Here is a 72,089-nt window from a genome sequence, read left to right on the forward strand (position 1 = left end):
TCTACCACCTAAAATTCAGCCATCTTACCGCAAAAATGATTATTCTCAACAAACCATAAGGACATTGGTACTTTATACTTCATATTTGGAGCATGAGCAGGAATAGTAGGAACATCAATAAGAATACTTATTCGTGCTGAACTTGGCCAACCCGGATCTCTAATTGGGGATGACCAGATTTATAATGTTATTATTACAGCTCACGCATTCGTAATAATTTTCTTTATAGTAATACCTATTATAATTGGTGGATTTGGTAATTGACTTGTTCCACTAATAATTGGTGCACCAGATATAGCATTTCCACGAATAAATAATATAAGTTTTTGATTACTACCACCTTCACTAACCCTTCTTCTTACATCTTCTATAGTAGATAATGGTGCTGGTACAGGATGAACAGTTTACCCTCCTCTAGCAGGAGCTATTGCACACGGGGGTGCATCTGTAGATCTAGCTATTTTTTCACTGCACTTAGCAGGTGTATCATCTATTCTTGGTGCAGTGAATTTCATTACAACAGCAATTAATATACGATCAGAAAGTATAACTTTAGATCAAACACCTTTATTTGTATGATCTGTAGCTATTACAGCATTACTTCTCCTTCTTTCACTTCCAGTTTTAGCAGGAGCTATTACTATATTATTAACAGATCGAAATTTAAATACATCATTCTTTGACCCTGCAGGAGGGGGTGACCCAATTCTATATCAACATCTATTTTGATTCTTTGGACACCCAGAAGTTTATATTTTAATTCTACCGGGGTTCGGAATTATTTCACATATTGTATGTCAAGAAAGAGGAAAAATTGAATCATTTGGAACATTAGGTATAATTTATGCTATACTATCAATTGGACTAATAGGATTTATTGTATGAGCACATCATATATTTACAGTAGGAATGGATGTTGACACACGAGCATATTTTACATCAGCAACAATAATTATTGCTGTACCTACAGGAATTAAGGTATTTAGATGATTTGCTACATTATATGGAACTAAATTCAAGTTCAATCCACCATTATTATGAGCTCTAGGATTTATTTTCCTATTTACAATTGGTGGATTAACAGGATTAGTATTAGCAAATTCATCACTTGATATTGTATTACATGATACATATTATGTAGTAGCCCACTTTCATTATGTATTAACTATAGGAGCAGTATTTGCAATTATAGGAGGTGTCATTCAATGATATCCCCTATTTGCAGGATTAACTATAAATAATACATGATTAAAAATCCAATTTACAATTATATTCATTGGAGTAAATTTAACATTCTTTCCTCAACACTTCCTAGGATTAGCAGGAATACCTCGACGATACTCTGACTACCCAGACGCATATACATCATGAAATGTAGTATCAAGAATTGGGTCTACAATTTCTATTGTAGGAATCATTATATTCATTGTAATTATATGAGAAAGAATGATTACAAACCGAGCAATTATATTTAGAGCTAACATAAGAAGATCAACAGAATGACTACAAAATAACCCTCCTGCAGAACATAGTTACTCAGAATTACCATTAATCTCTAGATTCTAATATGGCAGATTAGTGCAGTAGATTTAAGCTCTACAAATAAAGGTTTGACCTTTTATTAGAAAATATTTATTAATGGCAACATGATCAAATTTATCTCTTCAAGATGGAGCTTCACCATTAATGGAGCAATTATCTTTCTTTCATGATCATACTATGGTCGTATTATTATTAATTACAGTAATTGTAGGTTATGCCCTAAGTTATATATTATTTATTGCCTATACTAACCGTAATATACTTCATGGACATTTAATTGAAACAATCTGAACAGCTTTACCAGCAATTACATTAATTTTTATTGCCCTTCCATCATTACGACTATTATATTTACTTGATGATTCAGTAGATGCAATAATTACAATTAAAACCATTGGACGACAATGATATTGAAGATATGAATATTCAGACTTCATAGACGTAGAATTTGACACTTATATAACACCAGAACAAGACCTAGAAAATGATGGATTCCGACTACTAGATGTAGATAACCGAACAATCCTACCAATAAATACAGAAGTACGAGTATTAACAAGAGCATCAGATGTTCTACACTCATGAGCAGTTCCTGCATTAGGCGTTAAAATTGATGCAACGCCAGGTCGGTTAAATCAAGGAACATTCACAATAAATCGACCTGGATTATTCTTTGGACAATGCTCAGAAATCTGTGGAGCAAACCACAGATTTATACCAATTGTAATTGAAAGAACTTCAGTAAATTTATTTATTAAGTGATTATCTAAGATAATTTAAGGAGTTAGTTAAAATAAATAACATTAGAGTGTCAATCTAAAGTAACTAAAAAAAATTAGTACACCTTGAAATTCATCAGATGACTGAAAGTAAGTAATGGTCTCTTAAACCAAATAATAGTAAATTAATGACTACTTCTGATGGGGAAATTATATCCAAATCCCTCAAATATCCCCTCTTATATGATTCTCACTATTCATTATATTTTCAGCTACATTAATCTTGTTTAATCAAATAAACTTCTTCTCATTTAAACCTAACCTTATTAAAAGAGCAGAAAAAGGAACAATTGAAATAAAAAACTTAAATTGAAAATGATAACAAATCTATTCTCAACATTTGACCCATCAACTAACATCTTTAATTTATCATTAAATTGAACTACAACATTTCTAGGACTATTATTAATCCCATCACTATTTTGACTTACACCATCACAAATTAACATTATCTGAAATAAACTAAATTTAACCTTACATAATGAATTTAAAACACTTCTTGGACCAAAATCATTTAATGGAACAACATTCATTTTCATCTCAATTTTTATTATAATATTATTTAACAATTTCATAGGATTATTCCCTTATATTTTTACTAGAACAAGACATTTAGCATTAACATTTGCAATTGCCCTACCTATATGGCTAAGATTTATATTATTTGGATGAATTAACCATACTAATCATATATTTACACACCTTGTACCACAAGCTACACCACCTGCATTAATATCATTTATAGTACTAATTGAAACAATTAGTAATGTTATTCGACCCGGTACATTAGCAGTACGGTTGGCAGCAAATATAATTGCAGGACACTTATTATTAACCTTATTAGGAAACACAGGACCATCTATAGCAATAAACTTAATCTCATTACTAATTATTGGACAAATACTTCTATTAATTCTAGAATCAGCAGTAGCAATAATTCAAGCCTATGTTTTCTCAATTCTAAGAACTCTATATTCTAGAGAAGTATATTAAACCTATGTTAACAACTCACTCAAACCACCCATTCCACTTAGTAGACTATAGACCTTGACCATTAACAGGAGCAATTGGAGCAATAGTCCTAGTATCAGGAGTAGCAAAATGATTCCACCTATTTAATATTAACTTATTCATAATTGGATTTGGAATTACCCTACTAACTATAATTCAATGATGACGAGATGTAGTACGAGAAGGAACATATCAAGGATTACATACAGGATTTGTATCAATTGGATTACGATGAGGAATAATTTTATTTATTGCATCAGAGGTATTATTTTTCGTTTCTTTTTTTTGAGCATTCTTTAGAAGAAGATTAGCACCAACAATTGAACTAGGAATACTATGACCTCCAATAGGAATTCAACCCTTTAACCCTATACAAATTCCATTACTTAATACAGCTATTCTTTTAGCATCAGGAGTAACAGTAACATGAGCACATCATAGTTTAATGGAATCTAATCATACTCAAGCACTACAAGGATTATTCTTCACAGTGTTATTAGGACTATACTTTACAATACTTCAAGCATATCAATATTGAGAAGCACCTTTTACCATTGCAGATGCAGTTTATGGATCAACATTCTTTGTTGCAACAGGATTCCATGGTTTACACGTAATTATTGGAACAATCTTTTTATCAACATGTCTACTTCGACACTCAATAAATCAATTTTCACCAAGACATCACTTTGGATTTGAAGCAGCAGCATGATACTGACACTTCGTAGACGTAGTATGATTATTCTTATATATCTCTATTTATTGATGAGGTAGATAATTGTTTTTCTAGTATAAATAGTACATTTGACTTCCAATCAGAAAGCTTGATATAAATCAAGAAAAACAATTCTAATTCTATCAACAAGAGTTTTCATTAGATTTATTATTCCAATAATTGTTATAATCCTGGCAACAACACTATCAAAAAAATTAATTAATGATCGAGAAAAAAGATCACCATTTGAATGTGGGTTTGATCCAAAAAGATCAGCACGAATACCATTCTCAATACGATTCTTCCTAATCGCAGTAATCTTTTTAATTTTTGATGTAGAAATTGCACTAATTCTACCAATTGTAATTATTTTTAAAACTTCAGACATTATAATCTGAACAGTATCAACAATATTTTTTATTCTAGTTCTATTAGGAGGACTATACCATGAATGAAACCAAGGAGCATTACAATGAGCAGAATAAAGGGTTGTAGTTAAATATAACATTTGGGTTGCATTCAAAAAGTATTGATATTATCAATCAACCTTAAATAGAATAAGAAGCGAAATATTGCAGTCAGTTTCGACCTGGAAGATTGGTATGTACTACCCTTATTCTTATTAATTGAAGCCAAAAAGAGGCGTATTACTGTTAATAATATAATTGAACTATAATAGTTCCAATTAAGGAAATGTAAAGCCAATATGAAAGCTGCTAACTTTTTATATTAGCGGTTAAACTCCGTTAACATTTCTAAAATTTATATAGTTTAAATAAAACATTACATTTTCACTGTAAAAATAATATATCTGTATTTATAAATACTTAAAAGTAAAAATACTTCCTTAACATCTTCAGTGTCACGCTCTAATTATAAGCTATTTAAGTAAACGAAAAACAATATTACCAAAATAAATATTCAAAAAATAAAAGTTAAAAGATAAATCTTGAAATTAGAATCATATCAACCTTGAATATAACCAATTAAATAAATAAATAATCTATATAAACCTTGACCACCAAGTAATTCACCTCAACCATCATCAAATGACTTAGATGAATAATAACCTATTTTTAAAGGAATATATCTAATAAACTTAGTTGAAAGAAAAGGTATAAATCATATAGAACCAGCAAATCTAACAAAAGAAAGTATACTTAAAGAAAATAAATTATGAGAAAAATCAAAATTAGAAATAAGATAACCTAAATAAGCACCTAAAATAACAACTGTAATAGTTAAAAACTTTAAATAATAAGGTAAAGCAATCACATGAGGAATAGGAAAAATTAATCAAGATAAAAGACTACCACCAAAAACAGCAACAAACAATAGACCAAATATTCCAAATGAAATATAATAACCCTTATCATCAAAAGAAAATTTAGAATAAAAATTATTATCACCAGATATTGAATAATAAAACAAACGAAAAGAATAAGAAGCAGTTAAACCAGTAGAAAAAAAATAAAGAAAAAAAATTAAACAATTAATTCATCTTAAACAAACCATCTCAAGAATTAAATCCTTTGAATAAAATCCCGCTAAAAAAGGTATTCCACACAAAGATAAACTAGAAACATTAAAACAAACTGAAGTTAAAGGTATGAAATTAACAATTGATCCTATAAAACGAATATCCTGAGAATCCTTCAAATTATGAATTATTGAACCTGCACATATAAATAATAATGCCTTAAATAGAGCATGAGCCAATAAATGAAAAAATGCAAGCTTTGGATAACCTATAGCCAAAATTCTTATTATTAAACCAAGTTGTCTTAAAGTAGAAAGAGCAATAATCTTCTTTAAATCAAACTCAAAATTAGCGCCCAATCCAGCCATAAATATAGTTATACAACCAATTAAAAGTAAAAATCAACCACAATTATAAGTATCCAATATTGGTCTAAAACGAATTAATAAATAAACACCAGCAGTAACAAGAGTAGAAGAATGAACTAAAGCAGAAACAGGAGTAGGAGCTGCTATAGCAGCAGGAAGTCATGAAGAGAAAGGAATCTGAGCTCTCTTAGTTATATCTGCTAAAACAATTAATATAGTAATGAGCTTTATTTCAAAAGAATTAGAAATAAAATCATAATAATAAATATAATTTCAACCACCAAAATTTAACATTCATGCAATAGAAATTAAAATAGCAACATCACCAATACGATTAGAAAGTGCAGTTAATATACCAGCACTATAAGATTTTACATTTTGATAATAAATAACTAAACAATAAGAAACTAAACCTAAACCATCTCAACCTAATAAAATCCTAATTAAAGTAGGACTAATAATTAAAAAACCTATAGAAAGAATAAATATTAAAACAATAATAATAAAACGATTTATATTCTTTTCATCTGATATAAACCTTGACCACCAAGTAATTCACCTCAACCATAATCAAATGACTTAGATGAATAATAACCTATTTTTAAAGGAATATATCTAATAAACTTAGTTGAAAGAAAAGGTATAAATCATATAGAACCAGCAAATCTAACAAAAGAAAGTATACTTAAAGAAAATAAATTATGAGAAAAATCAAAATTAGAAATAAGATAACCTAAATAAGCACCTAAAATAACAACTGTAATAGTTAAAAACTTTAAATAATAAGGTAAAGCAATCACATGAGGAATAGGAAAAATTAATCAAGATAAAAGACTACCACCAAAAACAGCAACAAACAATAGACCAAATATTCCAAATGAAATATAATAACCCTTATCATCAAAAGAAAATTTAGAATAAAAATTATTATCACCAGATATTGAATAATAAAACAAACGAAAAGAATAAGAAGCAGTTAAACCAGTAGAAAAAAAATAAAGAAAAAAAATTAAACAATTAATTCATCTTAAACAAACCATCTCAAGAATTAAATCCTTTGAATAAAATCCCGCTAAAAAAGGTATTCCACACAAAGATAAACTAGAAACATTAAAACAAACTGAAGTTAAAGGTATGAAATTAACAATTGATCCTATAAAACGAATATCCTGAGAATCCTTCAAATTATGAATTATTGAACCTGCACATATAAATAATAATGCCTTAAATAAAGCATGAGCCAATAAATGAAAAAATGCAAGCTTTGGATAACCTATAGCCAAAATTCTTATTATTAAACCAAGTTGTCTTAAAGTAGAAAGAGCAATAATCTTCTTTAAATCAAACTCAAAATTAGCGCCCAATCCAGCCATAAATATAGTTATACAACCAATTAAAAGTAAAAATCAACCACAATTATAAGTATCCAATATTGGTCTAAAACGAATTAATAAATAAACACCAGCAGTAACAAGAGTAGAAGAATGAACTAAAGCAGAAACAGGAGTAGGAGCTGCTATAGCAGCAGGAAGTCATGAAGAGAAAGGAATCTGAGCTCTCTTAGTTATAGCTGCTAAAACAATTAATATAGTAATGAGCTTTATTTCAAAAGAATTAGAAATAAAATCATAATAATAAATATAATTTCAACCACCAAAATTTAACATTCATGCAATAGAAATTAAAATAGCAACATCACCAATCCGATTAGAAAGTGCAGTTAATATACCAGCACTATAAGATTTTACATTTTCATAATAAATAACTAAACAATAAGAAACTAAACCTAAACCATCTCAACCTAATAAAATCCTAATTAAAGTAGGACTAATAATTAAAAAACCTATAGAAAGAATAAATATTAAAACAATAATAATAAAACGATTTATATTCTTTTCATCTGATATATAATCCTCTCTATAATAAATAACCAAAGAAGAAATATATATAACAAAAGATATAAAAATAAGAGATATTCAATCCAAAATTAAAGTTGTAACAACTATAGAACCATTTAAATTGAAAAGCTCTCACTCAACAAAAACTCTATAATCAGTTATTAAATAATAAATACCTAAAATAAAAATTATAGTTCTCGAAATAAACAAAGAAAAAAAACTCAAAGAACAAATAGAAAATAAATTCACGGCCTAAGATGAAAAACTTCATATCATTGATTCCACAAAACAATATTTTTAATTAAAATACTTAAGCAAACTAAACAAAGAAATATTCACCCTTTAAACAGAGAATATTTAAAGGCAATCAATGTAAAAGTAAAAGACGATATTCACGAAAATAACAGAGAACAAGTATAAACACCAGAATAATAATTCCCATGCTGAGAATAAGAATATATATACAAAGTATAAACAGCTCTAAAAAAAGATAAAAAAATCAAAGCAAAGGATCTAAAAGAAGATCAAGATATAATTCTATTTAATAATCTAATTTCACCTACCAAATTTAAAGAAGGAGGAGCAGCCATATTTGATGATCTTAAAAGAAATCATCATAAAGCCATTCTTGGCATCAAATTAATTATACCCTTGTTAATTAATAATCTTCGTCTACCTAAACGTTCATAAATAATATTAGATAAACAAAATAAACCAGAAGAACATAAACCATGACCAACCATTAGAGAAAGAGAACCTACACAACCTCATCAATTCACAGTCATCAATCCACCAATAACCATTCTTATATGAGCAACAGAAGAATATGCAATTAAAGACTTTAAATCAACCTGACGAAAACAAATAAATCTTACAATAACACCCCCAGATAAACCTAAAGACAATCAAAAATAATTAAACTTTAAACCCAAATAAGAAATAACCTTTATAACACGAAAAATACCATAACCACCTAACTTTAATAAAACACCAGCAAGAATTATTCTACCTGAAATAGGGGCCTCTACATGAGCCTTAGGAAGTCATAAATGAACCAAAAACATAGGTATCTTAACTAAAAAAGCCAAAATTATAAATACATAAAACATAAAATAATAAGAACCAAAATCAACCAATAAAGGAAAATATAAAGTATTAGAAAAATCATAAACCTTAAATAAAACTAATAATAAAGGTAATCTAGCAACCAAAGTATAAAAAATTAAATAAACACCAGCCTGCAAACGCTCAGGTTGCTAACCCCAACCCAAAATTAAAAGTAAAGTAGGAACTAATCTAGCCTCAAAAAAAATATAAAAAGAAAGAAGACTTAATCTAGCAAATGAACAATAAAGCATAATTATTAAAATCAAAACCATAAAAACAAAAAAATTAGAATGATATGAACTTAAATAAACTGAACCTCTAGCAGTGATTATTAAAGAACAAATCCAAAAACTAAGTAAAATTAAACTAAAAGAAAAATAATCAATACCAAAATAATATCTAATTATATTCAAATCAGCATATGAATAAACACAAATTATAAAAACAAAACCCGACAGAAACATTAAAGAATGAACCAACCATCAACAATTATTTAATAAACAAAGAGGGATCAAAAAAATAGTTATAAACAAATACTTTAACATAAAGATAAACCAAAAGAATTAAAAAAATCATTACCATGAGAACGAATTATTGAAACTAAAATAGAAAGACCTAAAGCACCCTCACAAACAGAAAAAACTAAAAAAATAACAGGAAAAAAATAATCATAATCAAACTCAATAAGAAAAACAATAACTAACATAAATAAAGAAAGAACAATATATTCTCATCTCAAAAGAACCATTAATAAATGTTTACGTTTAGAAGAAAAAACATAAACACCAGCAAAATAAATCAATAAAGAAGTAAAAATAGAGAATATAAACATTAGTTTTAATAGTTTAAAAAAAACGCCGGTCTTGTAAACCGGAAATAAGTCCAGCCCCCACTTTTAAAACTTCAGAGGTGGAAAAGCTTCCATCATCGGTCCCCAAAACCGGTTTTTTAAATAAACTAACCCCTGAAATGATCAAAATAATAATTATATCATTATCAAATGTAATAAATATTAATTTTATTAAATTAAGACACCCAATATCAATAATGCTTTTTATTATCCTTCAAACCTTCCTAGTTGGATTAATAACAGGAACAATAATAGAAAGATATTGATTATCATATATTTTATTTTTAACATTTCTTGGTGGTATACTAGTATTATTTATTTACATTACAAGAATTGCATCAAACGAAATATTTCAGCCTAAATCAATCACTATAATTATTACATTAATAATGTGAGTATTTATCATATTAATATTAATTATTCTAGATATATCTATATTTATAGACTTTTTCAAAAACACCGAAACTATAAATATTGATAATTCAATCAATTATCAAGAAATAACAATATCTTTAGAAAAATTATATAATAGACCAACATTCATTATTACAATAATAATAATAATTTATTTATTTTTAGCACTACTAGCAGTTGTTAAAATCACCAATATTAATCAGGGACCTATTCGTAAAATAAGATAATTACTAATGAATAAACCCTTACGATTAAGACATCCTTTAATTAAAATTATTAATAACTCTTTAATTGACTTACCTGCAACAACAAATATTTCATTTTGATGAAATTTTGGATCCCTATTAGGGTTATGTTTGGTGATTCAAATCGTAACTGGACTATTTTTAGCTATACATTATACATCAAATATTGAAATAGCATTCAGTAGTGTAGTACACATCTGCCGAGACGTAAATAATGGTTGAATTATCCGAACCTTACACGCAAATGGAGCATCTATATTTTTTATTTGTATTTACTTACATGTAGGACGGGGAATTTACTATGGATCTTATATATATATACATACCTGAATAATTGGTACAGTGATTTTATTTTTAGTTATAGCAACTGCATTTATAGGATATGTCTTACCCTGAGGCCAAATATCTTTTTGAGGTACAACAGTAATTACTAATTTATTATCAGCAATCCCATACTTAGGAACAGATTTAGTCCAATGAGTATGAGGAGGATTCGCTGTTGATAATGCAACATTAAATCGATTCTTCACATTCCATTTTGTATTACCATTTATTATTGCTGCTATAGCAGCAATTCATTTATTTTTTCTTCACCAAACAGGATCTAATAATCCTCTTGGACTAAATGGAGATATTGAAAAAATTCCATTCCATCCATACTTTACCTTTAAGGATTCTATTACATTTGTAATAATAACATCATTATTAATTATACTATGTTTAATTAATCCTTACCTATTAGGAGATCCAGATAACTTTGTACCTGCCAACCCATTAGTAACACCAGTTCACATTCAACCAGAATGATATTTCCTATTTGCATATGCAATTCTACGATCTATCCCTAATAAGTTAGGAGGTGTTATTGCATTATTTTTATCAATTAGAATCTTAATAATTTTACCATTTTATAATAAAACACCATTCCGAGGCATTCAATTTTACCCTATTAATCAAATTTTATTCTGAATTATAGTAGTTGTTGTATGCTTACTAACGTGAATTGGTAAACGACCTGTTGAAGAACCTTATATTATAACAGGTCAAATCTTAACAATTATTTACTTCACATATTTCTTAATTAATGTCCATGTCGCAAACGCATGAGATAAATTAATTAAGGAATAAAGTTAATTAGCTTAGGAAAAGCATATGTTCTGAAAACATAAAATTAGAAGTTTAACTCTTCTATTAACTTTTCTCAAAAAATTTCACTAAACAAATGAGATAAATAAAATCTTTAAACCAACAAAGAAAATAAAAAAATTCAAAGATAAAGGTAAAAAACTTTTTCAAGCTAAGTACATTAATTTATCATAACGGAACCGTGGTAATGTTCCACGAACCCAAATAAAACCAAAAGATATAATAGCAAGCTTAATAAAAAATATAAAAGAATAAAAATCACTTCCCAAAAAAATTAAAGCCAATAACATTCTTATGAAGACAATTCTAGTATATTCAGCTAAAAAAATTAAAGTAAAACCACCCGCACCATACTCAATATTAAATCCTGAAACTAACTCAGATTCCCCTTCAGCAAAATCAAAAGGAGTACGATTAGTTTCAGCTAAGCAAGAAGCAAAACAAGCTAAAGCTAAGGGAAAAGAAATAATAATAAATCAACAATAAAGCTGATAGTTTATAAAATCAAACATATTAAAACTACCAATTAAAATAATTAAAGACAATAAAATTAAAGCTAAACTAACTTCATAAGAAATTGTTTGAGCAACAGAACGAAGAGAACCTAATAATGAATAATTTGAATTAGAAGATCAACCAGCAATTATAACAGTATAAACACCTAATCTAGTACAACATAAAAAAAATAAAAATCCATAAGAAAAAGAACACATATAAGTTAAATAAGGAAAAATTACTCAAACGGCTAAAGAAATCATTAAATTAAAAACAGGGGAAAAATAATAAAGTAGGTAATTAGATATAATAGGAATTGGCTGCTCCTTACAAATTAACTTAATAGCATCTCTAAATGGCTGAGGAATTCCAACAAAACCTACCTTATTTGGACCCTTTCGAATCTGAATATAACCTAAAACCTTACACTCTAATAAAGTTAAAAAGGCAACACTAATTAAAACACAAATAACCAATAAAAGAAAATTCAAAATAAATATAAATAAATCATAAAGTATCAATACTATTTGTAGAAAAAATCTGCATAAATGAATTCTAAATTCAACACATTAATCTGTCAAAATAGTAAATAAATTAATATTAATCAATATAACAAAAAATATTTTAACCATATGGTCCTTTCGTACTAATATGGATTAACAATCTTAGGATAGAAACCGACCTGGCTCACGCCGGTCTGAACTCAGATCATGTAAGAATTTAAAGGTCGAACAGACCTAATCATTGGGCTCCTGCACCCAAAATTTTTCTTAATCCAACATCGAGGTCGCAATCTGCTTTGTCGATATGAGCTCTCAAAAACAATTACGCTGTTATCCCTAAGGTAACTTAATCTTATGATCATAAATTATGGATCAAAATAACAAACATAAATAAATGATATAATAATGAAGAGTTTATCTATTCTTCATGTCACCCCAACAAAACATCATCATTAAATATAGAAAGACAAACAAAAAACTATATAAAAGTAAAATGTCAAGCTCTATAGGGTCTTCTCGTCCTAAAAATTTATTAAGAGACAGTTGATTTCTCGTCAAGCCATTCATTCCAGCCTCTAATTAAGAGACTAATGATTATGCAACCTTTGCACGGTCAAAATACCGCGGCTCTTTAAAAATACGCTCAGTGAGCAGGCCAGACCTCAAAATATAAACAAGAGGACATGTTTTTGATAAACAGGCGGAAATCAATTTTGCCTAGTTCCTTATAATAAGTTCACAAGGTAAAAATTTCATACAAATAAATATACTAATTCTATCATTATTACAAAAATTTTAAAATTAAATTAATAATCTTAATAAAAAACCTAAAATATTTATAAAATCAAAATAAAAAATAATGAACTAAAACGTAATCTTAAAGATAGCTGGTTTAAAGCTTACTATTATATTTCTATAAAATAAATTATAGGTTATTAACTTCAAAGCTTATCCCTTAAAGAATAAATAAGTTAATATTTTTACTTAAAAAATTAAATAAAAACAAATAACTTTAAAAAATTAAATTTTTTCTTAAGAAACTAGATATCTTGGGAAACGATTAACATCTCATTTCTATAAATAATTTAATAATAATTATGATACATTAACTATAAATTATTTATAAATCAACCCAAATCGAGACAAGTAAAATAAATACTAAAATTTTGATAAACCCTGATACAAAAGGTACAATAAATAAAATCTACTTAAAAAAATTTAAAATAATATTTCATAAAACACTTACATTACCAATGAACTATAATTTAAAAAATCAATTCTATAAAATATACTAAGACAAAAATACAATAAAATTACTTATATTAAATAATTAAATAAACAAAAAATAAATATAATAAAATAAATAATCAAGATATCCTGATTTGCACAGAAAAATTTTCAGTGTAAATGAAACACTTTACTAATAAGTTATATCTTGAAACTCTTCCTAGATACACTTTCCAGTACATCTACTATGTTACGACTTATCTCATCTAAATTGAAGCTACTTTAAAATAAAATAGAATAATCAATAATGAGAGCGACGGGCGATGTGTACACATCTCAGAGCCAATATCAGTTAAATTAAATAAATTAAATTACTATCAAATCCACCTTCATTAACAGTATTTCACTATCAAATCCGTTATAAACAAAAATCTATTGTAACCCACCTCCTCTTAACTATAAGCTGCACCTTGACTTGAAATATTTTATAATTATAAATCTTGAGAATTATAACTCTAAAAAGATTCTCTGATAACGGAGATATACAAACAAATAAATTAAGTAGAGTAAATCGTGTATTATCAATCATGGGGTAGGTTCCTCTGAATGGAATGAGATACCGCCAAATTCTTTGGGTTTAAAGACCTTAACTAATAGTACCCTGGTAAATATAATTAACATTTAAAATAATAGGGTATCTAATCCTAGTTTATTATTTAAATTTCACAGATTCATAAAAAGGGCCACAAATATATTTTAACATTTCACCTTACAAATTTATATTTCAACCCTAATAATATAAACAACTGTTTTAACCAATAATATTCACTTGTATCAATCGTATAACCGCGGCTGCTGGCACGAATTATGCCGATACTAAATCAATTGCTAAATCCAAAATCACTTGATAATTAAATCAAATTACTCCAAAAAGAACATTTAGTCTAACAAAACTTACATATAATACAAAGAAAAAGTGAATAAACAAGCAAGAATAAAACTTTTAAAAATAAAAAATAAGAAAATTTTAAATCTATTAATTCAGGAAAAAATAAAAGATTCAAATATTTAAAGAAAAAAAAAGAAAAAAACCACAAACATTAACAAAAAAAAAGAAACGCCCCTATGTATGACCACAACAACTTCACTATTATATATAATTAAAGATTAATATGGAACATGTATAGCAATAAATGTATTATATTCTTTCTTATTTAATCTTTCTTTTCACTAATTAATAAATAAAGATTAAATAATATAATAAATATATTTTATACAATTATGTAATTTAATATAATATGTTATTAATATGAATTCTTTTTTTTATATTAAGTTAACTTTCATATATATTTGTTAAATAATCTAATTATAGATAATTTACATAATTATATTATTATAATTAATATAATTATTTATATTAATTATAATATTTTATATTTAAATTAATAATTTTATTTATTATATCCAATTATAATAATATTAAATATTAAATTACATATTATTATATATATTATATTATAATAACCTATTTTAAGCTAAAACATAAGTAGCTATAATCCTAGGTAAATAATTGCATTAAAATAATCAATTGATAATGGTAAGATGAACTTATAATACTTTAATTTCAATTAAATGTAATATATTAATATAAATTATTAATTATATATATATATAAAAAAATAAAATGAGCAGGATAAATTAATCCTAATTAAACAAAATAATACATAAAAGAATTTCAAAAAAAAACTTTCGATTTATATATTAAATAAATGAAGTGCCTGATTAAAGGGTTACCTTGATAGGGTAAATAAAGTAAATAAAATTACCTTCATTAAAATTACATAAGATAGAATTAAACTACCTCCTTTAGTATCAAAAACTAACGTGCATCATACACCTTAATGTAAAAAGGTAAGCTAAACAAGCTAATGGGTTCATACCCCATTTATAGAGGTATCAATCCTCTCCTTTTTAATGACCAACAACTCTACAAAACTTCTCTTCCTATCAACATTAATGATAGGAACGATCCTGTCCATTTCATCAAATTCCTGATTTGGGGTTTGAATAGGACTTGAGATCAACTTACTTTCATTTATTCCGCTCCTAACAAGAAATAAAAATATAATAATAAATGAATCATCAATTAAATATTTTATTGTCCAAGCAATAGCATCGACAATATTATTATTTTCAATTTTGCTGATTCAAATAAAATATCCCATGGGATGGGAAACAGAATTTATCCCATCAATAATAATTAGATCTAGACTATTATTAAAGATTGGAGCTGCACCTTTCCATTTCTGATTTCCAGAAGTTATAGGAGCATCAAGATGAAATAATTGTTTAACATTAATAACATGACAAAAAATCGCCCCAATAATGGTCTTATCTTATTGTATTCAATTAAGAACTTTTATTTGAACAATTATTATCTTAAGAATTATTATTGGGGCAATAGGAGGTTTAAATCAAACATCCTTACGACAACTTTTAGCATATTCATCAATCAGACATCTAGGTTGAATAATTAGATCATTAACAGTCAGAGAAAACATCTGAGAACTATACTTCATTATTTACTCACTATTAAGATTAATTATAGTTTTATTATTTAAGCAAATAAATTTATTTTTCATAAATCAAATTTATTCAGCCAGAAATATAAAAACCGAAATTAAATTCATAATATTCTTATCTTTATTATCTTTAGGTGGACTACCACCATTCCTTGGATTCTTACCAAAATGAATTGTAATACAATCATTAATAGAAAACAATATAACAACTATTATAACTATTATAGTTGTATTAACTACAATTACATTCTACTACTATATACGTATTAGATCGTCAGCTCTAATTATATCATACACAGAAAATTCGTGATCTATAAACATAAAGTCCCAAAAATCAAGAATCATTCTTCCTATAACAGTAATAATTTCAACAATAGGATTAATTTGAACATCAACCTTAATTTCATTATACTAAGGACTTAAGTTAATCAAACTAATAACCTTCAAAGTTATAATTAAAAGAATAATCTTTTAGGCCTTAGTAAAATTTTACACCTCTAGAATTGCAGTCTAGAATCATAATTGAATATAAGACCTAAATATTATAAGAGAGAAAACATCTCATAAGTAGATTTACAGTCTACCACCTAAAATTCAGCCATCTTCCCGCAAAAATGATTATTCTCAACAAACCATAAGGACATTGGTGCTTTATACTTCATATTTGGAGCATGAGCAGGAATAGTAGGAACATCAATAAGAATACTTATTCGTGCTGAACTTGGCCAACCCGGATCTCTAATTGGGGATGACCAGATTTATAATGTTATTATTACAGCTCACGCATTCGTAATAATTTTCTTTATAGTATTACCTATTATAATTGGTGGATTTGGTAATTGACTTGTTCCACTAATAATTGGTGCACCAGATATAGCATTTCCACGAATAAATAATATAAGTTTTTGATTACTACCACCTTCACTAACCCTTCTTCTTACATCTTCTATAGTAGATAATGGTGCTGGTACAGGATGAACAGTTTACCCTCCTCTAGCAGGAGCTATTGCACACGGGGGTGCATCTGTAGATCTAGCTATTTTTTCACTGCACTTAGCAGGTGTATCATCTATTCTTGGTGCAGTGAATTTCATTACAACAGCAATTAATATACGATCAGAAAGTATAACTTTAGATCAAACACCTTTATTTGTATGATCTGTAGCTATTACAGCATTACTTCTCCTTCTTTCACTTCCAGTTTTAGCAGGAGCTATTACTATATTATTAACAGATCGAAATTTAAATACATCATTCTTTGACCCTGCAGGAGGGGGTGACCCAATTCTATATCAACATCTATTTTGATTCTTTGGACACCCAGAAGTTTATATTTTAATTCTACCGGGGTTCGGAATTATTTCACATATTGTATGTCAAGAAAGAGGAAAAATTGAATCATTTGGAACATTAGGTATAATTTATGCTATACTATCAATTGGACTAATAGGATTTATTGTATGAGCACATCATATATTTACAGTAGGAATGGATGTTGACACACGAGCATATTTTACATCAGCAACAATAATTATTGCTGTACCTACAGGAATTAAGGTATTTAGATGATTTGCTACATTATATGGAACTAAATTCAAGTTCAATCCACCATTATTATGAGCTCTAGGATTTATTTTCCTATTTACAATTGGTGGATTAACAGGATTAGTATTAGCAAATTCATCACTTGATATTGTATTACATGATACATATTATGTAGTAGCCCACTTTCATTATGTATTATCTATAGGAGCAGTATTTGCAATTATAGGAGGTGTCATTCAATGATATCCACTATTTACAGGATTAACTATAAATAATACATGATTAAAAATCCAATTTACAATTATATTCATTGGAGTAAATTTAACATTCTTTCCTCAACACTTCCTAGGATTAGCAGGAATACCTCGACGATACTCTGACTACCCAGACGCATATACATCATGAAATGTAGTATCAAGAATTGGGTCTACAATTTCTATTGTAGGAATCATTATATTCATTGTAATTATATGAGAAAGAATGATTACAAACCGAGCAATTATATTTAGAGCTAACATAAGAAGATCAACAGAATGACTACAAAATAACCCTCCTGCAGAACATAGTTACTCAGAATTACCATTAATCTCTAGATTCTAATATGGCAGATTAGTGCAGTAGATTTAAGCTCTACAAATAAAGGTTTGACCTTTTATTAGAAAATATTTATTAATGGCAACATGATCAAATTTATCTCTTCAAGATGGAGCTTCACCATTAATGGGGCAATTATCATTCTTTCATGATCATACTATGGTCGTATTATTATTAATTACAGTAATTGTAGGTTATGCCCTAAGTTATATATTATTTATTGCCTATACTAACCATAATATACTTCATGGACATATAATTGAAACAATCTGAACAGCTTTACCAGCAATTACATTAATTTTTATTGCCCTTCCATCATTACGACTATTATATTTACTTGATGATTCAGTAGATGCAATAATTACAATTAAAACCATTGGACGACAATAATATTGAAGATATGAATATTCAGACTTCATAGACGTAGAATTTGACACTTATATAACACCAGAACAAGACCTAGAAAATGATGGATTCCGACTACTAGATGTAGATAACCGAACAATCCTACCAATAAATACAGAAGTACGAGTATTAACAAGACCATCAGATGTTCTACACTCATGAGCAGTTCCTGCATTAGGGGTTGAAATTGATGCAACGCCAGGTCTGTTAAATCAAGGAACATTCACAATAAATCGACCTGGATTATTCTTTGGACAATGCTCAGAAATCTGTGGAGCAAACCACAGATTTATACCAATTGTAATTGAAAGAACTTCAGTAAATTTATTTATTAAGTGATTATCTAAGATAATTTAAGGAGTTAGTTAAAATAAATAACATTAGAGTGTCAATCTAAAGTAACTAAAAAAAATTAGTACACCTTGAAATTCATCATATGACTGAAAGTAAGTAATGGTCTCTTAAACCAAATAATAGTAAATTAACGACTACTTCTGATGGGGAAATTATATCCAAATCCCTCAAATATCCCCTCTTATATGATTCTCACTATTCATTATATTTTCAGCTACATTAATCTTGTTTAATCAAATAAACTTCTTCTCATTTAAACCTAACCTTATTAAAAGAGCAGAAAAAGGAACAATTGAAATAAAAAACTTAAATTGAAAATGATAACAAATCTATTCTCAACATTTGACCCATCAACTAACATCTTTAATTTATCATTAAATTGAACTAGAACATTTCTAGGACTATTATTAATCCCATCACTATTTTGACTTACACCATCACGAATTAACATTATCTGAAATAAACTAAATTTAACCTTACATAATGAATTTAAAACACTTCTTGGACCAAAATCATTTAATGGAACAACATTCATTTTCATCTCAATTTTTATTATAATATTATTTAACAATTTCATAGGATTATTCCCTTATATTTTTACTAGAACAAGACATTTAGCATTAACATTTGCAATTGCCCTACCTATCTGGCTAAGATTTATATTATTTGGATGAATTAACCATACTAATCATATATTTACACACCTTGTACCACAAGGTACACCGCCTGCATTAATATCATTTATAGTACTAATTGAAACAATTAGTAATGTTATTCGACCAGGTACATTAGCAGTACGGTTGGCAGCAAATATAATTGTAGGACACTTATTATTAACCTTATTAGGAGACACAGGACCATCTATAGCAATAAACTTAATCTCATTACTAATTATTGGACAAATACTTCTATTAATTCTAGAATCAGCAGTAGCAATAATTCAAGCCTATGTTTTCTCAATTCTAAGAACTCTATATTCTAGAGAAGTATATTAAACCTATGTTAACAACTCACTCAAACCACCCATTCCACTTAGTAGACTATAGACCTTGACCATTAACAGGAGCAATTGGAGCAATAGTCCTAGTATCAGGACTAGCAAAATGATTCCACCTATTTAATATTAACTTATTCATAATTGGATTTGGAATTACCCTACTAACTATAATTCAATGATGACGAGATGTAGTACGAGAAGGAACATATCAAGGATTACATACAGGATTTGTATCAATTGGATTACGATGAGGAATAATTTTATTTATTGCATCAGAGGTATTATTTTTCGTTTCTTTTTTTTGAGCATTCTTTAGAAGAAGATTAGCACCAACAATTGAACTAGGAATACTATGACCTCCAATAGGAATTCAACCCTTTAACCCTATACAAATTCCATTACTTAATACAGCTATTCTTTTAGCATCAGGAGTAACAGTAACATGAGCACATCATAGTTTAATGGAATCTAATCATACTCAAGCACTACAAGGATTATTCTTCACAGTGTTATTAGGACTATACTTTACAATACTTCAAGCATATGAATATTGAGAAGCACCTTTTACCATTGCAGATGCAGTTTATGGATCAACATTCTTTGTTGCAACAGGATTCCATGGTTTACACGTAATTATTGGAACAATCTTTTTATCAACATGTCTACTTCGACACTCAATAAATCAATTTTCACCAAGACATCACTTTGGATTTGAAGCAGCAGCATGATACTGACACTTCGTAGACGTAGTATGATTATTCTTATATATCTCTATTTATTGATGAGGTAGATAATTGTTTTTCTAGTATAAATAGTACATTTGACTTCCAATCAGAAAGCTTGATATAAATCAAGAAAAACAATTCTAATTCTATCAACAAGAGTTTTCATTAGATTTATTATTCCAATAATTGTTATAATCCTGGCAACAACACTATCAAAAAAATTAATTAATGATCGAGAAAAAAGATCACCATTTGAATGTGGGTTTGATCCAAAAAGATCAGCACGAATACCATTCTCAATACGATTCTTCCTAATCGCAGTAATCTTTTTAATTTTTGATGTAGAAATTGCACTAATTCTACCAATTGTAATTATAACAGACATTATAATCTGAACAGTATCAACAATATTTTTTATTCTAGTTCTATTAGGAGGACTATACCATGAATGAAACCAAGGAGCATTACAATGAGCAGAATAAAGGGTTGTAGTTAAATATAACATTTGGGTTGCATTCAAAAAGTATTGATATTATCAATCAACCTTAAATAGAATAAGAAGCGAAATATTGCAGTCAGTTTCGACCTGGAAGATTGGTATGTACTACCCTTATTCTTATTAATTGAAGCCAAAAAGAGGCGTATTACAGTTAATAATATAATTGAACTATAATAGTTCCAATTAAGGAAATGTAAAGCCAATATGAAAGCTGCTAACTTTTTATATTAGCGGTTAAACTCCGTTAACATTTCTAAAATTTATATAGTTTAAATAAAACATTACATTTTCACTGTAAAAATAATATATCTATATTTATAAATACTTAAAAGTAAAAATACTTCCTTAACATCTTCAGTGTCACGCTCTAATTATAAGCTATTTAAGTAAACGAAAAACAATATTACCAAAATAAATATTCAAAAAATAAAAGTTAAAAGATAAATCTTGAAATTAGAATCATATCAACCTTGAATATAACCAATTAAATAAATAAATAATCTATATAAACCTTGACCACCAAGTAATTCAACTCAACCATAATCAAATGACTTAGATGAATAATAACCTATTTTTAAAGGAATATATCTAATAAACTTAGTTGAAAGAAAAGGTATAAATCATATAGAACCAGCAAATCTAACAAAAGAAAGTATACTTAAAGAAAATAAATTATGAGAAAAATCAAAATTAGAAATAAGATAACCTAAATAAGCACCTAAAATAACAACTGTAATAGTTAAAAACTTTAAATAATAAGGTAAAGCAATCACATGAGGAATAGGAAAAATTAATCAAGATAAAAGACTACCACCAAAAACAGCAACAAACAATAGACCAATTATTCCAAATGAAATATAATAACCCTTATCATCAAAAGAAAATCTAGAATAAAAATTATTATCACCAGATATTGAATAATAAAACAAACGAAAAGAATAAGAAGCAGTTAAACCAGTAGAAAAAAAATAAAGAAAAAAAATTAAACAATTAATTCATCTTAAACAAACCATCTCAAGAATTAAATCCTTTGAATAAAATCCCGCTAAAAAAGGTATTCCACACAAAGATAAACTAGAAACATTAAAACAAACTGAAGTTAAAGGTATGAAATTAACAATTGATCCTATAAAACGAATATCCTGAGAATCCTTCAAATTATGAATTATTGAACCTGCACATATAAATAATAATGCCTTAAATAAAGCATGAGCCAATAAATGAAAAAATGCAAGCTTTGGATAACCTATAGCCAAAATTCTTATTATTAAACCAAGTTGTCTTAAAGTAGAAAGAGCAATAATCTTCTTTAAATCAAACTCAAAATTAGCGCCCAATCCAGCCATAAATATAGTTATACAACCAATTAAAAGTAAAAATCAACCACAATTATAAGTATCCAATATTGGTCTAAAACGAATTAATAAATAAACACCAGCAGTAACAAGAGTAGAAGAATGAACTAAAGCAGAAACAGGAGTAGGAGCTGCTATAGCAGCAGGAAGTCATGAAGAGAAAGGAATCTGAGCTCTCTTAGTTATAGCTGCTAAAACAATTAATATAGTAATATAGTAATGAGCTTTATTTCAAAAGAATTAGAAATAAAATCATAATAATAAATATAATTTCAACCACCAAAATTTAACATTCATGCACTAGAAATTAAAATAGCAACATCACCAATACGATTAGAAAGTGCAGTTAATATACCAGCGCTATAAGATTTTACATTTTGATAATAAATAACTAAACAATAAGAAACTAAACCTAAACCATCTCAACCTAATAAAATTCTAATTAAATTAGGACTAATAATTAAAAAACCTATAGAAAGAATAAATATTAAAACAATAATAATAAAACGATTTATATTCTTTTCACCAGATATATAATCCTCTCTATAATAAATAACCAAAGAAGAAATATATATAACAAAAGATATAAAAATAAGAGATATTCAATCCAAAATTAAAGTTATAACAACTATAGAACCATTTAAATTGAAAAGCTCACACTCAACAAAAACTCTATAATCAATTATTAAATAATAAATACCTAAAATAAAAATTATAGTTCTCGAAATAAACAAAGAAAAAAAACTCAAAGAACAAATAGAAAATAAATTCACGGCCTAAGATGAAAAACTTCATATCATTGATTCCACAAAACAATATTTTTAATTAAAATACTTAAGCAAACTAAACAAAGAAATATTCACCCTTTAAACAGAGAATATTTAAAGGCAATCAATGTAAAAGTAAAAGATGATATTCACGAAAATAACCAAGAGAACAAGTGTAAACACCAAAATAATAATTCCCATGCTGAGAATAACAATATATATACAAAGTATAAACAGCTCTAAAAAAAGATAAAAAAATCAAAGCAAAGAATCTAAAAGAAGATCAAGATATAATTCTATTTAATAATCTAATTTCACCTACCAAATTTAAAGAAGGAGGAGCAGCCATATTTGATGATCTTAAAAGAAATCATCATAAAGCCATTCTTGGCATCAAATTAATTATACCCTTGTTAATTAATAATCTTCGTCTACCTAAACGTTCATAAATAATATTAGATAAACAAAATAAACAAGAAGAACATAAACCATGACCAACCATTAGAGAAAGAGAACCTACACAACCTCATCAATTCATAGTCATCAATCCACCAATAACCATTCTTATATGAGCAACAGAAGAATATGCAATTAAAGACTTTAAATCAACCTGACGAAAACAAATAAATCTTACAATAACACCCCCAGATAAACCTAAAGACAATCAAAAATAATTAAACTTTAAACCCAAATAAGAAATAACCTTTATAACACGAAAAATACCATATCCACCTAACTTTGATAAAACACCAGCAAGAATTATTCTACCTGAAATAGGGGCCTCTACATGAGCCTTAGGAAGTCATAAATGAACCAAAAACATAGGTATCTTAACTAAAAAAGCCAAAATTATAAATACATAAAACATAAAATAATAAGAACCAAAATCAACCAATAAAGGAAAATATAAAGTATTAGAAAAATCATAAACCTTAAATAAAACTAATAATAAAGGTAATCTAGCAACCAAAGTATAAAAAATTAAATAAACACCAGCCTGCAAACGCTCAGGTTGATAACCCCAACCCAAAATTAAAAGTAAAGTAGGAACTAATCTAGCCTCAAAAAAAATATAAAAAGAAAGAAGACTTAATCTAGCAAATGAACAATAAAGCATAATTATTAAAATCAAAACCATAAAAACAAAAAATTAGAATGATATGAACTTAAATAAACTGAACCTCTAGCAGTGATTATTAAAGAACAAATCCAAAAACTAAGTAAAATTAAACTAAAAGAAAAATAATCAATACCAAAATAATATCTAATTATATTCAAATCAGCATATGAATAAACACAAATTATAAAAACAAAACCCGACAGAAACATTAAAGAATGAACCAACCATCAACAATTATTTAATAATCAAAGAGGGATCAAAAAAATAGTTATAAATAAATACTTTAACATAAAGATAAACCAAAAGAATTAAAAAAATCGTTACCATGAGAACGAATTATTGAAACTAAAATAGAAAGACCTAAAGCACCCTCACAAACAGAAAAAACAAAAAAATAACAGGAAAAAAATAATCATAATCAAACTCAATAAGAAAAACAATAACTAACATAAATAAAGAAAGAACAATATATTCTAATCTCAAAAGAACCATTAATAAATGTTTACGTTTAGAAGAAAAAACATAAACACCAGCAAAATACATCAATAAAGAAGTAAAAATAGAGAATATAAACATTAGTTTTAATAGTTTAAAAAAAACGCCGGTCTTGTAAACCGGAAATAAGTCCAGCCCCCACTTTTAAAACTTCAGAGGTGGAAAAGCTTCCATCATCGGTCCCCAAAACCGGTATTTTAAATAAACTAACCCCTGAAATGCTCAAAATAATAATTATATCATTATCAAATGTAATAAATATTAATTTTATTAAACTAAGACACCCAATATCAATAATGCTTTTTATTATCCTTCAAACCTTCCTAGTTGGATTAATAACAGGAACAATAATAGAAAGATATTGATTATCATATATTTTATTTTTAACATTTCTTGGTGGTATACTAGTATTATTTATTTACGTTACAAGAATTGCTACAAACGAAATATTTCAGCCTAAATCAATCACTATAATTATTACATTAATAATGTGAGTGTTTATCATATTAATATTAATTATTCTAGATATATCTATATTTATAGACTTTTTCAAAAACACCGAAACTATAAATATTGATAATTCAATCAATTATCAAGAAATAACAATATCTTTAGAAAAATTATGTAATAGACCAACATTCATTATTACAATAATAATAATAATTTATTTATTTTTAGCACTACTAGCAGTTGTTAAAATCACCAATATTAATCAGGGACCTATTCGTAAAATAAGATAATTACTAATGAATAAACCCTTACGATTAAGACATCCTTTAATTAAAATTATTAATAACTCTTTAATTGACTTACCTGCCCCAACAAATATTTCATTTTGATGAAATTTTGGATCCCTATTAGGGTTATGTTTGGTGATTCAAATCGTAACTGGACTATTTTTAGCTATACATTATACATCAAATATTGAAATAGCATTCAGTAGTGTAGTACACATCTGCCGAGACGTAAATAATGGTTGAATTATCCGAACCTTATACGCAAATGGAGCATCTATATTTTTTATTTGTATTTACTTACATGTAGGACGGGGAATTTACTATGGATCTTATATATATATACATACCTGAATAATTGGTACAGTGATTTTATTTTTAGTTATAGCAACTGCATTTATAGGATATGTCTTACCCTGAGGCCAAATATCATTTTGAGGTGCAACAGTAATTACTAATTTATTATCAGCAATCCCATACTTAGGAACAGATTTAGTCCAATGAGTATGAGGAGGATTCGCTGTTGATAATGCAACATTAAATCGATTCTTCACATTCCATTTTGTATTACCATTTATTATTGCTGCTATAGCAGCAATTCATTTATTTTTTCTTCACCAAACAGGATCTAATAATCCTCTTGGACTAAATGGAGATATTGAAAAAATTCCATTCCATCCATACTTTACCTTTAAGGATTCTATTACATTTGTAATAATAACATCATTATTAATTATACTATGTTTAATTAATCCTTACCTATTAGGAGATCCAGATAACTTTGTACCTGCCAACCCATTAGTAACACCAGTTCACATTCAACCAGAATGATATTTCCTATTTGCATATGCAATTCTACGATCTATCCCTAATAAGTTAGGAGGTGTTATTGCATTATTTTTATCAATTAGAATCTTAATAATTTTACCATTTTATAATAAAACACCATTCCGAGGCATTCAATTTTACCCTATTAATCAAATTTTATTCTGAATTATAGTAGTTGTTGTATGCTTACTAACGTGAATTGGTAAACGACCTGTTGAAGAACCTTATATTATAACAGGTCAAATCTTAACAATTATTTACTTCACATATTTCTTAATTAATGTCCATGTCGCAAACACATGAGATAAATTAATTAAGGAATAAAGTTAATTAGCTTAGGAAAAGCATATGTTTTGAAAACATAAAATTAGAAGTTTAACTCTTCTATTAACTTTTCTCAAAAAATTTCACTAAACAAATGAGATAAATAAAATCTTTAAACCAACAAAGAAAATAAAAAAATTCAAAGATAAAGGTAAAAAACTTTTTCAAGCTAAGTACATTAATTTATCATAACGGAACTGTGGTAATGTTCCACGAACCCAAATAAAACCAAAAGATATAATAGCAAGCTTAATAAAAAATGTAAAAGAATAAAAATCACCGCCCAAAAAAATTAAAGCCAATAACATTCTTATGAAGACAATTCTAGTATATTCAGCTAAAAAAATTAAAGTAAAACCACCCGCACCATACTCAATATTAAATCCTGAAACTAACTCAGATTCCCCTTCAGCAAAATCAAAAGGAGTACGATTAGTTTCAGCTAAGCAAGAAGCAAAACAAGCTAAAGCTAAAGGAAAAGAAATAACAATAAATCAACAATAAAGCTGATAGTTTATAAAATCAAACATATTAAAACTACCAATTAAAATAATTAAAGACAATAAAATTAAAGCTAAACTAACTTCATAAGAAATTGTTTGAGCAACAGAACGAAGAGAACCTAATAATGAATAATTTGAATTAGAAGATCAACCAGCAATTATAACAGTATAAACACCTAATCTAGTACAACATAAAAAAAATAAAAATCCATAAGAAAAAGAACACATATAAGTTAAATAAGGAAAAATTACTCAAACGGCTAAAGAAATCATTAAATTAAAAACAGGGGAAAAATAATAAAGTAGGTAATTAGATATAATAGGAATTGGCTGCTCCTTACAAATTAACTTAATAGCATCTCTAAATGGCTGAGGAATTCCAACAAAACCTACCTTATTTGGACCCTTTCGAATCTGAATATAACCTAAAACCTTACGCTCTAATAAAGTTAAAAAGGCAACACTAATTAAAACACAAATAACCAATAAAAGAAAATTCAAAATAAATATAAATAAATCATAAAGTATCAATACTATTTGTAGAAAAAATCTACATAAATGAATTCTAAATTCAACACATTAATCTGTCAAAATAGTAAATAAATTAATATTAATCAATATAACAAAAAATATTTTAACCATATGGTCCTTTCGTACTAATATGGATTAACAATCTTAGGATAGAAACCGACCTGGCTCACGCCGGTCTGAACTCAGATCATGTAAGAATTTAAAGGTCGAACAGACCTAATCATTGGGCTCCTGCACCCAAAATTTTTCTTAATCCAACATCGAGGTCGCAATCTGCTTTGTCGATATGAGCTCTCAAAAACAATTACGCTGTTATCCCTAAGGTAACTTAATCTTATGATCATAAATTATGGATCAAAATAACAAACATAAATAAATGATATAATAATGAAGAGTTTATCTATTCTTCATGTCACCCCAACAAAACATCATCATTAAATATAGAAAGACAAACAAAGAACTATATAAAAGTAAAATGTCAAGCTCTATAGGGTCTTCTCGTCCTAAAGAAGAATTTAAGCCATTTGACTCAAAAGTTAAATTCAAAAATTTATTAAGAGACAGTTGATTTCTCGTCAAGCCATTCATTCCAGCCACTAATTAAGAGACTAATGATTATGCTACCTTTGCACGGTCAAAATACCGCTGCTCTTTAAAAATACGCTCAGTGAGCAGGCCAGACCTCAAAATATAAACAAGAGGACATGTTTTTGATAAACAGGCGGAAATCTATTTTGCCTAGTTCCTTATAATAAGTTCACAAGGTAAAAATTTCATACAAATAAATATACTAATTCTATCATTATTACAAAAATTTTAAAATTAAATTAATAATCTTAATAAAAAACCTAAAATATTTATAAAATCAAAATAAAAAATAATGAACTAAAACGTAATCTTAAAGATAGCTGGTTTAAACCTTACTATTATATTTCTATAAAATAAATTATAGGTTATTAACTTCAAAGCTTATCCCTTAAAGAATAAATAAGTTAATATTTTTACTTAAAAAATTAAATAAAAACAAATAACTTTAAAAAATTAAATTTTTTCTTAAGAAACTAGATATCTTGGGAAACGATTAACATCTCATTTCTATAAATAATTTAATAATAATTATGATACATTAACTATAAATTATTTATAAATCAACCCAAATCGAGACAAGTAAAATAAATACTAAAATTTTGATACACCCTGATACAAAAGGTACAATAAATAAAATCTACTTAAAAAAATTAAAATAATATTTCATAAAACACTTACATTATCAATAAACTATAATTTAAAAAATCAATTCTATAAAATATACTAAGACAAAAATACAATAAAATTATTTATATTAAATAATTAAATAAACAAAAAATAAATATAATAAAATAAATAATCAAGATATCCTGATTTGCACAGAAAAATTTTCAGTGTAAATGAAACACTTTACTAATAACATTTCACCTTACAAATTTATATTTCAACCCTAATAATATAAACAACTGTTTTAACCAATAATATTCACTTGTATCAATCGTATAACCGCAGCTGCTGGCACGAATTATGCTGATACTAAATCAATTGCTAAATCCAAAATCACTTGATAATTAAATCAAATTACTGCAAAAAGAACATTTAGTCTAACAAAACTTACATAAAATACAAAGAAAAAGTGAATAAACAAGCAAGAATAAAACTTTTAAAAATAAAAAATAAGAAAATTTTAAATCTATTAATTCAGGAAAAAATAAAAGATTCAAATATTTAAAGAAAAAAAAAGAAAAAAACCACAAACATTAACAAAAAAAAAAAAGAAACGCCCCTATGTATGACCACAACAACTTCTCTATTATATATAATTAAAGATTAATATGGAACATGTATAGCAATAAATGTATTATATTCTTTCTTATTTAATCTTTCTTTTCACTAATAAATAAAGAAAGATTAAATAATATAATAAATATATTTTATATAATTATGTAATTTAATATAATATGTTATTAATATGAATTCTTTTTTTATATTAATTTTACTTTCATATATATTAGTTAAATAATCTAATTATAGATAATTTACATAATTATATTATTATAATTAATATAATTATTTATATTAATTATAATATTTTATATTTAAATAAATAATTTTATTTATTATATCCAATTATAATAATATTAAATATTAAATTACATATTATTATATATATTATATTATAATAACCTATTTTAAGCTAAAAACATAAGTAGCTATAATCCTAGGTAATTAATTGCATTAAAATAATCAATTGATAATGGTAAGATGAACTTATAATACTTTAATTTCAATTAAATGTAATATATTAATATAAATTATTTATTATATATATATATATATAAAAAATAAAATGAGCAGGATAAATTAATCCTAATTAAACAAAATAATACATAAAAGAATTTCAAAAAAAAACTTTCGATTTATATATTAAATAAATGAAGTGCCTGATTAAAGGGTTACCTTGATAGGGTAAATAAAGTAAATAAAATTACCTTCATTAAAATTACATAAGATAGAATTAAAGTACCTCCTTTAGTATCAAAAACTAACGTGCATCATACACCTTAATGTAAAAAGGTAAGCTAAACAAGCTAATGGGTTCATACCCCATTTATAGAGGTATCAATCCTCTCCTTTTTAATGACCAACAACTCTACAAAACTTCTCTTCCTATCAACATTAATGATAGGAACGATCCTGTCCATTTCATCAAATTCCTGATTTGGGGTTTGAATAGGACTTGAGATCAACTTACTTTCATTTATTCCGCTCCTAACAAGAAATAAAAATATAATAATAAATGAATCATCAATTAAATATTTTATTGTCCAAGCAATAGCATCGACAATATTATTATTTTCAATTTTGCTGATTCAAATAAAATATCCCATGGGATGGGAAACAGAATTTATCCCATCAATAATAATTAGATCTAGACTATTATTAAAGATTGGAGCTGCACCTTTCCATTTCTGATTTCCAGAAGTTATAGGAGCATCAAGATGAAATAATTGTTTAACATTAATAACATGACAAAAAATCGCCCCAATAATGGTCTTATCTTATTGTATTCAATTAAGAACTTTTATTTGAACAATTATTATCTTAAGAATTATTATTGGGGCAATAGGAGGTTTAAATCAAACATCCTTACGACAACTTTTAGCATATTCATCAATCAGACATCTAGGTTGAATAATTAGATCATTAACAGTCAGAGAAAACATCTGAGAACTATACTTCATTATTTACTCACTATTAAGATTAATTATAGTTTTATTATTTAAGCAAATAAATTTATTTTTCATAAATCAAATTTATTCAGCCAGAAATATAAAAACCGAAATTAAATTCATAATATTCTTATCTTTATTATCTTTAGGTGGACTACCACCATTCCTTGGATTCTTACCAAAATGAATTGTAATACAATCATTAATAGAAAACAATATAACAACTATTATAACTATTATAGTTGTATTAACTACAATTACACTCTACTACTATATACGTATTAGATTCTCAGCTCTAATTATATCATACACAGAAAATTCGTGATCTATAAAGATAAAGTCCCAAAAATCAAGAATCATTCTTCCTATAACAGTAATAATTTCAACAATAGGACTGATTTCAACATCAACCTTAATTTCATTATACTAAGGACTTAAGTTAATCAAACTAATAACCTTCAAAGTTATAATTAAAAGAATAATCTTTTAGGCCTTAGTAAAATTTTACACCTCTAGAATTGCAGTCTAGAATCATAATTGAATATAAGACCTAAATATGATAAGAGAGAAAACATCTCATAAGTAGATTTACAGTCTACCACCTAAAATTCAGCCATCTTACCGCAAAAATGATTATTCTCAACAAACCATAAGGACATTGGTACTTTATACTTCATATTTGGAGCATGAGCAGGAATAGTAGGAACATCAATAAGAATACTTATTCGTGCTGAACTTGGCCAACCCGGATCTCTAATTGGGGATGACCAGATTTATAATGTTATTATTACAGCTCACGCATTCGTAATAATTTTCTTTATAGTAATACCTATTATAATTGGTGGATTTGGTAATTGACTTGTTCCACTAATAATTGGTGCACCAGATATAGCATTTCCACGAATAAATAATATAAGTTTTTGATTACTACCACCTTCACTAACCCTTCTTCTTACATCTTCTATAGTAGATAATGGTGCTGGTACAGGATGAACAGTTTACCCTCCTCTAGCAGGAGCTATTGCACACGGGGGTGCATCTGTAGATCTAGCTATTTTTTCACTGCACTTAGCAGGTGTATCATCTATTCTTGGTGCAGTGAATTTCATTACAACAGCAATTAATATACGATCAGAAAGTATAACTTTAGATCAAACACCTTTATTTGTATGATCTGTAGCTATTACAGCATTACTTCTCCTTCTTTCACTTCCAGTTTTAGCAGGAGCTATTACTATATTATTAACAGATCGAAATTTAAATACATCATTCTTTGACCCTGCAGGAGGGGGTGACCCAATTCTATATCAACATCTATTTTGATTCTTTGGACACCCAGAAGTTTATATTTTAATTCTACCGGGGTTCGGAATTATTTCACATATTGTATGTCAAGAAAGAGGAAAAATTGAATCATTTGGAACATTAGGTATAATTTATGCTATACTATCAATTGGACTAATAGGATTTATTGTATGAGCACATCATATATTTACAGTAGGAATGGATGTTGACACACGAGCATATTTTACATCAGCAACAATAATTATTGCTGTACCTACAGGAATTAAGGTATTTAGATGATTAGCTACATTATATGGAACTAAATTCAAGTTCAATCCACCATTATTATGAGCTCTAGGATTTATTTTCCTATTTACAATTGGTGCATTAACAGGATTAGTATTAGCAAATTCATCACTTGATATTGTATTACATGATACATATTATGTAGTAGCCCACTTTCATTATGTATTATCTATAGGAGCAGTATTTGCAATTATAGGAGGTGTCATTCAATGATATCCACTATTTACAGGATTAACTATAAATAATACATGATTAAAAATCCAATTTACAATTATATTCATTGGAGTAAATTTAACATTCTTTCCTCAACACTTCCTAGGATTAGCAGGAATACCTCGACGATACTCTGACTACCCAGACGCATATACATCATGAAACGTAGTATCAAGAATTGGGTCTACAATTTCTATTGTAGGAATCATTATATTCTTTGTAATTATATGAGAAAGAATGATTACAAACCGAGCAATTATATTTAGAGCTAACATAAGAAGATCAACAGAATGACTACAAAATAACCGTCCTGCAGAACATAGTTACTCAGAATTACCATTAATCTCTAGATTCTAATATGGCAGATTAGTGCAGTAGATTTAAGCTCTACAAATAAAGGTTTGACCTTTTATTAGAAAATATTTATTAATGGCAACATGATCAAATTTATCTCTTCAAGATGGAGCTTCACCATTAATGGAGCAATTATCATTCTTTCATGATCATACTATGGTCGTATTATTATTAATTACAGTAATTGTAGGTTATGCCCTAAGTTATATATTATTTATTGCCTATACTAACCGTAATATACTTCATGGACATTTAATTGAAACAATCTGAACAGCTTTACCAGCAATTACATTAATTTTTATTGCCCTTCCATCATTACGACTATTATATTTACTTGATGATTCAGTAGATGCAATAATTACAATTAAAACCATTGGACGACAATGATATTGAAGATATGAATATTCAGACTTCATAGACGTAGAATTTGACACTTATATAACACCAGAACAAGACCTAGAAAATGATGGATTCCGACTACTAGATGTAGATAACCGAACAATCCTACCAATAAATACAGAAGTACGAGTATTAACAAGAGCATCAGATGTTCTACACTCATGAGCAGTTCCTGCATTAGGGGTTAAAATTGATGCAACGCCTGGTCGGTTAAATCAAGGAACATTCACAATAAATCGACCTGGATTATTCTTTGGACAATGCTCAGAAATCTGTGGAGCAAACCACAGATTTATACCAATTGTAATTGAAAGAACTTCAGTAAATTTATTTATTAAGTGATTATCTAAGATAATTTAAGGAGTTAGTTAAAATAAATAACATTAGAGTGTCAATCTAAAGTAACTAAAAAAAATTAGTACACCTTGAAATTCATCAGATGACTGAAAGTAAGTAATGGTCTCTTAAACCAAATAATAGTAAATTAACGACTACTTCTGATGGGGAAATTATATCCAAATCCCTCAAATATCTCCTCTTATATGATTCTCACTATTCATTATATTTTCAGCTACATTAATCTTGTTTAATCAAATAAACTTCTTCTCATTTAAACCTAACCTTATTAAAAGAGCAGAAAAAGGAACAATTGAAATAAAAAACTTAAATTGAAAATGATAACAAATCTATTCTCAACATTTGACCCATCAACTAACATCTTTAATTTATCATTAAATTGAACTAGAACATTTCTAGGACTATTATTAATCCCATCACTATTTTGACTTACACCATCACGAATTAACATTATCTGAAATAAACTAAATTTAACCTTACATAATGAATTTAAAACACTTCTTGGACCAAAATCATTTAATGGAACAACATTCATTTTCATCTCAATTTTTATTATAATATTATTTAACAATTTCATAGGATTATTCCCTTATATTTTTACTAGAACAAGACATTTAGCATTAACATTTGCAATTGCCCTACCTATATGGCTAAGATTTATATTATTTGGATGAATTAACCATACTAATCATATATTTACACACCTTGTACCACAAGGTACACCGCCTGCATTAATATCATTTATAGTACTAATTGAAACAATTAGTAATGTTATTCGACCAGGTACATTAGCAGTATGGTTGGCAGCAAATATAATTGCAGGACACTTATTATTAACCTTATTAGGAAACACAGGACCATCTATAGCAATAAACTTAATCTCATTACTAATTATTGGACAAATACTTCTATTAATTCTAGAATCAGCAGTAGCAATAATTCAAGCCTATGTTTTCTCAATTCTAAGAACTCTATATTCTAGAGAAGTATATTAAACCAATGTTAACAACTCACTCAAACCACCCATTCCACTTAGTAGACTATAGACCTTGACCATTAACAGGAGCAATTGGAGCAATAGTCCTAGTATCAGGAGTAGCAAAATGATTCCACCTATTTAATATTAACTTATTCATAATTGGATTTGGAATTACCCTACTAACTATAATTCAATGATGACGAGATGTAGTATGAGAAGGAACATATCAAGGATTACATACAGGATTTGTATCAATTGGATTACGATGAGGAATAATTTTATTTATTGCATCAGAGGTATTATTTTTCGTTTCTTTTTTTTGAGCATTCTTTAGAAGAAGATTAGCACCAACAATTGAACTAGGAATACTATGACCTCCAATAGGAATTCAACCCTTTAACCCTATACAAATTCCATTACTTAATACAGCTATTCTTTTAGCATCAGGAGTAACAGTAACATGAGCACATCATAGTTTAATGGAATCTAATCATACTCAAGCACTACAAGGATTATTCTTCACAGTGTTATTAGGACTATACTTTACAATACTTCAAGCATATGAATATTGAGAAGCACCTTTTACCATTGCAGATGCAGTTTATGGATCAACATTCTTTGTTGCAACAGGATTCCATGGTTTACACGTAATTATTGGAACAATCTTTTTATCAACATGTCTACTTCGACACTCAATAAATCAATTTTCACCAAGACATCACTTTGGATTTGAAGCAGCAGCATGATACTGACACTTCGTAGACGTAGTATGATTATTCTTATATATCTCTATTTATTGATGTGGTAGATAATTGTTTTTCTAGTATAAATAGTACATTTGACTTCCAATCAGAAAGCTTGATATAAATCAAGAAAAACAATTCTAATTCTATCAACAAGAGTTTTCATTAGATTTATTATTCCAATAATTGTTATAATCCTGGCAACAACACTATCAAAAAAATTAATTAATGATCGAGAAAAAAGATCACCATTTGAATGTGGGTTTGATCCAAAAAGATCAGCACGAATACCATTCTCAATACGATTCTTCCTAATCGCAGTAATCTTGTAGAAAAATGGCACTAATTCTACCAATTGTAATTATTTTTAAAACTTCAGACATTATAATCTGAACAGTATCAACAATATTTTTTATTCTAGTTCTATTAGGAGGACTATACCATGAATGAAACCAAGGAGCATTACAATGAGCAGAATAAAGGGTTGTAGTTAAATATAACATTTGGGTTGCATTCAAAAAGTATTGATATTATCAATCAACCTTAAATAGAATAAGAAGCGAAATATTGCAGTCAGTTTCGACCTGGAAGATTGGTATGTACTACCCTTATTCTTATTAATTGAAGCCAAAAAGAGGCGTATTACTGTTAATAATATAATTGAACTATAATAGTTCCAATTAAGGAAATGTAAAGCCAATATGAAAGCTGCTAACTTTTTATATTAGCAGTTAAACTCCGTTAACATTTCTAAAATTTATATAGTTTAAATAAAACATTACATTTTCACTGTAAAAATAATATATCTATATTTATAAATACTTAAAAGTAAAAATACTTCCTTAACATCTTCAGTGTCACGCTCTAATTATAAGCTATTTAAGTAAACGAAAAACAATATTACCAAAATAAATATTCAAAAAATAAAAGTTAAAAGATAAATCTTGAAATTAGAATCATATCAACCTTGAATATAACCAATTAAATAAATAAATAATCTATATAAACCTTGACCACCAAGTAATTCACCTCAACCATAATCAAATGACTTAGATGAATAATAACCTATTTTTAAAGGAATATATCTAATAAACTTAGTTGAAAGAAAAGGTATAAATCATATAGAACCAGCAAATCTAACAAAAGAAAGTATACTTAAAGAAAATAAATTATGAGAAAAATCAAAATTAGAAATAAGATAACCTAAATAAGCACCTAAAATAACAACTGTAATAGTTAAAAACTTTAAATAATAAGGTAAAGCAATCACATGAGGAATAGGAAAAATTAATCAAGATAAAAGACTACCACCAAAAACAGCAACAAACAATAGACCAATTATTCCAAATGAAATATAATAACCCTTATCATCAAAAGAAAATCTAGAATAAAAATTATTATCACCAGATATTGAATAATAAAACAAACGAAAAGAATAAGAAGCAGTTAAACCAGTAGAAAAAAAATAAAGAAAAAAAATTAAACAATTAATTCATCTTAAACAAACCATCTCAAGAATTAAATCCTTTGAATAAAATCCCGCTAAAAAAGGTATTCCACACAAAGATAAACTAGAAACATTAAAACAAACTGAAGTTAAAGGTATGAAATTAACAATTGATCCTATAAAACGAATATCCTGAGAATCCTTCAAATTATGAATTATTGAACCTGCACATATAAATAATAATGCCTTAAATAAAGCATGAGCCAATAAATGAAAAAATGCAAGCTTTGGATAACCTATAGCCAAAATTCTTATTATTAAACCAAGTTGTCTTAAAGTAGAAAGAGCAATAATCTTCTTTAAATCAAACTCAAAATTAGCGCCCAATCCAGCCATAAATATAGTTATACAACCAATTAAAAGTAAAAATCAACCACAATTATAAGTATCCAATATTGGTCTAAAACGAATTAATAAATAAACACCAGCAGTAACAAGAGTAGAAGAATGAACTAAAGCAGAAACAGGAGTAGGAGCTGCTATAGCAGCAGGAAGTCATGAAGAGAAAGGAATCTGAGCTCTCTTAGTTATAGCTGCTAAAACAATTAATATAGTAATGAGCTTTATTTCAAAAGAATTAGAAATAAAATCATAATAATAAATATAATTTCAACCACCAAAATTTAACATTCATGCAATAGAAATTAAAATAGCAACATCACCAATACGATTAGAAAGTGCAGTTAATATACCAGCACTATAAGATTTTACATTTTGATAATAAATAACTAAACAATAAGAAACTAAACCTAAACCATCTCAACCTAATAAAATTCTAATTAAATTAGGACTAATAATTAAAAAACCTATAGAAAGAATAAATATTAAAACAATAATAATAAAACGATTTATATTCTTTTCACCAGATATATAATCCTCTCTATAATAAATAACCAAAGAAGAAATATATATAACAAAAGATATAAAAATAAGAGATATTCAATCCAAAATTAAAGTTATAACAACTATAGAACCATTTAAATTGAAAAGCTCTCACTCAACAAAAACTCTATAATCAATTATTAAATAATAAATACCTAAAATAAAAATTATAGTTCTCGAAATAAACAAAGAAAAAAAACTCAAAGAACAAATAGAAAATAAATTCACGGCCTAAGATGAAAAACTTCATATCATTGATTCCACAAAACAATATTTTTAATTAAAATACTTAAGCAAACTAAACAAAGAAATATTCACCCTTTAAACAGAGAATATTTAAAGGCAATCAATGTAAAAGTAAAAGATGATATTCACGAAAATAACCAAGAGAACAAGTATAAACACCAGAATAATAATTCCCATGCTGAGAATAAGAATATATATACAAAGTATAAACAGCTCTAAAAAAAGATAAAAAAATCAAAGCAAAGAATCTAAAAGAAGATCAAGATATAATTCTATTTAATAATCTAATTTCACCTACCAAATTTAAAGAAGGAGGAGCAGCCATATTTGATGATCTTAAAAGAAATCATCATAAAGCCATTCTTGGCATCAAATTAATTATACCCTTGTTAATTAATAATCTTCGTCTACCTAAACGTTCATAAATAATATTAGATAAACAAAATAAACCAGAAGAACATAAACCATGACCAACCATTAGAGAAAGAGAACCTACACAACCTCATCAATTCATAGTCATCAATCCACCAATAACCATTCTTATATGAGCAACAGAAGAATATGCAATTAAAGACTTTAAATCAACCTGACGAAAACAAATAAATCTTACAATAACACCCCCAGATAAACCTAAAGACAATCAAAAATAATTAAACTTTAAACCCAAATAAGAAATAACCTTTATAACACGAAAAATACCATAACCACCTAACTTTAATAAAACACCAGCAAGAATTATTCTACCTGAAATAGGGGCCTCTACATGAGCCTTAGGAAGTCATAAATGAACCAAAAACATAGGTATCTTAACTAAAAAAGCCAAAATTATAAATACATAAAACATAAAACAACAAGAACCAAAATCAACCAATAAAGGAAAATATAAAGTATTAGAAAAATCATAAACCTTAAATAAAACTAATAATAAAGGTAATCTAGCAACCAAAGTATACAAATTTAAATAAACACCAGCCTGCAAACGCTCAGGTTGATAACCCCAACCCAAAATTAAAAGTAAAGTAGGAACTAATCTAGCCTCAAAAAAAAATATAAAAAGAAAGAAGACTTAATCTAGCAAATGAACAATAAAGCATAATTATTAAAATCAAAACCATAAAAACAAAAAAATTAGAATGATATGAACTTAAATAAACTGAACCTCTAGCAGTGATTATTAAAGAACAAATCCAAAAACTAAGTAAAATTAAACTAAAAGAAAAATAATCAATACCAAAATAATATCTAATTATATTCAAATCAGCATATGAATAAACACAAATTATAAAAACAAAACCCGACAGAAACATTAAAGAATGAACCAACCATCAACAATTATTTAATAAACAAAGAGGGATCAAAAAAATAGTTATAAATAAATACTTTAACATAAAGATAAACCAAAAGAATTAAAAAAATCATTACCATGAGAACGAATTATTGAAACTAAAATAGAAAGACCTAAAGCACCCTCACAAACAGAAAAAACTAAAAAATAACAGGAAAAAAATAATCATAATCAAACTCAATAAGAAAAACAATAACTAACATAAATAAAGAAAGAACAATATATTCTAATCTCAAAAGAACCATTAATAAATGTTTACGTTTAGAAGAAAAAACATAAACACCAGCAAAATAAATCAATAAAGAAGTAAAAATAGAGAATATAAACATTAGTTTTAATAGTTTAAAAAAAACGCCGGTCTTGTAAACCGGAAATAAGTCCAGCCCCCACTTTTAAAACTTCAGAGGTGGAAAAGCTTCCATCATCGGTCCCCAAAACCGGTATTTTAAATAAACTAACCCCTGAAATGATCAAAATAATAATTATATCATTATCAAATGTAATAAATATTAATTTTATTAAATTAAGACACCCAATATCAATAATGCTTTTTATTATCCTTCAAACCTTTCTAGTTGGATTAATAACAGGAACAATAATAGAAAGATATTGATTATCATATATTTTATTTTTAACATTTCTTGGTGGTATACTAGTATTATTTATTTACATTACAAGAATTGCATCAAACGAAATATTTCAGCCTAAATCAATCACTATAATTATTACATTAATAATGTGAGTATTTATCATATTAATATTAATTATTCTAGATATATCTATATTTATAGACTTTTTCAAAAACACCGAAACTATAAATACTGATAATTCAATCAATTATCAAGAAATAACAATATCTTTAGAAAAATTATATAATAGACCAACATTCATTATTACAATAATAATAATAATTTATTTATTTTTAGCACTACTAGCAGTTGTTAAAATCACCAATATTAATCAGGGACCTATTCGTAAAATAAGATAATTACTAATGAATAAACCCTTACGATTAAGACATCCTTTAATTAAAATTATTAATAACTCTTTAATTGACTTACCTGCCCCAACAAATATTTCATTTTGATGAAATTTTGGATCCCTATTAGGGTTATGTTTGGTAATTCAAATCGTAACTGGACTATTTTTAGCTATACATTATACATCAAATATTGAAATAGCATTCAGTAGTGTAGTACACATCTGCCGAGACGTAAATAATGGTTGAATTATCCGAACCTTACACGCAAATGGAGCATCTATATTTTTTATTTGTATTTACTTACATGTAGGACGGGGAATTTACTATGGATCTTATATATATATACATACCTGAATAATTGGTACAGTGATTTTATTTTTAGTTATAGCAACTGCATTTATAGGATATGTCTTACCCTGAGGCCAAATATCTTTTTGAGGTGCAACAGTAATTACTAATTTATTATCAGCAATCCCATACTTAGGAACAGATTTAGTCCAATGAGTATGAGGAGGATTCGCTGTTGATAATGCAACATTAAATCGATTCTTCACATTCCATTTTGTATTACCATTTATTATTGCTGCTATAGCAGCAATTCATTTATTTTTTCTTCACCAAACAGGATCTAATAATCCTCTTGGACTAAATGGAGATATTGAAAAAATTCCATTCCATCCATACTTTACCTTTAAGGATTCTATTACATTTGTAATAATAACATCATTATTAATTATACTATGTTTAATTAATCCTTACCTATTAGGAGATCCAGATAACTTTGTACCTGCCAACCCATTAGTAACACCAGTTCACATTCAACCAGAATGATATTTCCTATTTGCATATGCAATTCTACGATCTATCCCTAATAAGTTAGGAGGTGTTATTGCATTATTTTTATCAATTAGAATCTTAATAATTTTACCATTTTATAATAAAACACCATTCCGAGGCATTCAATTTTACCCTATTAATCAAATTTTATTCTGAATTATAGTAGTTGTTGTATGCTTACTAACGTGAATTGGTAAACGACCTGTTGAAGAACCTTATATTATAACAGGTCAAATCTTAACAATTATTTACTTCACATATTTCTTAATTAATGTCCATGTCGCAAACGCATGAGATAAATTAATTAAGGAATAAAGTTAATTAGCTTAGGAAAAGCATATGTTTTGAAAACATAAAATTAGAAGTTTAACTCTTCTATTAACTTTTCTCAAAAAATTTCACTAAACAAATGAGATAAATAAAATCTTTAAACCAACAAAGAAAATAAAAAAATTCAAAGATAAAGGTAAAAAACTTTTTCAAGCTAAGTACATTAATTTATCATAACGGAACCGTGGTAATGTTCCACGAACCCAAATAAAACCAAAAGATATAATAGCAAGCTTAATAAAAAATATAAAAGAATAAAAATCACCGCCCAAAAAAATTAAAGCCAATAACATTCTTATGAAGACAATTCTAGTATATTCAGCTAAAAAAATTAAAGTAAAACCATCCGCACCATACTCAATATTAAATCCTGAAACTAACTCAGATTCCCCTTCAGCAAAATCAAAAGGAGTACGATTAGTTTCAGCTAAGCAAGAAGCAAAACAAGCTAAAGCTAAAGGAAAAGAAATAATAATAAATCAACAATAAAGCTGATAGTTTATAAAATCAAACATATTAAAACTACCAATTAAAATAATTAAAGACAATAAAATTAAAGCTAAACTAACTTCATAAGAAATTGTTTGAGCAACAGAACGAAGAGAACCTAATAATGAATAATTTGAATTAGAAGATCAACCAGCAATTATAACAGTATAAACACCTAATCTAGTACAACATAAAAAAAATAAAAATCCATAAGAAAAAGAACACATATAAGTTAAATAAGGAAAAATTACTCAAACGGCTAAAGAAATCATTAAATTAAAAACAGGGGAAAAATAATAAAGTAGGTAATTAGATATATAGGAATTGGCTGCTCCTTACAAATTAACTTAATAGCATCTCTAAATGGCTGAGGAATTCCAACAAAACCTACCTTATTTGGACCCTTTCGAATCTGAATATAACCTAAAACCTTACGCTCTAATAAAGTTAAAAAGGCAACACTAATTAAAACACAAATAACCAATAAAAGAAAATTCAAAATAAATATAAATAAATCATAAAGTATCAATACTATTTGTAGAAAAAATCTACATAAATGAATTCTAAATTCAACACATTAATCTGTCAAAATAGTAAATAAATTAATATTAATCAATATAACAAAAAATATTTTAACCATATGGTCCTTTCGTACTAATATGGATTAACAATCTTAGGATAGAAACCGACCTGGCTCACGCCGGTCTGAACTCAGATCATGTAAGAATTTAAAGGTCGAACAGACCTAATCATTGGGCTCCTGCACCCAAAATTTTTCTTAATCCAACATCGTGGTCGCAATCTGCTTTGTCGATATGAGCTCTCAAAAACAATTACGCTGTTATCCCTAAGGTAACTTAATCTTATGATCATAAATTATGGATCAAAATAACAAACATAAATAAATGATATTATAATGAAGAGTTTATCTATTCTTCATGTCACCCCAACAAAACATCATCATTAAATATAGAAAGACAAACAAAAAACTATATAAAAGTAAAATGTCAAGCTCTATAGGGTCTTCTCGTCCTAAAGAAGAATTTAAGCCTTTAGACTCAAAAGTTAAATTCAAAAATTTATTAAGAGACAGTTGATTTCTCGTCAAGCCATTCATTCCAGCCACTAATTAAGAGACTAATGATTATGCTACCTTTGCACGGTCAAAATACCGCGGCTCTTTAAAAATACGCTCAGTGAGCAGGCCAGACCTCAAAATATAAACAAGAGGACATGTTTTTGATAAACAGGCGGAAATCAATTTTGCCTAGTTCCTTATAATAAGTTCACAAGGTAAAAATTTCATACAAATAAATATACTAATTCTATCATTATTACAAAAATTTTAAAATTAAATTAATAATCTTATAAAAAACCTAAAATATTTATAAAATCAAAATAAAAAATAATGAACTAAAACGTAATCTTAAAGATAGCTGGTTTAAACCTTACTATTATATTTCTATAAAATAAATTATAGGTTATTAACTTCAAAGCTTATCCCTTAAAGAATAAATAAGTTAATATTTTTACTTAAAAAATTAAATAAAAAGAATAACTTTAAAAAATTAAATTTTTTCTTAAGAAACTAGATATCTTGGGAAACGATTAACATCTCATTTCTATAAATAATTTAATAATAATTATGATACATTAACTATAAATTATTTATAAATCAACCCAAATCGAGACAAGTAAAATAAATACTAAAATTTTGATAAACCCTGATACAAAAGGTACAATAAATAAAATCTACTTAAAAAAATTTAAAATAATATTTCATAAAACACTTACATTACCAATAAACTATAATTTAAAAAATCAATTCTATAAAATATACTAAGACAAAAATACAATAAAATTATTTATATAAATAATTAAATAAACAAAAAATAAATATAATAAAATAAATAATCAAGATATCCTGATTTGCACAGAAAAATTTTCAGTGTAAATGAAACACTTTACTAATAAGTTATATCTTGAAACTCTTCCTAGATACACTTTCCAGTACATCTACTATGTTACGACTTATCTCATCTAAATTGAAGCTACTTTAAAATAAAATAGAATAATCAATAATGAGAGCGACGGGCGATGTGTACACATCTCAGAGCCAATATCAGTTAAATTAAATAAATTAAATTACTATCAAATCCACCTTCATTAACAGTATTTCACTATCAAATCCGTTATAAACAAAAATCTATTGTAACCCACCTCCTCTTAACTATAAGCTGCACCTTGACCTGAAATATTTTATAATTATAAATCTTGAGAATTATAACTCTAAAAAGATTCTCTGATAACGGAGATATACAAACAAATAAATTAAGTAGAGTAAATCGTGTATTATCAATCATGGGGTAGGTTCCTCTGAATGGAATGAGATACCGCCAAATTCTTTGGGTTTAAAGACCTTAACTAATAGTACCCTGGTAAATATAATTAACATTTAAAATAATAGGGTATCTAATCCTAGTTTATTATTTAAATTTCACAGATTCATAAAAAGGGCCACAAATAAATTTTAACATTTCACCTTACAAATTTATATTTCAACCCTAATAATATAAACAACTGTTTTAACCAATAATATTCACTTGTATCAATCGTATAACCGCGGCTGCTGGCACGAATTATGCCGATACTAAATCAATTGCTAAATCCAAAATCACTTGATAATTAAATCAAAGTTACTGCAAAAAGAACATTTAGTCTAACAAAACTTACATATAATACAAAGAAAAAGTGAATAAACAAGCAAGAATAAAACTTTTAAAAATAAAAAATAAGAAAATTTTAAATCTATTAATTCAGGAAAAAATAAAAGAAAAAAAAAGAAAAAACCACAAACATTAACAAAAAAAAAAAGAAACGCCCCTATGTATGACCACAACAACTTCTCTATTATATATAATTAAAGATTAATATGGAACATGTATAGCAATAAATGTATTATATTCTTTCTTATTTAATCTTTCTTTTCACTAATAAATAAATAAAGATTAAATAATATAATAAATATATTTTATACAATTATGTAATTTAATATAATATGTTATTAATATGAATTCTTTTTTTTATATTAAGTTAACTTTCATATATATTAGTTAAATAATCTAATTATAGATAACTTACATAATTATATTATTATAATTAATATAATTATTTATATTAATTATAATATTTTATATTTAAATTAATAATTTTATTTATTATATCCAATTATAATAATATTAAATATTAAATTACATATTATTATATATATTATATTATAATAACCTATTTTAAGCTCAAAACATAAGTAGCAGTAATCCTAGGTAAATAATTACATTAAAATAATCAATTGATAATGGTAAGATGAACTTATAATACTTTAATTTCAATTAAATGTAATATATTAATATAAATTATTTATTATATATATATATATAAAAAATAAAATGAGCAGGATAAATTAATCCTAATTAAACAAAATAATACATAAAAGAATTTCAAAAATAACTTTCGATTTATATATTAAATAAATGAAGTGCCTGATTAAAGGGTTACCTTGATAGGGTAAATAAAGTAAATAAAATTACCTTCATTAAAATTACATAAGATAGAATTAAACTACCTCCTTTAGTATCAAAAACTAACGTGCATCATACACCTTAATGTAAAAAGGTAAGCTAAACAAGCTAATGGGTTCATACCCCATTTATAGAGGTATCAATCCTCTCCTTTTTAATGACCAACAACTCTACAAAACTTCTCTTCCTATCAACATTAATGATAGGAACGATCCTGTCCATTTCATCAAATTCCTGATTTGGGGTTTGAATAGGACTTGAGATCAACTTACATTCATTTATTCCGCTCCTAACAAGAAATAAAAATATAATAATAAATGAATCATCAATTAAATATATTATTGTCCAAGCAATAGCATCGACAATATTATTATTTTCAATTTTGCTGATTCAAATAAAATATCCCATGGGATGGGAAACAGAATTTATCCCATCAATAATAATTAGATCTAGACTATTATTAAAGATTGGAGCTGCACCTTTCCATTTCTGATTTCCAGAAGTTATAGGAGCATCAAGATGAAATAATTGTTTAACATTAATAACATGACAAAAAATCGCCCCAATAATGGTCTTATCTTATTGTATTCAATTAAGAACTTTTATTTGAACAATTATTATCTTAAGAATTTTTATTGGGGCAATAGGAGGTTTAAATCAAACATCCTTACGACAACTTTTAGCATATTCATCAATCAGACATCTAGGTTGAATAATTAGATCATTAACAGTCAGAGAAAACATCTGAGAACTATACTTCATTATTTACTCACTATTAAGATTAATTATAGTTTTATTATTTAATCAAATTTATTCAGCCAGAAATATAAAAACCGAAATTAAATTCATAATATTCTTATCTTTATTATCTTTAGGTGGACTACCACCATTCCTTGGATTCTTACCAAAATGAATTGTAATACAATCATTAATAGAAAACAATATAACAACTATTATAACTATTATAGTTGTATTAACTACAATTACACTCTACTACTATATACGTATTAGATTCTCAGCTCTAATTATATCATTCACAGATAATTCGTGATCTATAAAGATAAGTCCCAAAAATCAAGAATCATTCTTCCTATAACAGTAATAATTTCAACAATAGGATTGATTTCAACATCAACCTTAATTTCATTATACTAAGGACTTAAGTTAATCAAACTAATAACCTTCAAAGTTATAATTAAAAGAATAATCTTTTAGGCCTTAGTAAAATTTTACACCTCTAGAATTGCAGTCTAGAATCATAATTGAATATAAGACCTAAATATGATAAGAGAGAAAACATCTCATAAGTAGATTTACAGTCTACCACCTAAAATTCAGCCATCTTACCGCAAAAATGATTATTCTCAACAAACCATAAGGACATTGGTACTTTATACCTCATATTTGGAGCATGAGCAGGAATAGTAGGAACATCAATAAGAATACTTATTCGTGCTGAACTTGGCCAACCCGGATCTCTAATTGGGGATGACCAGATTTATAATGCTATTATTACAGCTCATGCATTCGTAATAATTTTCTTTATAGTAATACCTAATATAATTGGTGGATTTGGTAATTGACTTCTTCCACTAATAATTGGTGCGCCAGATATAGCATTTCCACGAATATATAATATAAGTTTTTGATTACTACCACCTTCACTAACCCTTCTTCTTACATCTTCTATAGTAGATAATGGTGCTGGTACAGGATGAACAGTTTACCCTCCTCTAGCAGGAGCTATTGCACACGGGGGTGCATCTGTAGATCTAGCTATTTTTTCACATCACTTAGCAGGTGTATCATCTATTCTTGGTGCAGTGAATTTCATTACAACAGCAATTAATATACGATCAGAAAGTATAACTTTAGATCAAACACCTTTATTTGTATGATCTGTAGCTATTACAGCATTACTTCTCCTTCTTTCACTTCCAGTTTTAGCAGGAGCTATTACTATATTATTAACAGATCGAAATTTAAATACATCATTCCTTGACCCTGCAGGAGGGGGTGACCCAATTCTATATCAACATCTATTTTGATTCTTTGGACACCCAGAAGTTTATATTTTAATTCTACCGGGGTTCGGAATTATTTCACATATTGTATGTCAAGAAAGAGGAAAAATTGAATCATTTGGAACATTAGGTATAATTTATGCTATACTATCAATTGGACTAATAGGATTTATTGTATGAGCACATCATATATTTACAGTAGGAATGGATGTTGACACACGAGCATATTTTACATCAGCAACAATAATTATTGCTGTACCTACAGGAATTAAGGTATTTAGATGATTAGCTACATTATATGGAACTAAATTCAAGTTCAATCCACCATTATTATGAGCTCTAGGATTTATTTTTATATTTACAATTGGTGGATTAACAGGATTAGTATTAGCAAATTCATCACTTGATATTGTATTACATGATACATATTATGTAGTAGCCCACTTTCATTATGTATTATCTATAGGAGCAGTATTTGCAATTATAGGAGGTGTCATTCAATGATATCCACTATTTACAGGATTAACTATAAATAATACATGATTAAAAATCCAATTTACAATTATATTCATTGGAGTAAATTTAACATTCTTCCTCAACACTTCCTAGGATTAGCAGGAATACCTCGACGATACTCTGACTACCCAGACGCATATACATCATGAAACGTAGTATCAAGAATTGGGTCTACAATTTCTATTGTAGGAATCATTATATTCATTGTAATTATATGAGAAAGAATGATTACAAACCGAGCAATTATATTTAGAGCTAACATAAGAAGATCAACAGAATGACTACAAAATAACCGTCCTGCAGAACATAGTTACTCAGAATTACCATTAATCTCTAGATTCTAATATGGCAGATTAGTGCAGTAGATTTAAGCTCTACAAATAAAGGTTTGACCTTTTATTAGAAAATATTTATTAATGGCAACATGATCAAATTTATCTCTTCAAGATGGAGCTTCACCATTAATGGAGCAATTATCATTCTTTCATGATCATACTATGGTCGTATTATTATTAATTACAGTAATTGTAGGTTATGCCCTAAGTTATATATTATTTATTGCCTATACTAACCGTAATATACTTCATGGACATTTAATTGAAACAATCTGAACAGCTTTACCAGCAATTACATTAATTTTTATTGCCCTTCCATCATTACGACTATTATATTTACTTGATGATTCAGTAGATGCAATAATTACAATTAAAACCATTGGACGACAATGATATTGAAGATATGAATATTCAGACTTCATAGACGTAGAATTTGACACTTATATAACACCAGAACAAGACCTAGAAAATGATGGATTCCGACTACTAGATGTAGATAACCGAACAGTCCTACCAATAAATACAGAAGTACGAGTATTAACAAGAGCATCAGATGTTCTACACTCATGAGCAGTTCCTGCATTAGGGGTTAAAATTGATGCAACGCCAGGTCGGTTAAATCAAGGAACATTCACAATAAATCGACCTGGATTATTCTTTGGACAATGCTCAGAAATCTGTGGAGCAAACCACAGATTTATACCAATTGTAATTGAAAGAACTTCAGTAAATTTATTTATTAAGTGATTATCTAAGATAATTTAAGGAGTTAGTTAAAATAAATAACATTAGAGTGTCAATCTAAAGTAACTAAAAAAAATTAGTACACCTTGAAATTCATCAGATGACTGAAAGTAAGTAATGGTCTCTTAAACCAAATAATAGTAAATTAACGACTACTTCTGATGGGGAAATTATATCCAAATCCCTCAAATATCCCCTCTTATATGATTCTCACTATTCATTATATTTTCAGCTACATTAATCTTGTTTAATCAAATAAACTTCTTCTCATTTAAACCTAACCTTATTAAAAGAGCAGAAAAAGGAACAATTGAAATAAAAAACTTAAATTGAAAATGATAACAAATCTATTCTCAACATTTGACCCATCAACTAACATCTTTAATTTATCATTAAATTGAACTAGAACATTTCTAGGACTATTATTAATCCCATCACTATTTTGACTTACACCATCACGAATTAACATTATCTGAAATAAACTAAATTTAACCTTACATAATGAATTTAAAACACTTCTTGGACCAAAATCATTTAATGGAACAACATTCATTTTCATCTCAATTTTTATTATAATATTATTTAACAATTTCATAGGATTATTCCCTTATATTTTTACTAGAACAAGACATTTAGCATTAACATTTGCAATTGCCCTACCTATATGGCTAAGATTTATATTATTTGGATGAATTAACCATACTAATCATATATTTACACACCTTGTACCACAAGGTACACCGCCTGCATTAATATCATTTATAGTACTAATTGAAACAATTAGTAATGTTATTCGACCAGGTACATTAGCAGTACGGTTGGCAGCAAATATAATTGCAGGACACTTATTATTAACCTTATTAGGAAACACAGGACCATCTATAGCAATAAACTTAATCTCATTACTAATTATTGGACAAATACTTCTATTAATTCTAGAATCAGCAGTAGCAATAATTCAAGCCTATGTTTTCTCAATTCTAAGAACTCTATATTCTAGAGAAGTATATTAAACCTATGTTAACAACTCACTCAAACCACCCATTCCACTTAGTAGACTATAGACCTTGACCATTAACAGGAGCAATTGGAGCAATAGTCCTAGTATCAGGACTAGCAAAATGATTCCACCTATTTAATATTAACTTATTCATAATTGGATTTGGAATTACCCTACTAACTATAATTCAATGATGACGAGATGTAGTACGAGAAGGAACATATCAAGGATTACATACAGGATTTGTATCAATTGGATTACGATGAGGAATAATTTTATTTATTGCATCAGAGGTATTATTTTTCGTTTCTTTTTTTGAGCATTCTTTAGAAGAAGATTAGCACCAACAATTGAACTAGGAATACTATGACCTCCAATAGGAATTCAACCCTTTAACCCTATACAAATTCCATTACTTAATACAGCTATTCTTTTAGCATCAGGAGTAACAGTAACATGAGCACATCATAGTTTAATGGAATCTAATCATACTCAAGCACTACAAGGATTATTCTTCACAGTGTTATTAGGACTATACTTTACAATACTTCAAGCATATGAATATTGAGAAGCACCTTTTACCATTGCAGATGCAGTTTATGGATCAACATTCTTTGTTGCAACAGGATTCCATGGTTTACACGTAATTATTGGAACAATCTTTTTATCAACATGTCTACTTCGACACTCAATAAATCAATTTTCACCAAGACATCACTTTGGATTTGAAGCAGCAGCATGATACTGACACTTCGTAGACGTAGTATGATTATTCTTATATATCTCTATTTATTGATGAGGTAGATAATTGTTTTTCTAGTATAAATAGTACATTTGACTTCCAAACAGAAAGCTTGATATAAATCAAGAAAAACAATTCTAATTCTATCAACAAGAGTTTTCATTAGATTTATTATTCCAATAATTGTTATAATCCTGGCAACAACACTATCAAAAAAATTAATTAATGATCGAGAAAAAAGATCACCATTTGAATGTGGGTTTGATCCAAAAAGATCAGCACGAATACCATTCTCAATACGATTCTTCCTAATCGCAGTAATCTTTTTAATTTTTGATGTAGAAATTGCACTAATTCTACCAATTGTAATTATTTTTAAAACTTCAGACATTATAATCTGAACAGTATCAACAATATTTTTTATTCTAGTTCTATTAGGAGGACTATACCATGAATGAAACCAAGGAGCATTACAATGAGCAGAATAAAGGGTTGTAGTTAAATATAACATTTGGGTTGCATTCAAAAAGTATTGATATTATCAATCAACCTTAAATAGAATAAGAAGCGAAATATTGCAGTCAGTTTCGACCTGGAAGATTGGTATGTACTACCCTTATTCTTATTAATTGAAGCCAAAAAGAGGCGTATTACTGTTAATAATATAATTGAACTATAATAGTTCCAATTAAGGAAATGTAAAGCCAATATGAAAGCTGCTAACTTTTTATATTAGCGGTTAAACTCCGTTAACATTTCTAAAATTTATATAGTTTAAATAAAACATTACATTTTCACTGTAAAAATAATATATCTATATTTATAAATACTTAAAAGTAAAAATACTTCCTTAACATCTTCAGTGTCACGCTCTAATTATAAGCTATTTAAGTAAACGAAAAACAATATTACCAAAATAAATATTCAAAAAATAAAAGTTAAAAGATAAATCTTGAAATTAGAATCATATCAACCTTGAATATAACCAATTAAATAAATAAATAATCTATATAAACCTTGACCACCAAGTAATTCACCTCAACCATAATCAAATGACTTAGATGAATAATAACCTATTTTTAAAGGAATATATCTAATAAACTTAGTTGAAAGAAAAGGTATAAATCATATAGAACCAGCAAATCTAACAAAAGAAAGTATACTTAAAGAAAATAAATTATGAGAAAAATCAAAATTAGAAATAAGATAACCTAAATAAGCACCTAAAATAACAACTGTAATAGTTAAAAGCTTTAAATAATAAGGTAAAGCAATCACATGAGGAATAGGAAAAATTAATCAAGATAAAAGACTACCACCAAAAACAGCAACAAACAATAGACCAATTATTCCAAATGAAATATAATAACCCTTATCATCAAAAGAAAATCTAGAATAAAAATAATTATCACCAGATATTGAATAATAAAACAAACGAAAAGAATAAGAAGCAGTTAAACCAGTAGAAAAAAAATAAAGAAAAAAATTAAACAATTAATTCATCTTAAACAAACCATCTCAAGAATTAAATCCTTTGAATAAAATCCCGCTAAAAAAGGTATTCCACACAAAGATAAACTAGAAACATTAAAACAAACTGAAGTTAAAGGTATGAAATTAACAATTGATCCTATACAACGAATATCCTGAGAATCCTTCAAATTATGAATTATTGAACCTGCACATATAAATAATAATGCCTTAAATAAAGCATGAGCCAATAAATGAAAAAATGCAAGCTTTGGATAACCTATAGCCAAAATTCTTATTATTAAACCAAGTTGTCTTAAAGTAGAAAGAGCAATAATCTTCTTTAAATCAAACTCAAAATTAGCGCCCAATCCAGCCATAAATATAGTTATACAACCAATTAAAAGTAAAAATCAACCACAATTATAAGTATCCAATATTGGTCTAAAACGAATTAATAAATAAACACCAGCAGTAACAAGAGTAGAAGAATGAACTAAAGCAGAAACAGGAGTAGGAGCTGCTATAGCAGCAGGAAGTCATGAAGAGAAAGGAATCTGAGCTCTCTTAGTTATAGCTGCTGAAACAATTAATATAGTAATGAGCTTTATTTCAAAAGAATTAGAAATAAAATCATAATAATAAATATAATTTCAACCACCAAAATTTAACATTCATGCAATAGAAATTAAAATAGCATCATCACCAATACGATTAGAAAGTGCAGTTAATATACCAGCACTATAAGATTTTACATTTTGATAATAAATAACTAAACAATAAGAAACTAAACCTAAACCATCTCAACCTAATAAAATTCTAATTAAATTAGGACTAATAATTAAAAAACCTATAGAAAGAATAAATATTAAAACAATAATAATAAAACGATTTATATTCTTTTCACCAGATATATAATCTTCTCTATAATAAATAACCAAAGAAGAAATATATATAACAAAAGGTATAAAAATAAGAGATATTCAATCCAAAATTAAAGTTATAACAACTATAGAACCATTTAAATTGAAAAGCTCTCACTCAACAAAAACTCTATAATCAATTATTAAATAATAAATACCTAAAATAAAAATTATAGTTCTCGAAATAAACAAAGAAAAAAAACTCAAAGAACAAATAGAAAATAAATTCACGGCCTAAGATGAAAAACTTCATATCATTGATTCCACAAAACAATATTTTTAATTAAAATACTTAAGCAAACTAAACAAAGAAATATTCACCCTTTAAACAGAGAATATTTAAAGGCAATCAATGTAAAAGTAAAAGATGATATTCACGAAAATAACCAAGAGAACAAGTATAAACACCAGAATAATAATTCCCATGCTGAGAATAAGAATATATATACAAAGTATAAACAGCTCTAAAAAAAGATAAAAAAATCAAAGCAAAGAATCTAAAAGAAGATCAAGATATAATTCTATTTAATAATCTAATTTCACCTACCAAATTTAAAGAAGGAGGAGCAGCCATATTTGATGATCTTAAAAGAAATCATCATAAAGCCATTCTTGGCATCAAATTAATTATACCCTTGTTAATTAATAATCTTCGTCTACCTAAACGTTCATAAATAATATTAGATAAACAAAATAAACCAGAAGAACATAAACCATGACCAACCATTAGAGAAAGAGAACCTACACAACCTCATCAATTCATAGTCATCAATCCACCAATAACCATTCTTATATGAGCAACAGAAGAAATGCAATTAAAGACTTTAAATCAACCTGACGAAAACAAATAAATCTTACAATAACACCCCCAGATAAACCTAAAGACAATCAAAAATAATTAAACTTTAAACCCAAATAAGAAATAACCTTTATAACACGAAAAATACCATAACCACCTAACTTTAATAAAACACCAGCAAGAATTATTCTACCTGAAATAGGGGCCTCTACATGAGCCTTAGGAAGTCATAAATGAACCAAAAACATAGGTATCTTAACTAAAAAAGCCAAAATTATAAATACATAAAACATAAAATAATAAGAACCAAAATCAACCAATAAAGGAAAATATAAAGTATTAGAAAAATCATAAACCTTAAATAAAACTAATAATAAAGGTAATCTAGCAACCAAAGTATAAAAAATTAAATAAACACCAGCCTGCAAACGCTCAGGTTGAAAACCCCAACCCAAAATTAAAAGTAAAGTAGGAACTAATCTAGCCTCAAAAAAAATATAAAAAGAAAGAAGACTTAATCTAGCAAATGAACAATAAAGCATAATTATTAAAATCAAAACCATAAAAACAAAAAAATTAGAATGATATGAACTTAAATAAACTGAACCTCTAGCAGTGATTATTAAAGAACAAATCCAAAAACTAAGTAAAATTAAACTAAAAGAAAAATAATCAATACCAAAATAATATCTAATTATATTCAAATCAGCATATGAATAAACACAAATTATAAAAACAAAACCCGACAGAAACATTAAAGAATGAACCAACCATCAACAATTATTTAATAAACAAAGAGGGATCAAAAAATAGTTATAAATAAATACTTTAACATAAAGATAAACCAAAAGAATTAAAAAAATCATTACCATGAGAACGAATTATTGAAACTAAAATAGAAAGACCTAAAGCACCCTCACAAACAGAAAAAACTAAAAAAATAACAGGAAAAAAATAATCATAATCAAACTCAATAAGAAAAACAATAACTAACATAAATAAAGAAAGAGCAATATATTCTAATCTCAAAAGAACCATTAATAAATGTTTACGTTTAGAAGAAAAAACATAAACACTAGCAAAATAAATCAATAAAGAAGTAAAAATAGAGAATACAAACATTAGTTTTAATAGTTTAAAAAAAAACGCCGGTCTTGTAAACCGGAAATAAGTCCAGCCCCCACTTTTAAAACTTCAGAGGTGGAAAAGCTTCCATCATCGGTCCCCAAAACCGGTATTTTAAATAAACTAACCCCTGAAATGATCAAAATAATAATTATATCATTATCAAATGTAATAAATATTAATTTTATTAAATTAAGACACCCAATATCAATAATGCTTTTTATTATCCTTCAAACCTTCCTAGTTGGATTAATAACAGGAACAATAATAGAAAGATATTGATTATCATATATTTTATTTTTAACATTTCTTGGTGGTATACTAGTATTATTTATTTACATTACAAGAATTGCATCAAACGAAATATTTCAGCCTAAATCAATCACTATAATTATTACATTAATAATGTGAGTATTTATCATATTAATATTAATTATTCTAGATATATCTATATTTATAGACTTTTTCAAAAACACAGAAACTATAAATATTGATAATTCAATCAATTATCAAGAAATAACAATATCTTTAGAAAAATTATATAATAGACCAACATTCATTATTACAATAATAATAATAATTTATTTATTTTTAGCACTACTAGCAGTTCTTAAAATCACCAATATTAATCAGGGACCTATTCGTAAAATAAGATAATTACTAATGAATAAACCCTTACGATTAAGACATCCTTTAATTAAAATTATTAATAACTCTTTAATTGACTTACCTGCCCCAACAAATATTTCATTTTGATGAAATTTTGGATCCCTATTAGGGTTATGTTTGGTAATTCAAATCGTAACTGGACTATTTTTAGCTATACATTATACATCAAATATTGAAATAGCATTCAGTAGTGTAGTACACATCTGCCGAGACGTAATTAATGGTTGAATTATCCGAACCTTACACGCAAATGGAGCATCTATATTTTTTATTTGTATTTACTTACATGTAGGACGGGGAATTTACTATGGATCTTATATATATATATACATACCTGAATAATTGGTACAGTGATTTTATTTTTAGTTATAGCAACTGCATTTATAGGATATGTCTTACCCTGAGGCCAAATATCTTTTTGAGGTGCAACAGTAATTACTAATTTATTATCAGCAATCCCATACTTAGGAACAGATTTAGTCCAATGAGTATGAGGAGGATTCGCTGTTGATAATGCAACATTAAATCGATTCTTCACACTCCATTTTGTATTACCATTTATTATTGCTGCTATAGCAGCAATTCATTTATTTTTTCTTCACCAAACAGGATCTAATAATCCTCTTGGACTAAATGGAGATATTGAAAAAATTCCATTCCATCCATACTTTACCTTTAAGGATTCTATTACATTTGTAATAATAACATCATTATTAATTATACTATGTTTAATTAATCCTTACCTATTAGGAGATCCAGATAACTTTGTACCTGCCAACCCATTAGTAACACCAGTTCACATTCAACCAGAATGATATTTCCTATTTGCATATGCAATTCTACGATCTATCCCTAATAAGTTAGGAGGTGTTATTGCATTATTTTTATCAATTAGAATCTTAATAATTTTACCATTTTATAATAAAACACCATTCCGAGGCATTCAATTTTACCCTATTAATCAAATTTTATTCTGAATTATAGTAGTTGTTGTATGCTTACTAAGGTGAATTGGTAAACGACCTGTTGAAGAACCTTATATTATAACAGGTCAAATCTTAACAATTATTTACTTCACATATTTCTTAATTAATGTCCATGTCGCAAACGCATGAGATAAATTAATTAAGGAATAAAGTTAATTAGCTTAGGAAAAGCATATGTTTTGAAAACATAAAATTAGAAGTTTAACTCTTCTATTAACTTTTCTCAAAAAATTTCACTAAACAAATGAGATAAATAAAATCTTTAAACCAACAAAGAAAATAAAAAAATTCAAAGATAAAGGTAAAAAACTTTTTCAAGCTAAGTACATTAATTTATCATAACGGAACCGTGGTAATGTTCCACGAACCCAAATAAAACCAAAAGATATAATAGCAAGCTTAATAAAAAATATAAAAGAATAAAAATCACCGCCCAAAAAAATTAAAGCCAATAACATTCTTATGAAGACAATTCTAGTATATTCAGCTAAAAAAATTAAAGTAAAACCATCCGCACCATACTCAATATTAAATCCTGAAACTAACTCAGATTCCCCTTCAGCAAAATCAAAAGGAGTACGATTAGTTTCAGCTAAGCAAGAAGCAAAACAAGCTAAAGCTAAAGGAAAAGAAGTAATAATAAATCAACAATAAAGCTGATAGTTTATAAAATCAAACATATTAAAACTACCAATTAAAATAATTAAAGACAATAAAATTAAAGCTAAACTAACTTCATAAGAAATTGTTTGAGCAACAGAACGAAGAGAACCTAATAATGAATAATTTGAATTAGAAGATCAACCAGCAATTATAACAGTATAAACACCTAATCTAGTACAACATAAAAAAAATAAAAATCCATAAGAAAAAGAACACATATAAGTTAAATAAGGAAAAATTACTCAAACGGCTAAAGAAATCATTAAATTAAAAACAGGGGAAAAATAATAAAGTAGGTAATTAGATATAATAGGAATTGGCTGCTCCTTACAAATTAACTTAATAGCATCTCTAAATGGCTGAGGAATTCCAACAAAACCTACCTTATTTGGACCCTTTCGAATCTGAATATAACGTAAAACCTTACGCTCTAATAAAGTTAAAAAGGCAACACTAATTAAAACACAAATAACCAATAAAAGAAAATTCAAAATAAATATAAATAAATCATAAAGTATCAATACTATTTGTAGAAAAAATCTACATAAATGAATTCTAAATTCAACACATTAATCTGTCAAAATAGTAAATAAATTAATATTAATCAATATAACAAAAAATATTTTAACCATATGGTCCTTTCGTACTAATATGGATTAACAATCTTAGGATAGAAACCGACCTGGCTCACGCCGGTCTGAACTCAGATCATGTAAGAATTTAAAGGTCGAACAGACCTAATCATTGGGCTCCTGCACCCTAAATTTTTCTTAATCCAACATCGAGGTCGCAATCTGCTTTGTCGATATGAGCTCTCAAAAACAATTACGCTGTTATCCCTAAGGTAACTTAATCTTATGATCATAAATTATGGATCAAAATAACAAACATAAATAAATGATATAATAATGAAGAGTTTATCTATTCTTCATGTCACCCCAACAAAACATCATCATTAAATATAGAAAGACAAACAAAAAACTGTATAAAACTAAAATGTCAAGCTCTATAGGGTCTTCTCGTCCTAAAGAAGAATTTAAGCCTTTTGACTCAAAAGTTAAATTCAAAAATTTATTAAGAGACAGTTGATTTCTCGTCAAGCCATTCATTCCAGCCACTAATTAAGAGACTAATGATTATGCTACCTTTGCACGGTCAAAATACCGCGGCTCTTTAAAAATACGCTCAGTGAGCAGGCCAGACCTCAAAATATAAACAAGAGGACATGTTTTTGATAAACAGGCGGAAATCAATTTTGCCTAGTTCCGTATAATAAGTTCACAAGGTAAAAATTTCATACAAATAAATATACTAATTCTATCATTATTACAAAAATTTTAAAATTAAATTAATAATCTTAATAAAAAACCTAAAATATTTATAAAATCAAAATAAAAAATAACGAACTAAAACGTAATCTTAAAGATAGCTGGTTTAAAGCTTACTATTATATTTCTATAAAATAAATTATAGGTTATTAACTTCAAAGCTTATCCCTTAACAATAAATAAGTTAATATTTTTACTTAAAAAATTAAATAAAAACAAATAACTTTAAAAAATTAAATTTTTTCTTAAGAAACTAGATATCTTGGGAAACGATTAACATCTCATTTCTATAAATAATTTAATAATAATTATGATACATTAACTATAAATTATTTATAAATCAACCCAATCGAGACAAGTAAAATAAATACTAAAATTTTGATAAACCCTGATACAAAAGGTACAATAAATAAAATCTACTTAAAAAAATTTTAAAATAATATTTCATAAAACACTTACATTACCAATAAACTATAATTTAAAAAATCAATTCTATAAAATATACTAAGACAAAAATACAATAAAATTATTTATATTAAATAATTAAATAAACAAAAAATAAATATAATAAAATAAATAATCAAGATATCCTGATTTGCACAGAAAAATTTTCAGTGTAAATGAAACACTTTACTAATAAGTTATATCTTGAAACTCTTCCTAGATACACTTTCCAGTACATCTACTATGTTACGACTTATCTCATCTAAATTGAAGCTACTTTAAAATAAAATAGAATAATTAATAATGAGAGCGACGGGCGATGTGTACACATCTCAGAGCCAATATCAGTTAAATTAAATAAATTAAATTACTATCAAATCCACCTTCATTAACAGTATTTCACTATCAAATCCGTTATAAACAAAAATCTATTGTAACCCACCTCCTCTTAACTATAAGCTGCACCTTGACCTGAAATATTTTATAATTATAAATCTTGAGAATTATAACTCTAAAAAGATTCTCTGATAACGGAGATATACAAACAAATAAATTAAGTAGAGTAAATCGTGTATTATCAATCATGGGGTAGGTTCCTCTGAATGGAATGAGATACCGCCAAATTCTTTGGGTTTAAAGACCTTAACTAATAGTACCCTGGATTAATATAATTAACATTTAAAATAATAGGGTATCTAATCCTAGTTTATTACTTAAATTTCACAGATTCATAAAAAGGGCCACAAATAAATTTTAACATTTCACCTTACAAATTTATATTTCAACCCTAATAATATAAACAACTGTTTTAACCAATAATATTCACTTGTATCAATCGTATAACCGCGGCTGCTGGCACGAATTATGCCGATACTAAATCTATTGCTAAATCCAAAATCACTTGATAATTAAATCAAATTACTGCAAAAAGAACATTTAGTCTAACAAAACTTACATATAATACAAAGAAAAAGTGAATAAACAAGCAAGAATAAAACTTTTAAAAATAAAAAATAAGAAAATTTTAAATCTATTAATTCAGGAAAAAATAAAAGATTCAAATATTTAAAGAAAAAAAAAGAAAAAAACCACAAACATTAACAAAAAAAAAAGAAACGCCCCTATGTATGACCACAACAACTTCTCTATTATATATAATTAAAGATTAATACAGTTATAATAGTTGTTATATTGTTTTCTATTAATGATTGTATTACAATTCATTTTGGTAAGAATCCAAGGAATGGTGGTAGTCCACCTAAAGATAATAAAGATAAGAATATTATGAATTTAATTTCGGTTTTTATATTTCTGGCTGAATAAATTTGAGATATGAAAAATTAATTTATTTGCTTAAATAATAAAACTATAATTAATCTTAATAGTGAGTAAATAATGAAGTATAGTTCTCAGATGTTTTCTCTGACTGTTAATAATCTAATTATTCAACCTAGATGTCTGATTGATGAATATGCTAAAAGTTGTCGTAAGGATGTTTGATTTAAACCTCCTATTGCCCCAATAATAATTCTTAAGATAATAATTGTTAAATAACAGTTCTTAATTGAATACAATAAGATAAGACCATTATTGGGGCGATTTTTTGTCATGTTATTAATGTTAAACAATTATTTCATCTTGATGCTCCTATAACTTCTGGAAATCAGAAATGGAAAGGTGCAGCTCCAATCTTTAATAATAGTCTACATCTAATTATTATTGATGGGATAAATTCTGTTTCCCATCCCATGGGATATTTTATTTGAATCAGCAAAATTGAAAATAATAATATTGTCGATGCTATTGCTTGGACAATAAAATATTTAATTGATGATTCATTTATTATTATATTTTTATTTCTTGTTAGGAGCGGAATAAATGAAAGTAAGTTGATCTCAAGTCCTATTCAAACCCCAAATCAGGAATTTGATGAAATGGACAGGATCGTTCCTATCATTAATGTTGATAGGAAGAGAAGTTTTGTAGAGTTGTTGGTCATTAAAAAGGAGAGGATTGATACCTCTATAAATGGGGTATGAACCCATTAGCTTGTTTAGCTTACCTTTTTACATTAAGGTGTATGATGCACGTTAGTTTTTGATACTAAAGGAGGTAGTTTTATTCTATCTTATGTAATTTTAATGAAGGTAATTTTATTTACTTTATTTACCCTATCAAGGTAACCCCTTAATCAGGCACTTCATTTATTTAATATATAAATCGAAAGTTTTTTGTTGAAATTCTTTTATGTATTATTTTGTTTAATTAGGATTAATTTATCCTGCTCATTTAATTTTTTTTATATATATATATATAATAAATAATTTATATTAATATATTACATTTAATTGAAATTAAAGTATTATAAGCTCATCTTACCATTATCAATTGATTATTTTAATGCAATTATTTACCTAGGATTATAGCAACTTACGTTTTTAGCTTAAAATAGGTGATTATAATATAATATATATAATAATATGTAATTTAATATTTAATATTATTATAATTGAATATAATAAATAAAATTATTAATTTAAATATAAAATATTATAATTAATATAAATAATTATATTAATTATAATAATATAATTATGTAAATTATCTATAATTAGATTATTTAACTAATATATATGAAAGTTAACTTTATATAAAAAAAGAATTCATATTAATAACATATTATATTAAATTACATAATTGTATAAAATATATTTATTATATTATTTAATCTTTCTTTATTTATAAGTGAAAAGAAAGATTAAATAAGAAAGAATATAATAAATTTATTGCTATACATGTTCCATATTAATCTTTAATTATATATAATAGAGAAGTTGTTGTTGTCATACATAGGGGCGTTTCTTTTTTTTTTGTTAATGTTTGTGGTTTTTTTCTTTTTTTTTCTTTAAATATTTGAATCTTTTATTTTTTCCTGAATTAATAGATTTAAAATTTTCTTATTTTTTATTTTTAAAAGTTTTATTCTTGCTTGTTTATTCACTTTTTCTTTGTATTATATGTAAGTTTTGTTAGACTAAATGTTCTTTTTGCAGTAATTTGATTTAATTATCAAGTGATTTTGGATTTAGCAATTGATTTAGTATCGGCATAATTCGTGCCAGCAGCCGCGGTTATACGATTGATACAAGTGAATATTATTGGTTAAAACAGTTGTTTATATTATTAGGGTTGAAATATAAATTTGTAAGGTGAAATGTTAAAATTTATTTGTGGCCCTTTTTATGAATCTGTGAAATTTAAGTAATAAACTAGGATTAGATACCCTATTATTTTAAATGTTTATTATATTTACCAGGGTACTATTAGTTAAGGTCTTTAAACCCAAAGAATTTGGCGGTATCTCATTCCATTCAGAGGAACCTACCCCATGATTGATAATACACGATTTACTCTACTTAATTTATTTGTTTGTATATCTCCGTTATCAGAGAATCTTTTTAGAGTTATAATTCTCAAGATTTATAATTATAAAATATTTCAGGTCAAGGTGCAGCTTATAGTTAAGAGGAGGTGGGTTACAATAGATTTTTGTTTATAACGGATTTGATAGTGAAATACTGTTAATGAAGGTGGATTTGATAGTAATTTAATTTATTTAATTTAACTGATATTGGCTCTGAGATGTGTACACATCGCCCGACGCTCTCATTATTGATTATTCTATTTTATTTTAAAGTAGCTTCAATTTAGATGAGATAAGTCGTAACATAGTAGATGTACTGGAAAGTGTATCTAGGAACTTATTAGTAAAGTGTTTCATTTACACTGAAAATTTTTCTGTGCAAATCAGGATATCTTGATTATTTATTTTATTATATTTATTTTTTGTTTATTTAATTATTTAATATAAATAATTTTATTGTATTTTTGTCTTAGTATATTTTATAGAATTGATTTTTTAAATTATAGTTTATTGGTAATGTAAGTGTTTTATGAAATATTATGTTAAAATTTTTTAAAGTAGATTTTATTTATTGTACCTTTTGTATCAGGGTTTATCAAAATTTTAGTATTTATTTTACTTGTCTCGATTTGGGTTGATTTATAAATAATTTATAGTTAATGTATCATAATAATTATTAAATTATTTATAGAAATGAGATGTTAATCGTTTCCCAAGATATCTAGTTTCTTAAGAAAAAATTTAATTTTTTAAAGTTATTTGTTTTTATTTAATTTTTTAAGTAAAAATATTAACTTATTTATTCTTTAAGGGATAAGCTTTGAAGTTAATAACCTATAATTTATTTTATAGAAATATAATAGTAAGCTTTAAACCAGCTATCTTTAAGATTACGTTTTAGTTCGTTATTTTTTATTTTGATTTTATAAATATTTTAGGTTTTTTATTAAGATTATTAATTTAATTTTAAAATTTTTGTAATAATGATAGAATTAGTATATTTATTTGTATGAAATTTTTACCTTGTGAACTTATTATAAGGAACTAGGCAAAATTGATTTCCGCCTGTTTATCAAAAACATGTCCTCTTGTTTATATTTTGAGGTCTGGCCTGCTCACTGAGCGTATTTTTAAAGAGCCGTGGTATTTTGACCGTGCAAAGGTAGCATAATCATTAGTCTCTTAATTAGTGGCTGGAATGAATGGCTTGACGAGAAATCAACTGCCTCTTAATAAATTTTTGAATTTAACTTTTGAGTCAAAAGGCTTAAATTCTTCTTTAGGACGAGAAGACCCTATAGAGCTTGACATTTTACTTTTATATAGTTTTTTGTTTGTCTTTCTATATTTAATGATGATGTTTTGTTGGGGTGACATGAAGAATAGATAAACTCTTCATTATTATATCATTTATTTATGTTTGTTATTTTGATCCATAATTTATGATCATAAGATTAAGTTACCTTAGGGATAACAGCGTAATTGTTTTTGAGAGCTCATATCGACAAAGCAGATTGCGACCTCGATGTTGGATTAAGAAAAATTTTGGGTGCAGGAGCCCAATGATTAGGTCAGTTCGACCTTTAAATTCTTACATGATCTGAGTTCAGACCGGCGTGAGCCAGGTCGGTTTCTATCCTAAGATTGTTAATCCATATTAGTACGAAAGGACCATATGGTTAAAATATTTTTTGTTATATTGATTAATATTAATTTATTTACTATTTTGACAGATTAATGTGTTGAATTTAGAATTCATTTATGTAGATTTTTTCTACAAATAGTATTGATACTTTATGATTTATTTATATTTATTTTGAATTTTCTTTTATTGGTTATTTGTGTTTTAATTAGTGTTGCCTTTTTAACTTTATTAGAGCGTAAGGTTTTAGGTTATATTCAGATTCGAAAGGGTCCAAATAAGGTAGGTTTTGTTGGAATTCCTCAGCCATTTAGAGATGCTATTAAGTTAATTTGTAAGGAGCAGCCAATTCCTATTATATCTAATTACCTACTTTATTATTTTTCCCCTGTTTTTAATTTAATGATTTCTTTAGCCGTTTGAGTAATTTTTCCTTATTTAACTTATATGTGTTCTTTTTCTTATGGATTTTTATTTTTTTTATGTTGTACTAGATTAGGTGTTTATACTGTTATAATTGCTGGTTGATCTTCTAATTCAAATTATTCATTATTAGGTTCTCTTCGTTCTGTTGCTCAAACAATTACTTATGAAGTTAGTTTAGCTTTAATTTTATTGTCTTTAATTATTTTAATTGGTAGTTTTAATATGTTTGATTTTATAAACTATCAGCTTTATTGTTGATTTATTATTATTTCTTTTCCTTTAGCTTTAGCTTGTTTTGCTTCTTGCTTAGCTGAAACTAATCGTACTCCTTTTGATTTTGCTGAAGGGGAATCTGAGTTAGTTTCAGGATTTAATATTGAGTATGGTGCGGATGGTTTTACTTTAATTTTTTTAGCTGAATATACTAGAATTGTCTTCATAAGAATGTTATTTGCTTTAATTTTTTTGGGCGGTGATATTTATTCTTTTATATTTTTTATTAAGCTTGCTATTATATCTTTTGGTTTTATTTGGGTTCGTGGAACATTACCACGGTTCCGTTATGATAAATTAATGTACTTAGCTTGAAAAAGTTTTTTACCTTTATCTTTGAATTTTTTTTATTTTCTTTGTTGGTTTAAAGATTTTATTTATCTCATTTGTTTAGTGAAATTTTTTGAGAAAAGTTAATAGAAGAGTTAAACTTCTAATTTTATGTTTTCAAAACATATGCTTTTCCTAAGCTAATTAACTTTATTCCTTAATTAATTTATCTCATGCGTTTGCGACATGGACATTAATTAAGAAATATGTGAAGTAAATAATTGTTAAGATTTGACCTGTTATAATATAAGGTTCTTCAACAGGTCGTTTACCAATTCACCTTAGTAAGCATACAATAACTACTATAATTCAGAATAAAATTTGATTAATAGGGTAAAATTGAATGCCTCGGAATGGTGTTTTATTATAAAATGGTAAAATTATTAAGATTCTAATTGATAAAAATAATGCAATAACACCTCCTAACTTATTAGGGATAGATCGTAGAATTGCATATGCAAATAGGAAATATCATTCTGGTTGAATGTGAACTGGTGTTACTAATGGGTTGGCAGGTACAAAGTTATCTGGATCTCCTAATAGGTAAGGATTAATTAAACATAGTATAATTAATAATGATGTTATTATTACAAATGTAATAGAATCCTTAAAGGTAAAGTATGGATGGAATGGAATTTTTTCAATATCTCCATTTAGTCCAAGAGGATTATTAGATCCTGTTTGGTGAAGAAAAAATAAATGAATTGCTGCTATAGCAGCAATAATAAATGGTAATACAAAATGGAATGTGAAGAATCGATTTAATGTTGCATTATCAACAGCGAATCCTCCTCATACTCATTGGACTAAATCTGTTCCTAAGTATGGGATTGCTGATAATAAATTAGTAATTACTGTTGCACCTCAAAAAGATATTTGGCCTCAGGGTAAGACATATCCTATAAATGCAGTTGCTATAACTAAAAATAAAATCACTGTACCAATTATTCAGGTATGTATATATATATAAGATCCATAGTAAATTCCCCGTCCTACATGTAAGTAAATACAAATACAAAATATAGATGCTCCATTTGCGTGTAAGGTTCGGATAATTCAACCATTATTTACGTCTCGGCAGATGTGTACTACACTACTGAATGCTATTTCAATATTTGATGTATAATGTATAGCTAAAAATAGTCCAGTTACGATTTGAATTACCAAACATAATCATAATAGGGATCCAAAATTTCATCAAAATTAAATATTTGTTGGGGCAGGTAAGTCAATTAAAGAGTTATTAATAATTTTAATTAAAGGATGTCTTAATTGTAAGGGTTTATTCATTAGTAATTATCTTATTTTACGAATAGGTCCCTGATTAATATTGGTGATTTTAACAACTGCTAGTAGTGCTAAAAATAAATAAATTATTATTATTATTGTAATAATGAATGTTGGTCTATTATATAATTTTTCTAAAGATATTGTTATTTCTTGATAATTGATTGAATTATCAATATTTATAGTTTCGGTGTTTTTGAAAAAGTCTATAAATATAGATATATCTAGAATAATTAATATTAATATGATAAATACTCACATTATTAATGTAATAATTATAGTGATTGATTTAGGCTGAAATATTTCGTTTGATGCAATTCTTGTAATGTAAATAAATAATACTAGTATACCACCAAGAAATGTTAAAAATAAAATATATGATAATCAATATCTTTCTATTATTGTTCCTGTTATTAATCCAACTAGGAAGGTTTGAAGGATAATAAAAAGCATTATTGATATTGGGTGTCTTAATTTAATAAAATTAATATTTATTACATTTGATAATGATATAATTATTATTTTGATCATTTCAGGGGTTAGTTTATTTAAAATACCGCTTTTGGGGACCGATGATGGAAGCTTTTCCACCTCTGAAGTTTTAAAAGTGGGGGCTGGACTTATTTCCGGTTTACAAGACCGGCGTTTTTTTTAAACTATTAAAACTAATGTTTATATTCTCTATTTTTACTTCTTTATTGATTTATTTTGCTGGTGTTTATGTTTTTTCTTCTAAACGTAAACATTTATTAATGGTTCTTTTGAGATTAGAATATATTTTCTTTCTTTATTTATGTTAGTTATTGTTTTTCTTATTGAGTTTGATTATGATTATTTTTTTCCTGTTATTTTTTTAGTTTTTTCTGTTTGTGAGGGTGCTTTAGGTCTTTCTATTTTAGTTTCAATAATTCGTTCTCATGGTAATGATTTTTTTAATTCTTTTGGTTTATCTTTATGTTAAAGTATTTATTTATAACTATTTTTTTGATCCCTCTTTGTTTATTAAATAATTGTTGATGGTTGGTTCATTCTTTAATGTTTCTGTCGGGTTTTGTTTTTATAATTTGTGTTTATTCATATGCTGATTTGAATATAATTAGATATTATTTTGGTATTGATTATTTTTCTTTTAGTTTAATTTTACTTAGTTTTTGGATTTGTTCTTTAATAATCACTGCTAGAGGTTCAGTTTATTTAAGTTCATATCATTCTAATTTTTTTGTTTTTATGGTTTTGATTTTAATAATTATGCTTTATTGTTCATTTGCTAGATTAAGTCTTCTTTCTTTTTATATTTTTTAATTTTGGGTTGGGGTTATCAACTTGAGCGTTTGCAGGCTGGTGTTTATTTAATTTTTTATACTTTGGTTGCTAGATTACCTTTATTATTAGTTTTATTTAAGGTTTATGATTTTTCTAATACTTTATATTTTCCTTTATTGGTTGATTTTGGTTCTTATTATTTTATGTTTTATGTATTTATAATTTTGGCTTTTTTAGTTAAGAAACCTATGTTTTTGGTTCATTTATGACTTCCTAAGGCTCGTGTAGAGGCCCCTATTTCAGGTAGAATAATTCTTATTGGTGTTTTATTAAAGTTAGGTGGTTATGGTATTTTTCGTGTTATAAAGGTTATTTCTTATTTGGGTTTAAAGTTTAATTATTTTTGATTGTCTTTAGGTTTATCTGGGGGTGTTATTGTAAGATTTATTTGTTTTCGTCAGGTTGATTTAAAGTCTTTAATTGCATATTCTTCTGTTGCTCATATAAGAATGGTTATTGGTGGATTGATGACTATGAATTGATGAGGTTGTGTAGGTTCTCTTTCTCTAATGGTTGGTCATGGTTTATGTTCTTCTGGTTTATTTTGTTTATCTAATATTATTTATGAACGTTTAGGTAGACGAAGATTATTAATTAACAAGGGTATAATTAATTTGATGCCAAGAATGGCTTTATGATGATTTCTTTTAAGATCATCAAATATGGCTGCTCCTCCTTCTTTAAATTTGGTAGGTGAAATTAGATTATTAAATAGAATTATATCTTGAACTTCTTTTAGATTCTTTGCTTTGATTTTTTTATCTTTTTTTAGAGCTGTTTATACTTTGTATATATATTCTTATTCTCAGCATGGGAATTATTATTCTGGTGTTTATACTTGTTCTCTTGGTTATTTTCGTGAATATCATCTTTTACTTTTACATTGATTGCCTTTAAATATTCTCTGTTTAAAGGGTGAATATTTCTTTGTTTAGTTTGCTTAAGTATTTTAATTAAAAATATTGTTTTGTGGAATCAATGATATGAAGTTTTTCATCTTAGGCCGTGAATTTATTTTCTATTTGTTCTTTGAGTTTTTTTTCTTTGTTTATTTCGAGAACTATAATTTTTATTTTAGGTATTTATTATTTAATAATTGATTATAGAGTTTTTGTTGAGTGAGAGCTTTTCAATTTAAATGGTTCTATAGTTGTTATAACTTTAATTTTGGATTGAATATCTCTTAATTTTATATCTTTTGTTATATATATTTCTTCTTTGGTTATTTATTATAGAGAGGATTATATATCTGGTGAAAAGAATATAAATCGTTTTATTATTATTGTTTTAATATTTATTCTTTCTATAGGTTTTTTAATTATTAGTCCTAATTTAATTAGTATTTTAATAGGTTGAGATGGTTTAGGTTTAGTTTCTTATTGTTTAGTTATTTATTATCAAAATGTAAAATCTTATAGTGCTGGTATATTAACTGCACTTTCTAATCGTATTGGTGATGTTGCTATTTTAATTTCTATTGCATGAATGTTAAATTTTGGTGGTTGAAATTATATTTATTATTATGATTTTATTTCTAATTCTTTTGAAATAAAGCTCATTACTATATTAATTGTTTTAGCAGCTATAACTAAGAGAGCTCAGATTCCTTTCTCTTCATGACTTCCTGCTGCTATAGCAGCTCCTACTCCTGTTTCTGCTTTAGTTCATTCTTCTACTCTTGTTACTGCTGGTGTTTATTTATTAATTCGTTTTAGACCAATATTGGATACTTATAATTGTGGTTGATTTTTACTTTTAATTGGTTGTATAACTATATTTATGGCTGGATTGGGCGCTAATTTTGAGTTTGATTTAAAGAAGATTATTGCTCTTTCTACTTTAAGACAACTTGGTTTAATAATAAGAATTTTGGCTATAGGTTATCCAAAGCTTGCATTTTTTCATTTATTGGCTCATGCTCTATTTAAGGCATTATTATTTATATGTGCAGGTTCAATAATTCATAATTTGAAGGATTCTCAGGATATTCGTTTTATAGGATCAATTGTTAATTTCATACCTTTAACTTCAGTTTGTTTTAATGTTTCTAGTTTATCTTTGTGTGGAATACCTTTTTTAGCGGGATTTTATTCAAAGGATTTAATTCTTGAGATGGTTTGTTTAAGATGAATTAATTGTTTAATTTTTTTTCTTTATTTTTTTTCTACTGGTTTAACTGCTTCTTATTCTTTTCGTTTGTTTTATTATTCAATATCTGGTGATAATAATTTTTATTCTAGATTTTCTTTTGATGATAAGGGTTATTATATTTCATTTGGAATAATTGGTCTATTGTTTGTTGCTGTTTTTGGTGGTAGTCTTTTATCTTGATTAATTTTTCCTATTCCTCATGTGATTGCTTTACCTTATTATTTAAAGTTTTTAACTATTACAGTTGTTATTTTAGGTGCTTATTTAGGTTATCTTATTTCTAATTTTGATTTTTCTCATAATTTATTTTCTTTAAGTATACTTTCTTTTGTTAGATTTGCTGGTTCTATATGATTTATACCTTTTCTTTCAACTAAGTTTATTAGATATATTCCTTTAAAAATAGGTTATTATTCATCTAAGTCATTTGATTATGGTTGAGGTGAATTACTTGGTGGTCAAGGTTTATATAGATTATTTATTTATTTAATTGGTTATATTCAAGGTTGATATGATTCTAATTTCAAGATTTATCTTTTAACTTTTATTTTTTGAATATTTATTTTGGTAATATTGTTTTTCGTTTACTTAAATAGCTTATAATTAGAGCGTGACACTGAAGATGTTAAGGAAGTATTTTTACTTTTAAGTATTTATAAATATAGATATATTATTTTTACAGTGAAAATGTAATGTTTTATTTAAACTATATAAATTTTAGAAATGTTAACGGAGTTTAACCGCTAATATAAAAAGTTAGCAGCTTTCATATTGGCTTTACATTTCCTTAATTGGAACTATTATAGTTCAATTATATTATTAACAGTAATACGCCTCTTTTTGGCTTCAATTAATAAGAATAAGGGTAGTACATACCAATCTTCCAGGTCGAAACTGACTGCAATATTTCGCTTCTTATTCTATTTAAGGTTGATTGATAATATCAATACTTTTTGAATGCAACCCAAATGTTATATTTAACTACAACCCTTTATTCTGCTCATTGTAATGCTCCTTGGTTTCATTCATGGTATAGTCCTCCTAATAGAACTAGAATAAAAAATATTGTTGATACTGTTCAGATTATAATGTCTGAAGTTTTAAAAATAATTACAATTGGTAGAATTAGTGCAATTTCTACATCAAAAATTAAAAAGATTACTGCGATTAGGAAGAATCGTATTGAGAATGGTATTCGTGCTGATCTTTTTGGATCAAACCCACATTCAAATGGTG

General features: G+C 26.6%; 2 protein-coding genes and 3 long non-coding RNA genes across 5 annotated transcripts; 2 read left to right on the forward strand and 3 right to left on the reverse strand.

The window, feature by feature from the left end:
• Nucleotides 1–4,936: 4,936 nt before the first annotated feature.
• LOC126302194 (uncharacterized) lies at nt 4,937–7,642 on the reverse strand. Its single transcript, XR_007553111.1, has 2 exons — nt 6,434–7,642; nt 4,937–5,060 (listed from the first exon to the last, which is right to left on the reverse strand). It is a non-coding gene; the product is annotated as an uncharacterized LOC126302194 (long non-coding RNA).
• Nucleotides 7,643–28,203: 20,561 nt separating this feature from the next.
• On the reverse strand, nt 28,204–44,394 carry LOC126302182 (uncharacterized). Its single transcript, XR_007553098.1, has 2 exons — nt 43,863–44,394; nt 28,204–28,820 (listed from the first exon to the last, which is right to left on the reverse strand). It is a non-coding gene; the product is annotated as an uncharacterized LOC126302182 (long non-coding RNA).
• LOC126302193 (uncharacterized) lies at nt 28,817–44,457 on the forward strand. The gene is made up of 2 exons (XR_007553110.1): nt 28,817–29,347; nt 44,388–44,457. It is a non-coding gene; the product is annotated as an uncharacterized LOC126302193 (long non-coding RNA).
• Nucleotides 44,458–51,044: 6,587 nt separating this feature from the next.
• On the reverse strand, nt 51,045–52,142 carry LOC126302173 (uncharacterized). The gene has a single exon (XM_049991723.1). It carries the CDS (start codon nt 52,099–52,101, stop codon nt 51,634–51,636), a length of 468 nt encoding a protein of 155 aa, XP_049847680.1. The 5' UTR covers nt 52,102–52,142; the 3' UTR covers nt 51,045–51,633.
• Nucleotides 52,143–70,269: 18,127 nt separating this feature from the next.
• LOC126302180 (NADH-ubiquinone oxidoreductase chain 5-like) lies at nt 70,270–71,432 on the forward strand. The gene has a single exon (XM_049991729.1). It carries the CDS (start codon nt 70,482–70,484, stop codon nt 70,830–70,832), a length of 351 nt encoding a protein of 116 aa, XP_049847686.1. The 5' UTR covers nt 70,270–70,481; the 3' UTR covers nt 70,833–71,432.
• Nucleotides 71,433–72,089: the final 657 nt, after the last annotated feature.

This window comes from Schistocerca gregaria, unplaced genomic scaffold (genome assembly GCF_023897955.1).
Source record: "Schistocerca gregaria isolate iqSchGreg1 unplaced genomic scaffold, iqSchGreg1.2 ptg000169l, whole genome shotgun sequence".
NCBI lineage: Eukaryota > Metazoa > Arthropoda > Insecta > Orthoptera > Acrididae > Schistocerca > Schistocerca gregaria.

Excerpts from the sequence above, each read along its gene's own strand:
- LOC126302173 (XM_049991723.1), bottom strand. The coding sequence starts at position 52,101 with ATGTTATATTTAACTACAACCCTTTATTCTGCTCATTGTAATGCTCCT.
- LOC126302180 (XM_049991729.1), top strand. The coding sequence starts at position 70,482 with ATGGCTGGATTGGGCGCTAATTTTGAGTTTGATTTAAAGAAGATTATT.